This window comes from Herpailurus yagouaroundi, unplaced genomic scaffold (assembly GCF_014898765.1).
Source record: "Herpailurus yagouaroundi ecotype Mexico unplaced genomic scaffold, PumYag 322, whole genome shotgun sequence".
In the NCBI taxonomy this organism is placed as follows: Eukaryota; Metazoa; Chordata; class Mammalia; order Carnivora; family Felidae; genus Herpailurus; species Herpailurus yagouaroundi.
The window spans coordinates 1-69,871 of NW_024412539.1; the positions used below are offsets into that span (position 1 = coordinate 1).

Sequence of the window (69,871 nt, forward strand, 5' to 3'; positions counted from 1 at the left end):
ATATGAGGTGGGCCTGTTGAAAGGATTCAATGGTTGACTATGCCTGGGACAGGGCACTGTTCGTACAATCTTTGACTGGTATTGGGGCGCAACACTGCGTATAGACTGGATGTGATGAGAACTGATTTTATTTAAGTTACAGTGGTGATACTTTTCAGTGGCTGTGGGCCCTCCTAGGGACAGGGAAGTACTGCTCTCTGACCAACCGTAATCTCCTGGGCTGGGCCGATCTGGGAGTTTATCAGCTCATCTGATCAGCTCAATCAATGGAGAATAGAAATTCAATTCCTTGCTTCAAAAACACCCCGGTAATACTTCCAGTTTAGGTCTGTGAACCATCGACCTCAAAACCAGAACACTCTCTCATATCACAAACTGACTCAGAGACAAAGTGTGCAATTACGGGACGCGCCGCGTAACGTGCGTCGCGGTGCAGGGTTCAGTGGCCGCAGCCCGTGGCTTTCACCCTGAGGCCTGAGGGTGAGCCCGACGAGGGGCGGTGCTGGCCTGCTTCCCCCCGCCCCCCCCCGCCCCCCGCCCCCCGCCCCCCGCCTCCGTGGCTGCAGTGTCCGTGCGAGCGCGCTGCTCTGGGAACCTGGCTCGTGGGTCCCCGAATCCCGAGGAGGCGGTGGCGGCGGAGCGCGGGGGACGCGGCTGCGAGGCGCCCAGGGTGGCGCGGGGCCCGCGGACTTCTTTCCTGGACACAGAGCAGGATCCCCCGGTCGGAAACTGCGTCCCACTCGAAGAGTAAAAAAGCTACCCTGTCCCAGTTAAAGGGAAAGGTCCCACCGAGATTTGAACTCGGATCGCTGGATTCAGAGTCCAGAGTGCTCACCATTACACCATGGAACCGCTACAGAGAGGGATGTGCTATCCCTCACTAGAGGTGTGTAAATTATGCTTTAGCGTCCATATTCCCACCGATAATCCCAAGGTATTTCTTCTACTGACCCAAGACTAGAGTCTAGTTGACCTTTGAGAGTAGTTAGCTCTCTTGGTTTTTCTCTTGCAAAAAACCCCCCCCCCCCCCCCGCCTTTGACTGATTTCTGTCCTGTCACTTGCACCTCAGAAAATAAGGTAAACGCTCCCTGGGCCTTGGGTGAGGGAAGAGCTCATAAACCACATATTCTGCCACCGTTTACCCAGAGTTTCCTGTCCAGAGGTGAAAGTTTTGCACATAGTACAGTGATTTTCGTTTTCCTTGCCTCCACCCTTTTCCCATTGCCCAGAGAGGGCAGGGGATTGTCAGAGCAAGACTTGGGTCTTCCTGGGTCCTTGACCACATAGCATCCATCAGCACCAAAGCTACCGCTGACTCCTACATGTAATCTATAAAGATGTGTCAACAGTGGAGTGGTATTGGGAAGCAGGGGAATTTTCCTTTAATTTTTCACACACTTCTGGGTTTTGTTGTTGTAAGTTTTTCTTCTATTTCTATACCTGTTAGAGCTACAACGTGAAGTAATCAACCATGCTTTAACATTGACCTAAAACACTCAGGCACATCAAACCAAACTCATCTGCCGTGACTCGAAATCGACCACATACCATCGAGGCCATAAGGCAGGGCTCTGACTCCTATACAGTCACAGATGGTTCTTGGAGAGTTTGACCAAGTCCGTTTCATTCCAATTTCTCAATATATCATGACCTGGAAACTGCATGCTTTTAAAAAAAATCGAAGATGTATCAAGGTGCCCAAAGAGCACTCCTGACTGGGCCACAGGGAATGTGTACCCACAGTACTTACACACAGTACTTATGTACACAAAATACCACCACACTAAATATTTACATGTGTAATGGATATAAATCCACATTACATCTCAAAATAACAATCTGTGTATTTCATTTCCCCTTTACCTCTTTTATTTTATCCCGAAGCCATTTCTTCCCTCACCCCAAAACACAGAACAGAAAAAAATTGACATCGAAAGGAAAAAGTGGCTGGCTAAACCACAGAGTCAGAAAGATGCCCAGTGCTCTGGAAGATGTATTTTGTTCCTAGAGACTGGATGAGGGTTGAACTGAGGAAGGAGGCAAAGGGGGCTACTCTTGTTATGAAGAGGAAGATTTTCCCCTCAAAGTTTGAGAAGACAGAACTTCCTTCTGGAAAACGAAAAGGTTGAGCAGTAACAGCACAAAGCATTCCTCCAGGAGAACTTTAAAAGGAGTCAAGGTTTATGACTGCAAGAAGCAGAAATAGACTCTGGCTGATTTCAAAAGGAAAGAAATTGGTTGAGAGGATGTTGGGAGATCACAGAAGGGCCAGGAAACCTGGAGCCCCAGGCTCTGACTAGGAGCAAAGAGAAACAAGTGAGGTTGAAATTGAGAGGGCAGAGAGACTGTCCTTTGTGGGGTGTGAGAGCCCAAGGTCAGAGGCAGGATGTGTGGCAAGGTTGGGGGGAGGCTGTCGTGTTGGGGGCCAGTGATCAGAACTGCTGGAGAATGTAAGTCCCCCTCCTCCTCCTCCACCAGCTCCTCCGGCCTCTTCTGTCCTCCTCCCACTCTACTGCTGCACCTCACCTCTCTCCCCTCTTCCTCTCTTTCTCCTTATCCCCTTGCCCCAGCCCCTGCCGCCTCTTTATTGGAGCTGGTCTATACCTGGAACCAAGGGTTGGTGGGGTTTCTTGCTCCAGCATCAATGGTAAGTGACTTTTGTTTCAAATGACGAAGTGATCAGGTTTTGTGCCGATAGTAGCTGATCACGATCTGCATGCCTGTGCCACGGAGGCAGCCTAGAGTCTCTTGCTCTGCCCCCACTTTTTTTTTGGAGGGGGGTGGAGGGATGAACCCTTGGTGGAGGCCTGAGGAAAACACCTGAAAAGTAGCAAAAACCTGCTTAACATAGGAGCCTCTGAGATTGTAAAACGTCACGATAGCCCACACTTGGCCTTTAAGACTTGGTTAAAATTTCAGTGACTTTCCCCTTCACAACTTTTATGGCTGCCATCTTTCCTTTTCAGTATCTGCCAGAGATGACAGGGTCCATGTGTATGTCCCTCCTCTGAGAGGTTACTACGCTTTGGACTTCAGTTTACCTGGTGATCTTGCAACTTAGGTCTCTGGCAGGCTCAAAACAGGCATGATTTTGTAGATCATCCAGCTTTATCTTCTTGTCTGAGTGGCAACGACTTTCTCTTACAACTCTCTATATCTTAAGCCCATGTGGATTACACTTGTTTTGTGAAACCTTTACCTTTTCATCTGCATCTGGACTAATTTGCCCTCAGTACAACCACATAAATTTCTTTAACTGATGACAGCTTCTCATGAGGCCTTATGAGCTTCTAATGAGGCTCATTAGGTGGGGATAATGAGCACCTTGGAGATCCCTGTATAACATAGGCCTGTATATTTAGTGCTGAACAGAAACCTTCCTACAGGCCAGTTGAAACTTATAATTATCATCCACAGCCATAGTTGAGTTTTTGTAATGGGGCTCTTTCTCCTTAATTACCATACTTGCCTTCGTACAAGTTGGAGATTGGGGTCATATTAGGTCAGATTTTCCAGAGGCAGTTAAGCGTTGCTGGGATTCCAAGTTTATGGTCCACATCAGGACTAGCAGAATGAAAATGACACTCTGGGCATGGGAAAAAGACAAAGAGACATAACGTTACATGGACACACCACATCTTTATCACCCTCAGAACGGCGGTCTCAATGAAAATGGGAATAGGGAACTGAAATCCTTGTTTTTCTAAGCGAGTGAAGTGAAAGTTGGAAAAACTGGCTTAGTTGTTTAAATGACTGTGTACTCAGAATCTGAGGGTGCGTGAAGTGCAGACTTCACTGAAACAGTTCTAGGATCTGAAGGTGACGAGAGGAAGCAATACTGAAGCTTGGTATGTTCTACTTTCCAATTATTTTTCATTTTGCCTGATTTTGTGGGCCCAGGCCCACGTCACTAAGGGAGGCAGTGTCAACGTAAAAGACATGATACTCATTCCATTAAATTTGATAGTGCCTGTTCCTAGACATACTTTCACTTGCCATTATCTAGTCAGATTAGTGAACGCAACCTGATTCCTAGGTACATTAGTCAGTTCAGGCTGCAGTAACAAAATACCACAGGTTGGGGGGCTTAAACAACAGGCATTTATTTTCCTCACAGTTTTGGAAGCCAGAAGACCAGAGTTGGCTTCTTTTTTAAAAAGTTTATTGATTTGTTCTGAGAGAACGAGCGAGTGGGGGAGGGGCCAAGAGAGAGAGGGAGAGGGAGAAAAAGAGAGAGAGAATCCCAAGCAGGCTCTGCACTGTCCGCACAGAGCCCAATGCACGGCTCCATCTCATGAACCATGAGATCATGACCTGAGCTGAAACCAGACGCTTAACCAACTGAGCCACCCAGGTACCCAGGTGGCTTCTTTTATTTATTTATTTTTTAGTGTTTATTTATTTTGAGACAGCGTGAATGGGGGAAGGGCAGAAAGAGAATCCCAAGTAGGCGTCAAGCAGGTTCCACACTCAGTGCAGAGCCCAAGGCAGGGCTGAATCCCACCACCCTGAGATCATGACCTGAGCTGATATCAAGAGTCAGACGCTCAACCAACTGAGCCACCCAGGTGCCCCTGAATTGGCTTCTAATGAGACCTCTTTCTGGCATTTGGAGAAGGCTGCATTTTCGCCGTGTCCTCCAATGGCCTTTTCTTTGTGCATTGAGAGATCTCTAGTATCTTTTCCTCTTCTTTTAAAAAAAATTTTTTTTCAACGTTTATTTATTTTTGGGACAGAGAGAGACAGAGCATGAACGGGGGAGGGGCAGAGAGAGAGGGAGACACAGAATCGGAAACAGGCTCCGGGCTCTGAGCCATCAGCCCAGAGCCTGACGTGGGGCTCAAACTCACGGACCGCAAGATCGTGACCTGGCTGAAGTCGGAGGCTCAACCGACTGCGCCACCCAGGCGCCCCTCTTCTCCTCTTCTTAAATAGACACCAGTCCTATTAGATTAGAGCCCAGTTCTTATTGCCTCATTTAACCATAATTACCCCCTCAAAGGCCTTACCCCCAAATACAGTCACTTTGAGGGGTAGGGCTTCAACATAAGGATTCAGGGTGAGAGTAGGGAGCACAGTTCAGTCCGTAACACCAAACAGGGACAGTCCTATGATTCTTTATCTGTCAAATCCTGTGATGCTTGCCTAGCGATGGGGCTAAGTGTTAGCAAGGCTGCTGATATCGCTTGTGCTATTAGAAAAGCAGACCTGAGCTGGAAAGCATGGCCACACAGAAGAGACTGTAGGTCAAACAATAGAGCACACGGTTGCGGGGACAAGAAGCAGTTTTGCTGGGGTGATGAAGGGCAATAGTGGTAACACTCCTATTTCTACCCTTTGATGCTGGACCCATGGATCCTGGCTATGGGAGAAACAGCACCGCATACTGGATGCCAATTCAGAACATGTACAGCCTCCTGGAGAATCTTGCTCAGCTCTTCAAGGTTTTGCAACCCAGTTGGCACTATAACTGAGTTTTCAGAAGGCCGTTCCACTGGTGTCTCAAGCCGGCTGCTTCAGAATGGTGGGGATCATGGTAAGACTAGTGAATCCCACAGCCAGTGCTGTACTCTATAAATTCTGTGAAGTGAGTTCCGTGATGAAAAGTGCATTAGTTTCGGGCACCTGAGTGGCTCAGTCAGTTAAGCATCTGACTTTGGCTCAGATCATGATCTCACAGTTTGTGGGTTCAAGCCCTGTGCTGGGCTTTGTGCTGACAGCACTCTCTCTCTCTCTCTCTCTCTCTCTCTCAAAAATAAATAAACAATTAAAAAAAAAAGAAGTGTATTAGTTTTCTTGGGTTGCCATAACAAAATACCATAGACAGATGGTATAAATAAACATTTATTTTAGTACAGTTCTGGAAGCTAGAAGTCCAAGATCATGGTGCAAGCAGGGCTGGTTTTTGGTGAAGACTCTTCCTGAGCTGCACCTGTGTGTGTGTGTGTGTGTGTGTGTGTGTGTGTGTGTGCGCGCGCGCGTGTACACAGACACACACACAACTCACACAAAGCCAGTTCTGTCTCTTCCTCTTCTTATAAGGACACCAGTCCTATTGGGTTAGGACCCGACCCGACCTCATATAACCTTAGTTACCTCCTTAAAGACCCTATCTCCAAACAGTCATGTTGGGAGTCAGGCGTCAACATATGAATTTGGTTGTTGGGGGCAGGGGGCAGGGGGCACAGTTCAGGTCATAACCAGAAACAGTGCTGTGTGGAATCACACAAGGCTGGGTAAGGCATCCTATAAGTGCTTGGATGGTGGGTTTGGCCAACATTGTGTGCAGGGAAGGCAAATCTGTGTTCAGAGTAAGTGTCTATTCCAGTAAGAACAAAGGAGTGTGCCATCCATGATGGAAGTGGCCCAATGTAATCAATCTGCCTTTTGGTAATTGGCTGATCACCCTGGGCGATGGTGCTGTACTGGTGACTCAGTGTTGGTCTGTGCTCCTGGCAGATTGGGACGCTCAGCAGCAACTGTCAAGGTCAGCCTTGGTGAGTAGAGGTCCATGTTGCTGAACCTGTGCATAAACTCCATCCGGGTCAGCATGGCCACTTCGTTCATGCGCCCATTGGGTGATGACAGGCTGGCTGGGGAGAGGCCAACTGGTATCTGCAAAACAGGTCGCCTTATCCACATGGTTATTAAAATCATCCTCTGCGGAGGTCACCTTTGGGTAAGCATAATTTACCCAAAGATGGAGTGTTTTCACTCCATCTGAGAGGTCTGTCCACATACTTCTTTCCAAGGCTTCCTTGTCACCAACTTTCCAAACATGTCTAGTAAAATGAACAGCCACGTACACTACTCAAAGCTCTGCACACCGGAGTGGTTGCCCCTCACTGCTGTCCTTCAGGGCTGTCCTGGAAAGCAGGTGCAGGGCTCCAGCTGTCCACTTTTAGGTGGAGCCTGTATATCATGCAGAACCATCTGTGAACCAGGCCCCAGGTTTCCCTTTCTATGGTAACTGTAGGGAAGTCCCCATGACACCCTAGGCACAGGCTGTGAGGAGAGAAGGGAGTGTAGCAGGAATGGGGACTGCAGGCGTGTGTGACACTTCTTCATGTGGCTTCCTTGCACATTCAGGGCCTACTTGGACCCTATTTCTTATATACCACTTCAGTTCGATGATGGAGTGAGCCGCTCATTACACTCATTAATGTGACAAAAATGTTCAAAGGTATAGTATACATGATGCCCCAAGTCCCTGCCTTTTGTAAGTGCTTGACTAGGAGTTTCCAATGATAGTTTGCCTATCTCTATTGCCACATCATGCCATGGACGATGTTTCCGTTGTTTCTTTTTTAAAATTTTTGGTGACTGCTCTCTAGTTTGCAATATACATTTACAACTAATCTAAGTCAACTTGCAAATAACACTAACATGCTCCACAGCTAGTGCAGGTCCTTATAACAGATGCGGTTTGAGCCCCACATCGGGCTCTGTGCTGACAGCTCAAGCCTAAGCCTGCTTCAGATTCTGTGTCTCCCTCTCTCTCTGCTCCTCCCCCACTCACACTCTGTCTCTCTCTCTCTCTCTCACAAATAAACATTAAAAAATTTTTAAAATTTTATAATAAAGGACTATAACGAACAACTGCTCACAAATCTGATAACTTAGATGAAATGAACCAAATCGTTGAAAGACACAATTTATCAAAACTCACACAAGGAGAAATTGGCCATCTAAATAGGCCTAAATTGAATCCATAATTAATAAGCTTCTGAAAACAAAACCAGACTTCAGTAGTTTCACTGGTGAATTGTACCAAACGTTTAAGGAAATGATACCAATTCTCTACAGTATCTTTCAGAAAATAGACAAAGAAACATTTGCTGACTCATTTTATAAGGCAAACTTTAATACCTGTTTAAAAACTAAATTCAATCAAGTACATTTGAAGATCCAATTAACTTTATTATTAAACAATTCACGAATAGGGGCGGCTTTCCATCTCGCAAGTCAAGGGGAGCTCCGTTGAGTTTAAACAAAAGTTTTTAAAGGGGGAGAGAGGGCATTATAGAAGAAATTGGGAAGAGGAGAGGAGGAGGAGGGAATTGGTGAACAAGGAATGTATTGGGGTTTTTTTTCTTAAAATTTTTTTTAATGTTTTATGTACTTTTAAGACAGAGAGAGGGATAGATCATGTGCAGGGGAGGGGCAGAGAGAGAGGGAGACACAGAATCTGAAGCAGGCCCCAGGCTCTGAGCTGTGAGCACAGAGGAACTCACGAACTGTGAGATCATGACCTGAGCTGAAGTCGGACTGAGCCACCCAGGCGCCCCAAAGAATGTATTGTTTAGGCAAGGTTGCCCTCCTACAGGGAGAAGGGGTCTATCAGTAAATTTCCTGGTATTGACCAGGAAACTCTGAGTTGACTGGTTAAAGATTACATTCTGGGGTGGGGTGAAAGTGCAGCTAGGTTAGGTATTAAGACCTCATTTATTGACCTGGGGGCCTTACCTTAAGTGATGCCATTCTGGGCCTGTGGTTTTCTTTTTAACAATTACCATCTTTTTTTTTTTTTTTAAGTATTTTTTAAAGTTTTTTATTTTGAGAGAGAGAGAAGACAGAAACAGAGAACATGAGTTGGGGGAGGGGCAGAAAGAAGGAGAGAGCGAAAATCCCAAGCAGGCTCTGTGTTGTCAGCAGAGGGCCCAATGAGGGCTCGAACTCATGAACCGTGAGATCATGACCTGAACAGAAATCAAGAGTCAGTCAAGGTGCCACGTCAAATTCCTGTTCTTTTGATCAAACTCAATTACACTGAGAGATGTGATAAAAATTTAAGGCATTGGTACCACCCTCAGTTACCTCTTCGTGGTTCTCTGTAGTTTCTGTTGATCCTTTCTTTGGCACTTACAGGTCATGATGTTTTTGTTTAACATCTTTGATACCACAGATTACTTCCATTAGAGTTGGAGGATGATGTCAAGAACGTTTCCCAGAAACCAAAGTAAGAACAAGGAAGTAAAAACAGACATTTAGTTCAGGAAAGTGGATGAGTTCAGGAGGTCCAAACATGAACCGTAGTGTAACTTCCCTCCTTGGTGAGTTCCAGGTAGAGACTACACCCGGTGGAATTGTCACCCAAACTTTATTTACAGCCAATAAGGAGATCACCGGAGAGAACTTCCAAAGCCTTGACTACCTGAGCAGGGGTAAGCAGGTTCTTTTTATTTAGGGTTAGGATGAATATTCAGAGTTTTGTCATTGCCTGTAAAGGCTGACATAAGGTTATGCAGGCGTACTTAAAAACCAAGCCTCCTAAGTGCATCTAATGTTACATTAGTGAAGACTTTAACATTTTAATGAAGGAGATGTAATTGTCTGGCAAGGGCAAGAGGGTTATGGGCATGCTGGATGGGGCCTTGGGTTCCCTATCTCTGGTAAGGAATGCAGTGTCTTGGGACACCTGGGTGACTCAGTCAGTTAAGCATCTTGATTTCAGCTCAGGTCATGATCTCACAGTTTGTGGGATCAAGCTCTGAATCCGGCTCTGTGCTGACAGCGCTGAGCCTGCTTCAGATTCTCTGAACCTCTCTCTTTGCTCCTCCCCTGCTCATGCGCACCCACCCTTCAAAACAAAAGGGGGGTGGGGTGCAGGGTCTTACTTTTGAAATAGTAGTGGGAGTTTTATTTTCTCTGATATGGTTAGGCTACTTCGTAGCCTGGTAGAGACGGTTAGTTTTTGCACTCTTTTTTTTATTCATTCCTTTAAAATCCTTAACTACTGAGAATCTGGCATTTCTTTTTAATTCTGACGCCTTCTAGGAAGGTTTTTAAGAAGTGTGCTTACGCAAGTAGAGCCTGTAGGGCATCATAGATCACGGAAAACAACCGAGGGCCTAAAATGACTTCTCTTGTGTCACGAAAGCTACGTCTAGGCTTTCTTCTTCTGGGGACCCTTAGCCCTTTCTGCTTACAGAATAACATGTGTTCCAGAAAAAGACTAGAAAAAGAAAATTCAAAACACTCTCCCACACCTAAAGGTTGACAGTGAAAGGAATGAAATGTTCCATGAATGAAACTGAACCTTCAAGAATGGAATAGGTTTCGCCACCCGTTGTGAAGCTTAATGAGTTTTAGTAGATATACTCAGTGTATATACACAGCTCTTCTGTAATCCTAACCGTTGCACTCTCCACCCAGAAAGGCATTGTTTGAAGAAAGGTGTACTGGCGTCAGCAGCCTGCCAGACAGATTTCCCATAAGCCCAAGGTTTCAAAACCCACGACCTCTGCCCCTGCGGGAAAAGAGGGACAGGCCCTTGTCTCTGCTCGCGCCCCCCGCCCCATTGACGGGCTGTGTATCAGGGGAGCAAGGAGGAGAGGGCAAGGGCGGGACGTGGGCGGGAAGGAAAGGAGCGTTCCCATGACGTCACGGATAGGGCGTGTGCTATGTAAATAGAGGAGCGCAGGGGCTGCTGTTTCGGTAACTACCGCTTAAATAGCGTATGATCTCGCGTGCTGTGGGAGCCATTCCAGGACTGTTGGTTGCAAGCGCGTGTGCTGCGTGTGGCAAAGTCTTAGGGAGGCTCGGGGGTGTGTGGACGGGAGTGACCGTGTGTAGAGAGTGTGAGGCGTGAGAGGGTGTAGTGGGGCGGAGGCGCGGGAAGTCATACTTACCTGGCAGGGGAGATACCATGATCAGGAAGGTGGTTTTCCCAGGGCGAGGCTTATCCATTGCACTCGGGATGTGCTGACCCCTGCGATTTCCCCAAATGTGGGAAACTCGACTGCATAATTTGTGGTAGTGGGGGACTGCGTCCGCGCTTTCCCCTGAAATTTATAGTACGAAAGACAGCTTTACTATCTAGAATTTTTGGTTTCAGTTTTTTTTGGGGATGTGCTTAGGTCACTTGCTTTGATTCATATGTATTGATTTGTTGTAGTTTTCACTGATTTATTTTTTTAATCTGGAGTTTCTATTTTCATTGTTTTTCTAAACATGAAATTTGTTCTGAAATTAATTTCCGTACAACGCCCCGTGCTTATCCCAGCAGGTAGGTTCTCTGCTCAATACCACTGTCACCCACTCTTTCCTCCCACCCACCCCCCATCAACTCTCAGTTCCCAGTTTTTAAAAGGCTTTTATGTTTTGGCTCCCTCCCTCTCTAACCTCTTTTTTTTTTCTTTTTACCCTTTTCCTTCCCCATGGTCTTCTGAATTTCTCAGGTCTGTATGACTTATTTCACTTAGCATAATACTCTCCATCCTTGACTTTTAATCAGTGTACTGAGTTCCAAGAGGTCTTCTAAAGGCTTTTGGTTTTCTGAGGGCTTTCCTCATTCTCAAGTACTCTACTTGCTTCTTTGTGTAGTGGCACTCCAGTTTTCTCTTGTGGTCAGGATCAGTCATCCCACTCAGGAACTTTCTATTTGTTCCTTCTCTGTCGTGAGGAGCCCCAAATGGCCCGGGAGCAGTCTCAACGTACACTTTAACACAGCCATTATGGCATTTGTTGCTGAGAGCATTTCTCTCAGGAGCTGAGATTTCCAGGGCCCATAATTACAGAGGTGAGAGAGAAGCAAAACGTTTACTAGTGTATCCGCCACTCCCATTTTGACCACTTGATTTCCAGACCTGGGAGAAACAGCACCATATACTGGTTGCTGATATAGTGTATATGTGTGAAATATCCAGATTCTCAAGGCATTGTCTTGTCATCCAGGTGGCAGTGAAACAATCTTCAAAAGCACATTCCGTTCCATCAGGCTACTTACTTAAGGCAAATTTGGCGAGTGAGCGGGGGGCGGGGGCAGCAACTGTCACATGAGTTCTTGGTCAGAAGCAATGCTGTGTGGAATTCCAGGATATGGAAGAGGCATTGAAAGTACACACAAGATGATTGTTTTAAGCAGAACCACTGCAGGCCAGGCAGAGAAGGCAAAACCATAATAAATGTATCTATTCCAGTGCCTCTCCCATGATGTAAAGGTCCTGTGTGATCAACCTGTGACCCACCAGCCTGGCTGATACCTTCCCTTCTTTCCTACTGGGGACTGGTATTATATCAGGAGCTGAGTTGTTCTTTGGTATTGGCTGTTGGGCCCTCGGTAGTGCTGGTTACCATTAGCCATGGTGAGTGGAACCCATGTCGCTGAAACCATGCATAATCTGTATCTTTCCTTGTTTGTGGGTCCATTGGGCAATCCTAGAACTTCTATTTGATTCTTTTTTATGATTTTCACTTTTCGTGAGATTCTCTGTTAGAACACAGCACTCATTGACATTGTATATTCCTTTTGCTTTTCATATATATTATTTATATATAAAAATATATGTAAAATTATAATGCATACATTGTGTATGTATTTTCAAGTCTGCTAAATCTACTATTGGGACATCTGGGAGTTGGTTTCTCTTGACTGCTATTTTTTTAAAGTATGAATTAAATGCCTTTGTTTCTTTGTATGTCTAGTATTTTTTTTTTATTGCTTCAGCACACTTTGAAAGATACATTTTAGAGACTCCAGATTCTGGTATCTTCTTCCAGACAGTATCAATTTGTTCTACCAAGCAATTTGATTACTAGCCTATGACATTGAACTTGTGTAGGACTGGCTTTATGTTTTATTTAGGTGGATCTTTGGAGAGTCCAGGGTGTTTCCAAAGTTCTCTAACTTGATATGACTCAACCTCGAAACCCTGTCTCCTCTGTTAATCTTATCAGGGCTTGGCTTTAATATTTGCTAGGGAGAGTCAAGAGTAAGCCTTACACTAACTAGGGTGTGTTTTTCACACCTAAAGCAGAGCATTTCTGGAGTATCAGCTGAATGCTCAAAGTGGTAGAGTTGTTAAGTTGTTAACAAGGCCTGAATTCCAGTGTTGACAGCACTGATCTCTAGGATCTATTCTGTTTTCCATCTTGTAGCATCTGTAATCTGGTAAGCCTTGGATAATAGCTCTCTGTACTTGAGCTGCCCTACACTCACCAAATGACCCACTGGGGACCCAACATGGACTTCTAAAAACTGGCATCTTCTGGTGCTCTGCTCTGATGATTCAGCTGCCCTAATTTTGATCTCTACCTTCTCAGCTCAGTGTGAAGACTGTGTTCTGCTGAGATTCCACCTTGCTGGAATCAGATCATTTCCTGAACCCTTTTCTCAGGGAATCATAGTCTTGCCCTACTTCTGTCCAGTGTCTATAAACAGGTGTTTCACATATTTTGTCCATTATTATGGTTGTTTAAAGCAAGAAGACTAATCTGGTGATATTACTGTGTTATAGTTGTAGGTGCAAGTACTGAATTCTTGCCAGTGACTGTAAAATGAAGGATTTTAGCGGCGCCTGGCTGGCTCAGTTGGTGGAGTAGGAGACTATTGATCTCTAGGTGGTAAGTTCGAGCCCCATGTTGGATGTAGAAATTACTTAAAAATAAAATCTTAAAAATAAAATGAAGGATTTTAGGGGTGCCTGGCTGGCTCAGTCAGTAGAGCATGTGACTCTTGATCTTGAGGTCATCAGTTTGAGCCCCATGTTGGTTGTAGAGATTACTTAAGAAAAATAAAATTAAAAAAAGTGCTTTAAAAAATTGCAAAAGATAGAATGAAGGATTTTACATAGATTACTGATTTCTAAATAATTTTAATACCATTTTCCATGTTTATAAATGACCTAGCCCAAGGGTATTCTTTTTAGTTTATTAACAAATAATAAGAATGATCTGAGACTGCTGGACTCACTGTCAGCATGGTGACCCCACAGCACCGGAAGGAGATCTGGTCTAAGTATCCTGTTCTCTGAGCATATTCCCATGCTTTAACTTGAAGAGTGGCAGGATATGCCATTCCCAAATCTGCCACTTCAACATAAGGATTATTTTGAGCCAAAGGCACTTGGGAAACAGCAGGTGCAAGATAAGCACTCTGACCTCCCCATTCCTTCCTGAAAGCAGGAGAGAAAACTCATGTGAAAGGTGCCCTCCCCAGACCAGAAGGAAAGAAACATTCTTGTCATCTGAGACAGGAAGTCAGGACCCAGAGAAACATGGAAAGACCTTGTTAAAATAACTCGTGTCTCCCTTTAATCTTGCCATATATTTTGCTTTCCTTTGTTCAACCTAGTACAGAAACACGTAGGCCTACTCACTTCTTTGAATTTTCATTTTCCTGTTGGACCTTCCCATTGTATATGTAAATATCAGTGTGCTTTTCTCCTATTAATCTGCTTATGTCAACGTAATTCTCAGACCCATTTGGAGTCCCCAAGAAGGTAGAAATAAAGTTTTGCCTCGCCTACAGACTCTCCTAGGACCATAAAAGAGAGGATTAGCAAAAGGCCAACTGTAAGGTGCTGGATCTGGTCCTGGTAGAGGGAACATAGTGTAGGCCTAGTACACCTAGTAGAAAATGCTAGAATTCCCAGAATCAGCCAGTTGGAAGAGAGGCTGCTTTGAAAGACAAAATGTTGGGAGGGGAGGTCCAGACAAACTGTCCTTAGTGGGGACCAGCCCCTAGAATCCATCTCTTTCCTCCCCTCCACCCAATTTTGTAGCTCTTCCTTCTGAATCTTCCTTCCCATTGCCCCCCCCGCCCCCCCCCCTTTCTGGGGTCACGGAGTCTTTTCTCCCAAGCATGCAGATTTTAAACTGCTTTTCTACTGAGGACTCCTTTGGTGATATGTGGAAACCTATGCACCATTCTTGGAATAAGTCTTTTAATGCGTAGAATAAAACATTTAAAATTACAAAGGAAGTCAGTTACTTTCAAATCCTGTTGCCTTTGTGCCTTTTCCCATAGTTTGGTAGCAGCAGAGAGAATGAGGTAGCACCTGAGCTGGGCAGCTGAATATACGGCAACCAACACCCCATGCCCCGACTCAAGACGATACTAGAGTTGGGGTGGTAAAAAAAAAAAAAAGAAAGAAATACTGGGTTTCTGCCAGTCTCAGAGACAGTGAATCGACAGGGCATCATTATTCTTTACCATCCAAACTGAAAAAAAAAAAAAGTAGTGGTTCCTGGGAGCCGAGTTCCCAGGGGAAGGGACCACGCGCCCTCTCGTGGCCACCACGGGAACCGCATAGCACCGGCCACGGAGGGTACCCAATGCGAAGACCGCCAAATAAAATGCATTGGAAGCTGGGAGAGGCTCAAGACCTTGAAATTAGAAGTCGTGAGCGCTACAAACTGAGCTAGCAAGATGACGCGAAGTAGATGCTCTTCTTTTCCCTCTAGCAGCTTGGAATCGTTGCCCAAATGTAAAATATCTGAGCCGAGACCGAAGACAACCTCGGCGTGTATGTTTATTAGGAAATAGGTCTGTAGAGAGTTTAATAGATTTCCTCAGGCCGGCAGCTGATTCGCACTAAGTCACAACCCAGGCCTTTGAACTTCCTACTTCTGAGCTCGAGGAGGGACGTGGGTAATGGATATAAAGTGCTGCGCGGGGATGCGGTCGGGCTGAGGGAGCAACTCCGCCCTCCGCTGGGCGGTTTAGAACCGCCACTCTCGGCGCTAGTTTGCGCCCAGACTGAACCCCAGACTTCGGTGGAAAGAACGTCCGGGATGATTCACCCCAAGGGGTCTCCACGGGACTCACCACGGACCCTCACCTCCTTATTCCTGTTACTGGAATTTTCCAACTTTCCACAACCGTCGTGGGCACTTTTCTCCAAGTTCTTTAGGCACAAGTGTAAGTTTCTGTGACGCCAAGTGCACTTTCTGTGCCCCCGCCCTGCTTGTTCGCCTCTTCTTTGTCCGTGGTTGGGGAAATACGACAGAAAGGAACACGCATATTGATAAAGAGAATATTATTAGCTACTTTATAAAGAAAAAATATCTGAGTACACGCTTGCGGATAGCCTGAAAATGGCTACCAAGCTATAGCGAATTTCAGCTCTACTGACGTGGAATTAAAGCTACAGCTGTCTTCGTCCTACTCTTAGAACACAGTGAGCATCACTCAGTTTACTCCAGTCTTAATATTAAGCCCACACGGACGCCCTGTTCTTCAGAATTCTTTATCAGCCTCTCCCTACGGTTGCCTCAGGCAGTGCACCTACGAGGAATACAAACGGTTGGTCACTTTCGTCTACATTCCTCGGCAGGGCACGGGGGCGAGATGGAGGGGTGCGCGGCCGGCTCCGGACCGGGGCAGGACCGGGTCCCCCCAGGGGGACGGTTTGTAGCGTTTCCTCCTTTCCTGCTGTGAGCAGGGATTGTGGGCCTCCCACCTGCACCGAGGCCTGCACTCGGGGGTCGCTAGGGCCAAAGGGTGACATCTCACGGCGCTGCCGTCTTTAAACCAAGCACTTACAAGCGGAGTATGTGTCTTTCGGAGTCAAGAGCACCAACCGCACGCAGTTGCGGTCCGAGCGGTGGCCAGGGGAGAGAAGGCCAGGGGCAGGTGATCGAAATGGAGGAACATCGGCATTTTCAGTTTTCTGTTGGCCTTTTTCTTTAGCGGCCAGAGTGTTCGCGCTCTCTCCCGGGCCGGTCACCGGGCTGCCCCGCGCCCGCTCCGTCTCTTCTTCGGCTTTGCCAGTTCAACCCCCTCCGCCCCAACCGCGGACTGAGTCCGCGTGGCGGTCCCGGGCGGCCAGCTCAGTCGGACCCTAGTGCGGAGTGAGTGGCTCCTAGGTGCCCGGCTCTGCCCTGGGGCACGGGGTGCATCGCAAGCCCAGGCCAGGTCCTGCCGCGTTGAGTCCCCATCTTAGCGGCGTCGCGGGCGGGCAGCGAGGTGGGGGCAAAGGGGTAATGTAGTGTCCCCACGCGCGTCCGCCTGGTGTCGCGGGGACTCACTGTGAGCGCCCCGAGTAGTTCTGAGCTAACAATTGGAAGCTGGATGACTTCGGTCTGAGAGGCTGCGGGAGACACCTGGAGGCAGGCGGCTGTTGAGGAGGCGAGGAGCCGGCGGGGACGCCGTGGATCTGGCGTTGGGCTCTCCGAGTTCCCCCCGTGAATCTGGGCCGGTATCGGTGTTCAGACGTGCCCAGCGACACGACTGTTGGCCTCAGTATCTCCCACGCCTCCAGTTTCCCGAGTAGGGGAATGTGAAGACATATCCAGCCAGAGGTTGAGAAGCAATTTCTGGGATCAGGAAATGAGTTTAGGAAGTGGAGTTTCCGTGTCTCTGTGGCGCAATCGGTTAGCGCGTTCGGCTGTTAACCGAAAGGTTGGTGGTTCGAGCCCACCCAGGGACGGTCTCTTTTACTAGCTACTTGCAACTTTAGGTTACCTGTTAGTGACCTTATTTACCCTGAGAGTCGTCTGGACTTCTGTCCACTTTAAATCAGGCTCCAGAGCATGCTGCCCGAAGACTCTAGTTCCATGAAACTGCCTAAAAGAAGAAATTTTTCAGCAAAGGCATTTTTTTTTCAATAGCTCACGTCTAGGCCTTACCCCTGAGCCACTGCCGAGTCCTTTCCCAAACTGGGTTTTTACAATTGCACATCCTGGAAACTTGAAAATTCCCAGAACTGCGAACAACAAAACTGCTTGCCATGAAGCCTCAAGTTCTGAATGGAAATTTTGATTCCTTCACCATGACTTTGAACAAATTATGGAATTTTCTGTGCCTCAATTTCTTTGTTTATAAGAGGGGACAAATAGGAGGACTTTCCTTACGGGTTAATTTAAATGTTATAGAGATATACACATGAACCATTTGACCACTGAATAAATGTTTATTAAACATCAGCTGCTGTAACTCTTTTCAGTGGCACTTCCTCACCATTTTCCTTATTGGCCTCGTTCTTTGAAACAACTGCGTATCTTTTCATGGTATGGATGGGCTAGTGTAGATGTAAACATTCCCTAATTGCTGGACAGGACATTTGTTCTAATGTTTATTCTTATAAAAACTTCTTCAGAGAACATCGTTATGCAAATATCACTGTTCAGAGAACATCACTTATGCATGGATTTCCCTAAAAGAGATTCCTGGAGGTGGACTTTCCGGATCAAAGTATTTGCCATTTCTCATGTTGCTACTTCTTGACAGAAGTATAGTTATATTCAGATGGTGAATATATATATAACAGATAATTATATTCCCACCTTCTAAGAGAACACTCTTTTTTTGGCAACCCCATCTGACATTTGATAGCAGCACAAATCCATCACTTTGGCTTGGGGAATGTTACTGCTTGTTGGTCTCACACATCCCTAAGTCTGGTAGGTGAGGGGCTAGTGCTGTGACAGTCTCTTTTGTTTTCTTGCCACCTGGGGATCCTGGGGATGTGGTTCACAAGGTTGGATTCATAGGACTGTAGAGGAGCAGTTCCCAGTGTTCCTGTGACAGGAAGCCCAGGCTTATGCTGCTGAAGAGGAACCAAGAACTCATGCTTCAGAGAGGGAGCTTCATGGTTGGTCCTGAGCCAAATACAAATTGGAAAGGGGACATGTTTGAAATTTTCATCAGACTAAGACTTTAGATAATGGATCGATTTATTTATTTATTTATTTATTTATTTATTTATTTATTTATTTTTGAGAGAGAGACAGAGCAGGGGAGAGGCAGAGAGAGACTCCCAAGAGGCTCTGCACTGACTGTCAGTGCACTGTCAGTACAGAGCCCGATGCCGGGCTTGAACTCACAAACACAGATTATGACCTGAACCAAAACCAAGAGCAGACACTTAACCGACTGAGCCACCCAGGCACCCCTAGATAATGGATCTTTAAAAATTTCTCTTGTGGCAGCAAGAGGAGACACTGCATTCTCAGGACTTTATTTGGGGGAATTTAATAATGGTGGCCATTCTATTGATCTTGTGGAATTGTTCGGTCTTTGCTGGTATGTGACACTTGTTTTAAAACCTCGTTTGGTGAGCTGAGGTGAATAGCTAAAGGGAACTTCTCAGAGGAAACAGAAACAGGGAATACATTCTCAAATAGATTTATAAAGTTTTATTGTGATCCTTTCCGAGGTTTTGCGTGGTGTCCTAGCTCAGGCTGCTATAACAAAATACCAATAGATATGGTGACTTAAACCACAGACATGTGTCTCTCACAGTTCTGGAGGCTGAAAAGTCAAAAATTAAAGTGGTGGCAGATTTAGTTCTTGGTGAGGTCCCTCTTTGAGGCTTACGGATGGCCACCGTCTCAGTGTATTTCAGAGGGCAGAGAGAGGAGGGTCTGGAGACTTCCTGTTCATATAAGGCTACTAATCCCATCATGGGGCACCACCCTCATGACCTCATCTAAACCTAATTACCTCCTGAGGGTTTCACCTCCTAATACCATCACACTGGGGGTTAGGGCTTGAACATACGGATTTGGGAAGGACAGAAACATTAAATCCGTAACAGGTGGGAACATAAAGAGGCATCTCCTGAGTGTCTAATATGCCTTTTATAGTGAGTGATCAGATTGCAGACTTGAGAACAGTCACGTGCAGTTGGGAGCAGAACTTGTCTTTTATCTTTTCCTCCTAGAGGAATTGTGTGTGTGTGTGTGTGTGTGTGTGTGTGTGTGTGTGACAACAGAAAATCAAGGGATTATAGAAAGATACATTAAAAAATTCTCATCACCTCTACTAGCTCCCCCCCCCCAGTTCCCAAAGGCTAAACATGTACTAACTTGATTGTTTTTAATAAACAATTTTATTTTTCCATAAAGTCAACAAGCATGGCTTTATTACTTTTATAACAAAGGAACCACCTGCTTTATAAGTATACATTAAAACCCTCAGATGAACCAGGCTATCTTCACATGCTGTAGAGAAGTTGCTTGAGAACCAAACTCTTTGAGACCTTGTATGTCTGAAAAGGTCTATTATATCCATATCCTATATTATATCTGCTAATTGATATTTTGCTAAATAGAGAATTTTAGGTTGAACTTATTTGCCCTCAGAGTTTTGAAAGCATTGCTTCATTGTTGTTTTATATTTGCTAGAGTTGCTGTTGAGAAAGAAAAAATGTCTCTTCACTGCTGTCCGCTTAGAGCTGGCCTGACTGAAAACACCTAGGCTGTGATGTTCACCTGTTAAAACTAAAAAATTTCACAGAGCACCGACATCAGACAAAATCACTCTGTAATCATGATGAGGCAAAGGGGGAAAAAAAAGAACTACTTCATGATTGTTCGAAGGCAGAAGAAGTGTAAAGTATCCCCCAAACTGAGAAGGCACTTTGAGAAGGAAAAACAAATCAGACAACAGTTTTGGGTAACATTAACACCTCCTGGTGCCATGTGTGCACCAGGAAGTGAAAACTGTTATCCGAGTTTGAACCTTTCTAAGTTTATTTATTTATTTATTTGGAGAGAGAGAGACGGTGTGTGTGGGGGTCGGGGGTGAGGGGGTGTGCAGAGAGAATCCCAAGCAGGCGCCACACTGCCAGTGCAGAGCCCAATGTGGGGTTCTCACAAACTGGGAGATCATGACCTGAGCCGCTTAACCAACCAGCCAACCAGGTACCCCTCTGAGTTTGAAACTTAATAGACCTGCTGGAGGCCATAATGGAACACTTGGTCCCCTTGTCTCCCCTGTGATCACAAGACATGGACAGTAATGTTTGGGGCGTGTGGAGAACATAAAACTAGAAAGATCACCAAGCAACACAGTCAAAGTGGCGGCCAAAAATGGAGTCAGTATGGCCAGCAATCCTACAATGATCATCTCTGAGCATGAGCAGAACACAGTCCAAACCACAAAAAATGACCAAACTTCCCCTCCCTTTCCCAACCAAGTAATTGTTGCTTCTTTACCAATTTCATATTTAGCCCTGTTCTTCTCCTTCTACTTTTTGAATATAAATTATTAAGATTTCCAAAGGTAGAATTGTCCCATAGTTCCCCACCGTGTCTGCTGTCTCCTTCGTTGCAATGAGCCAAGAAACCCAACTTTGATTACAGGTTTGTTCATGATGGTTATAGACTGGAGGGTATCAACACTGTAGAGAAGGCAGATGCCATTCCGATTCTTGCCGATTTACATTAAACTGTTCTCCCACCTCCCTTCCCAAAAGCTTACAGGATCTCCTCTTTGTCTCTACTGTTTTTTTTTTTAAATATAATTTATTGTCAAATTCCTTTCTATACAACACCCAGTGCTCATCCCAACAAGTGCCCTCCTCAATGCCCATCACCCACTTTGCCCTCTCCCCCACCCCCCACCAACCCTCAGTTTATTCTCAGTATTTAAGAGTCTCTTATGGTTTGCCTCCCTCCCTTGTCCCTACTGTTTTGAAACTTGATGCTCTATTTTTATCCATGATACTGAGTACTTAATGGGCCCTTTCGTTTATATTAATATTTATATAAATTTATATTTCTTCTGTATCACTCCAGACATGTTGATGTATATACAAGTAAAAGTGTGTATCTCTTGCAACCACCATTATCCTTTTGATATAAATGATTGCAGATGATAAGATGGTTCCTCACTGTGGAATCTACACTTGATTTATGTCTCAGTGAATTTAAGTTAGCTTTTGCTGAACAAACTATCCCAAACTTACTGACTCAGAATAATGATAATTTATTATTTTTTTAGTGCTTCTGTGAGTTAGAAGTTTTTCTGGCCTAAGCCAACTCATTTGGGGCTGGGCGGTGTAGGATGGCTCAAGCAATGTCTGAGGTACAGCTGAATTGACTAGAAAAGCTGGGATGGACCTTTTTCTCCATGTAATCTCTCCAGCACACTGACTGGGTCTTCAGACTGTGGTCTCAGGATTCCCAGTGCAGCAAAAAGAGGCTAACCCCCACTATGCAAACATTTTTCAAGCCTGTTCTTGCATCAGGTTTGCTAAGGTGCCAGCACTGGCCAAAGCAAGTCACGGAGCCAATCCCACATTCAGATGGTGGACAAATAAGCTCATAAGCTCCACCCCCTGATGGAAGATGTTGCAAACTGTTAGGACCATTTCTTTCCAATCACACCAGATTGGAATATCAGGAACTTCCTCATTCTTTTCGACAGCTTGCCGAACCATATTTAATTGTCTAGTTGTACTGTCCTATTTTTAGTTGCCCCCCAAACTGATGGGCATTTAGAGAGGTTTCCAGTGTTGTGCTTAATGAAAAATGCTCCCAGGGCCTTTGGAAGGCAGCGCGGTGGGGGGGGGGGGGGGGCGGCGCAGCATGGGGCGGGGCTCGGGAGTTGGGGAATACACCCGGGGATTTGATGAGTGAACTCCAGGTGCCTGGGGGTGGACCCCAGGAGATGGTGGGGGCAGCTGGGGAGGGCGGGAGGCCCCCAAGTGCAGGCCCACTGGGCAGCCTTGTATATATTTAATTTCACACGTGTGTAGTCATGTCTGTGGAATAAATTTCTAAATGTGGAGTTTAAAAGTAAAAAAAAAGAAAAAGTTTATTTAGATATTTGAAAGATGTTGTTTTAAAAGCACCCTGTAGAACTTACACCAATTTACCTTTTTGTTAATATTTTTTAACCTCTCCAACAAATTAAACTTTTAAAAATTTTATCATTCCCTATAGGTAAAAAAATGTTATTTCAGTGTAGTTTTAAATTGCATTACTTTCATTAATAACAGCATTGAACGTTGAATATCTTTCCTTATCATTGCATTTTCCTTTTTATTTTCATTATTTTTAATTTTTAAAATATTTATTTACTTATTTTGGGAGAGGGAGAGTGCAAATAGGGGATAGGCTAGAGAGAGAAAGAGGAGGGAGAGAATCCCAAGCAGGCTCCACTGCCATCACAGAGGCTGATGCCAGAGGAACTCACCAATCGGGAGACCTTGACCCAAGCCGAAAGCAAGAGTTGGCCGCTTAACCAACTGAGTGCCCCAGAAATTTCTTTTTTTTATTCTTTATATGTTTGCTATTTTTATTGGGTTGTTGGCCTATTTTGTAGTGGTTATGTAGTTCTGTAAATATTAGGGAAATTAGCTGTTTGTGTATGATGCATGTTCTAAGAATGTAGATGTTGGGTACGGTTTGATGAAGTTGGTGCAGCCACAGAAAAGAAGCAGGTTTGAAAGGAAGAAGTTTATTATATGCACAGTCCCAAAGAGGGGGGTCATCTTGTGTAGAGCAGGGGCCTAACGGGCAGGGTGCTCTATTTAACAGGGGGGAGTAGAGACAGTGAGGAGCTGTGGGCCATGGTCTTTACTGGGTCTCGGTGGCGTGGAGGGAAAGCAAAGTGAGAGAGGTGTGGAGGGAGTGAGAAGGGTAGGGTGGGGGGTGGGGGAGAAGGGAAGAGGTGAAGGAAGTTAGAGTCCAGTGGTTGGGTTTGTTATCAAGGGGTTTCAGCTGTTTTGGGGTGTGAATTCACAATTAGGGCAGTGAGAAGGATGTTAACCACCAAAGTATGAACTTAAAGTGGAGGATTTTTAGCGCAATGTGAGTTGCAAATATTTCTCCAAATTGTTGTTTGTGTTTGGACTTATAAAGATTTCATTTGATTTATGTAGTCAAATTCATGGATATTTTCTCTCAGGACTTCTGAATTTATGTCATAGAACAACTTTTTACCACACACACCAAGATAATAAAATAATTGTTTCATGTTTCTACAAGAACTTTTATGTTTCTCTTTATTATTTGAATCTTTGATCAATTTGGAATTTACCTTATGTAAAGGACATGATATCCATTGACCATTATTTTTTTTCTAGACACGTACCTAGTTATTCAAAAACTCCTCATTAGAGTTACTGGTTCAAGATCTTCTTTCTAATATATTACATTTCTTTATGTATTTTGGTCTACTTCTGGATTCTTGTCCCATTTATGACTGTCGATTCATACACGATATCTTAACTATTTTAGTTACTGTAATTAATATTTCATAGGATTAGTTCTTCCTTATTGTTCTAAAAAAAAAAAAAAAGAATTTCCCTGAGTTATTTCTGCTTGTTACTTTTCCATTTCCATTTAACCTTTAGAATTATATTGCCCAGTTTGAATTCTAAGAAACACTTTTTGATATTCTTATGTAAACCATAAAATTAAGGAGCGGTGTTATCTTTGTGATGTTGAGTCCCCTACCCGTGAACGTGCTGTATCTTGGTTGACAGGGAAGCAGGCTGCACTGACCCAGTGATTCCTAAACTTGAACATTTATTTACGTAGATCACCTAGAGAGATAGGTCACAGATTGTTGGGCCAGCCTCTGGTTTCTGATGCTGCGGGTCTGAGGTGGGACTTGAGAATTTGCATATCTCACAGGTTTCCAGGTGATGCTGATGTGTGTCCTGGCACCACACTTCTGAGAATAACTGGCTTCATGTATCGATCATCCCGGAGATGGTTGGTGGGATACATAAGGGAGACTGAAGCGTATTTACAAACTACAAAAACAAAACAAAACAAACAAAAAACCCACAAAAAAACAAAGAAAACCCAGAACCGTTGAACGATCCTTAGGGAGGGGAGGCGGACGACTTGTATGAGGATTTAAATGTCCTTGTGGTGGTGGAGAAGCCTCTCGATTTGGGCCAAACTTGGCTCCCATTCGCCTTGAACAATTTAAGTCACACCTACCTATTCCAACACTGAAAGGCGATTTGGCAGGAACAAATGTAGCGCAAACACATTCAAGCTTTCCGGGCAAAGTTCTCGGGTGGATCAATAACTACTACACCACCCGCGGGCCCCACCCGCCGCAGGGCGGCACCAGAGGCTCCCCGCGCGCGCGCCCTTAGCCTGCAGCCCCGCCCCAGCCACGCCTCCCCTTCTCGGGGCACTTCCGCGTCCCTCCTCCGCCTCCCCAGGTCCTTTTCCAGGGCGCGCTCCTTTTTTCCCCGCTTCTGGATCTTCTTAAACGAGTTGTATTTTACAGCCCTTTGAGGCTGATGAACGCTTCAAAACCTGGAAAGGAAAAACAGATGCTCCTCAGCACGTAGCGGAAGACCATTTTAATCAGCTAAGAAGACCTTTCAAAACCTCAACCAAAATTCCCACCAAGCAGAAGAGAACGAGCGTGTTTCCATCCAGTCCGGTCCTGAGGAATCTTCTCTGTGGAGCAGAGTTGCGGCAGGACAGGGGGGGAGCCCCGCGGGTCAGGACTCGGAGCTGCTCCGGCTCCCGTCAGCTTTGCCCCCGCAGAAGCTTCGGCCCCGGGCAGCAGTGGGTCAGGGAACCTGGGTCTCAACGACCGCAATCCCTGATTCAGATTTCTCAATTTGGGGCGAATAGAGGAGATTTCCGAAAATTGTTGCCAAAGTTTGAAACAACAGTGGCCGCAATGGCTGTTTAGAAATTCGTAATTATTGGCTGCTGACAGAAGATTTTAATAGAAACAACAAAAGATTTTAACAGAAACAACAAAAAGGTCAACGCCCAACGTGGGGCTCGAACCCACGACCCTGAGATTAAGAGTCTCATGCTCTACCGACTGAGCTAGCCGGGCGCTGGCGAATGAGGTACTCTTTTAGGAAGGTCATTTCTTTCCAGAGCCAGGCTGCATGGCCCAGGTACAAACTAGTCCGTGTGAATGAGACCTCAAGGTGTAGGATTTTGTGAACACAATAGTAGCCTTTTACCACCGGAAACTCAAAGCTTTGAGAAGATGTTGCGGACTGCGCGGAGCCAAGCAGCCTCGCAGAAGACGGGGAATCACGAGTCTCGAAACCTACATGTGTCCGCAAATTCTGCGTGGACCTGGTCACTTTGACAGCCGGGTTTCTCCTCCCTGAGGCGAAAGAGCTTGAGGGAACGGGGATGAGAGGCTCAAACACCCGGAGGGACGTGGGGACTTGCGCTCCCGGGACCTTGGGGCTGCAGCCCCTGCTTCCTTCTCCGAATCCCCTCTTTTCCCTAAACCTGGACGACCAGGGCGGTGGGTGGAAGTGGGGCTAAGGGACGCGTCACTGGGTGCACGAATTTATTTTTAAATACTAAAATTTTGTGTGGCTTGAGTAAAAGACCATATCCATTACGTGTAAACGTCCTAGCGAGATTTCAGGTCAGATGGAAGTCAGCCTGAAGCGATTTCACTCCACTCGCCCAACTTTTCATTTTCCAATACCTGGTGGGCGCTGAGTTCCCGAGTCAGAAGCAAAGGGGTCTCACCTCCGCACTCCTGGTGGCAGCTCCAAGGATCCCCAAACTTCCCTGAAGGGCGGCCCCGCCAGAACTGTTAAATTTGCCTTGAGTGGGCGAGCCACGGAACGAGTTGAACAGAAACAATTCACCCAATTTGTCGAGAGCATTTCTGCGATGCTGCTAGAAACGAAAAGGTTACAAACTCTTTGCAACTCTTAAAAAAGAGTTGAAAAGGTAAGGCCGCCACCAGTATCTGGTATGCCGTGACTCGGATTCGAACCGAGGTTGCTGCGGCCACAACGCAGAGTACTAACCACTATACGATCACGGCGCGCCACCTGCCAGGCGGCGCAGTGCGGACTTATTTTATGCCCTTTGGAACAGCCATACCTACCCTGTGCTGCCATCTTATTGCTCCAGTTCAAGTGATCTACACCAAAATACCAAACAAATGTTTCTATTCCATAACCTGGAAGCCGTGACCCTTGAGTCCGGTTCTGAATTCCCAAATCCCGCGCTGCGAGCGCCAGCATCGCCCCTCTGCTTCTCCGCGGTTGCTGCCACGGACCATCCCCAGTCGCCCCCCGCGAGCCACTTCCCTGCCTTCCAAAGAATCAAGCCGCCCCTCCCAGACGAGCGAGAGGCCGCTCCGGAGGATTTTCCTGGTTACGCCTCCAGATTGTACCCTGGAATTAAGGTTTCTGTCTCCGGAATGGTGGAAGCTGAAGAGAAGTGCTGCTATTCGGAGACCCTCCTCTTCGTTTGTTCTTGGCTTCCTTCCCGGTTCCAAGTAAACTGGTGCTGTCTCGGGAGCTGCGGGCTCTTGGGCTGACTTCCTTATTCGTACATTTCAGTAAACCAGAGCGCATCCGAGGATTTAGAAAAACAAATCTGAGAAGCCTCTATTTCAGACACTTCCCTAAAGGCCCCCAAAAGATAATTACTGTGAACTGGTGCGACGCCAGCTGCCGAACCCAGCAGACGGGCTTGGCTCTTGGTTGCAGCTACAAAAACCCCGGAGGCTCTGTTTTGCAAGAGAATCCCCCAGAACCAACAGTCTCAGAACTCAAGGGTGGTCAAAAGTCTTTCCTTCTTCCGTGCTTTACTGATTTGAACTACTTAAAAGTTTGGGGGAGGGGAGGTGTGGAAAAATGCGTTGGCCGGGAATCGAACCCGGGTCAACTGCTTGGAAGGCAGCTATGCTCACCACTATACCACCAACGCACACAGAAAGGAGAGCTGGTCGATTTCCCTATGAGGAGTATCTCGTCCAGTTTTTGTTACATAGTTCGGTATCTTAAGATTCATAGTAAAAGATATTCCCAATACAAAGCCAGAGAAGGACTTGGAAGAGAAGTTCTCTAGGATTTCTCCTCTGGTTACATTAAAAATTCTGTGGTGGTTTCTTACTGATTCACAGGTTTTTAAAAGTCAATTCTTGTTTTTTCTATTGTGGTTTGAAGGGGGCGTCTGAAATCCAGTGAAGGAGTTAAGGCTCCCCTGATGGAGTTATCTCCATACACAGGTCGTTATGAATTTCAGAGTATTTTCATAGGGCAAATGCATTAAGATAAAACTCCAAAGGAAAATACGCATTTTAAAGCTTTGAATACATATTGCCAAATTGCTGTGTGGAGCGAGAACACCGATTTCGCTATTCAATGAATACTATCATATTACACCTGTCAACAGGATGTCATTCTTTTCATCTTAACGAAATCGCCAGATAAAAAGTCTTGTCTTAATTTGCATTTATTCTATTACTATTGAGGTTGATCATTTTTCATACTTACCAATTATTTTTATTAGTTTATTTTTCTATTATTTATATTATATTGATGTTACTGATTTATACCAGTTTGTCACTTGTCTTTTAATATTATTTATAGGATTTTTAGGTGAGCAGAAGTTTCCTGTTGTTATCTAGTCTAATCTATCAGTTTTGTTCTTTATGATTTCTGTCTTTGCTTTTTATCTTGGAAAAGACTTCTGCCCAATAGCAACATAATTATCCACTAATGTATTTTTCTTAGCTTTTTATTGCTTCAGTTCTCGAATTTAATTCTTTAATTCATTTAGTATATGGTATGAGGTAGTAATTCTACTTCCAAGGATTTATCCTAAGGAAATATCTAGGCATAAACACAAAGGTGTGTCTACACACCTGTTCATCAAAGCGTTATCTGTAAAGTCAAAATTTTAGGGGCGGGGGAGGGGGAATCCTAAAATTCCAGAAATAGGATAGATTAAATCCTTTGATGAAAACTCACATGTTTTGTTTTGTTTTTTTTAATTCTATATACATTGTACACTGCTGGTGGCAGTGTAAATTGGCACGAACTCTCTGGAAGGTATACTGGCAATATCTATCTATAAGTGCATATACCTTTGAGCCAGCATTTCAATTCCTAGGCATTTATTCCACATACATGCAAAATGACAAATGTACAAGATTATTTATGGTAGCATTGTTTGTAATAGCAAAGGATTAGAAATAACCTAAGTGTCCATCAAAAGGAGGTTGGTTCAGTTAATTGTGGAATATCATCAATATAATGGAATACTATGTGCCACAAGAAAGAATGACGAAACTCTTCATGTCTAATCTGGAACTATTTCTAAAATATATTATTAAGTGAAAAAGACAAAGTGCAGAAAAGCATGTGTAGAGTGCTATCATTTGTGCAAGGTGGGGAGCATATTTAAATATATAGGCAGCTATGTATGTACTTACATTTCCATAAAATATTTATGTCATTATAATTATGAAACACAACATTGGTTACCTTATTAGATGGCAGAAGTAAAAATCAGGTTTATCAGTTATATCCTTTACATATTTGAATCCTAAACCATGTAAATATATTACCTTTTCAAAAACTAAGTTAAATTGAAAGAAAATATCATATTAGTAAAGAATATTTCCACTGACAAGTGTTGGAAATATAATTTTAAAAAGAACTTTATGACTAGCATAATTCCATTTCTGTTTTGAAAGTTTGATGTCAACACTTACTAGGTGGTAGACTTGTGAGCAATTTTTACTATGTATATTTCTTCATTTCCTGTATTTCAGCTTTGGAGGGTTGGGGGAACTGACGAGGAGAAACAATGTTACTTCTTAAAAGGCTTCTGTGGAATATTAAAACGAAAACATTCTTCCCTGACCGGGAATCGAACCCGGGCCGCGGCGGTGAGAGCGCCGAATCCTAACCACTAGACCACCAGGGAGGCTGACAGCTGTTTTTGATAGAAAGTATATGGTTCTGTGTACATGTTTCTCGTTCTTTGGCGTATTACTCTAGCTGCTTTCGGTTTTAATATTCCCCAAAATTGGACCTTCCTCAGGTCTAAATTTCTTCTTCCCATTTATTTTTTGAAGTAGAAAACCTGTGAGAGAACTCCGAAGACTGTCTCCCAGAGCTGAGGGATGGATGATCTTATACACAGGATCACAATCCTCTCTTAAGACCAGAGACAAATATCAGGGAAGAGACGCAGAGACACAAAAGAACCTCTCAGCTTCACGTAGTTGCAGAGATTTCCTGAATTGTGATGAGGAGAAAAGTAAAGAGCTCCAGTTGGAATTTTGCCCCAATTGACCAGGAACTTTTCCTTAAGAAATATGAAGGTTGTCGTGTGATTAACTCCAGAAGATTCTGGTCCTACTGCAGCTTTTTTTCTTCTGTGAACTTAGGCCAAATTCTGTTGGCCAAAACAAATATTACAGACAATTGAGAGCCACTGGACCTACTGGTCCTTGGTGGTCAGCAGGACGTGAACTTAACTCTGGTGGGAGACTAAAAGAAGGGCATGGGTTTGGAGTTAAAAAAATTTTTTTAATATGAAGAAAGGAGAGCAGGAGTAAGGAGGAAAAAAAGAAAACTGGGGTGCAGCCTCCACTTGAGGGAACCTTTAAAACGATACCCATCAATGTATGCAAATTAACTTTATATGAGAGTGAAAAAAGAAAGCAAATGCAATGAAATGTTGACAATGACTCTAGGTGAGGGGTAAGTGAATGCTCTTTATTTTATTCTTTCAAGGTTTCTGCGGGTTTGAAATTTTTAAAAATAAAAAGTTGAGAAAAACAAGAATGAGACAAATGAAAGCCTCCCTCAGGCCTTTTTTGGTCAGATGACTACAATATAATTAACTCTCTGCACGTGAGTTCAAACAGAAATTTTTAAAAGCAGTCCCCCTCCATGCTAACTCAGAAAATACATTTGATAATGTGAATAAAAAAGTAAATTAAAATATTGAGTCACCAATGATGTGCCCATATCAGCAGGGCCCGACAGAAAAAAAAGGGTGGTAGGACATGGGGTGTTTGTGGGGGTTTTATGTTGTTTGGCTTTGCTTTTAAAGTATCAACATTAAAATATTGTTTAAGAAAAGCAATCATTCTCTGGTCATCCAATCCCTAACTTCCTGTGGGTTTAAATGCCAGAAATTAGCGAGAAGATTTACTAAATGCTAGATATTGATTTTCACAAAAACCAGTAATCCTGTTGTCACATGCCACCGTGAAGCCTAACAGAACCCACTTCTTTTTACTCCAGCTCTGTTCCCACTGTACAGCAACGTGTGCTCCAAGGGTGAAAAAAAAGTATCTCGCTTTCAGAGCAACATTTTGCAAGCGTACCTGGGGGCGGGGGTGGGAGGGTAGGCTAGTAGAATTTCTCTACGTCGGAGGAAATCAACCTCGTTGTGTTTTGGACAACAGTCCGTTTTCATCGATTATTCTGCCGCCTGCTGGTAAATTTTGGTAACACATGAGAACCTACGAAAGAGTATCAACTCTGGAAGCTGGTCACCTTTCTCAATATCAAAACACCCCAAGAGGCCTCATCATTCAGAACAGGATTAGGCCACCTCCTCTTCCTGGCACCATACGCCTAAGGGCAGATGGGGGAGGAGTGTAATTCATTCACTTCACTTCATGTTCTATTTCTTTTTTTCCTTTTTTCAAACATTTACAGATCGTGTGCCACACTTGTTACTGAAGTTACAAAACTATACCGAAAGAGCTCATAATCAGGGGCGCCTGGGTGGCTCAGTCGGTTAAGCAGGGGACTTCGACTCAGGTCATGAGCTCCCAGTTCGTGGGTACGTGGAGCCTGCTTCAGATGCTGTATCTCCTTCTCTCTCTGCTCCTCCCCCACTCCTGCTCTGTCTCTCTCAGAATTAAATAAATATTTAAAAAATAAATAAAGAGCTCATAATCAAAGGGCACCTGGCTGGCTCAGTCAGAAGAGCATTCAACTCTTGGTCTTGGGTTCGTGAGTTTGAGCTCCACGTTGGGTGTAGAGATTACTTAAATAAATAAACTTGAAAAAAAAAGTTCACAATCAAATGAAAAATGAAATAAACAAGTGAATAAAAGGATCAGAGAAGACTGAGTTAGATGCGCTTTTCCCAATTCCTCCTCTTGCTAATACATCTAAAAACCTTGGACATTACACATAAAACAAAACATAAAAGACTTGAAAGGTGGAGAAAAGAGCCTCAGAACCGAAGGAACTACACACTGGTGATTTCCCTGGGTTTTCTTTTTGTCTCATGTATTCCAAATGTGGTGCTGAAGAAGCCAGCAACCTGGCAATGCCAGGAGGTACAAAGGAAAACAAAACCAACAAAAGCCTGTTCTTTCTAGCCAAAGGGCCAGGAAGGCAGCCTAGCAAAATAGAAAACTTCTAGATAATAACTGCTCTACTCCAGCCAAACACCGCAGAAAGAACTGTGGCTCACTCCTGCCCACACTAGTAAAGGCTGAATGGGATGCCTAGACTTCTACCTTCCCCAGGCCTTTTAGGAGGTTTTCCTTGCCTTCTTTGCTGGATTGGTTCCAGAGGAGACATGGTAGAGAGTCAGTATTTTCACCAACACCCAGTGACAACAAGGCCACCTCCACCCCCCACTGTCAGTGGAGGCCATGCGGGGAGGGTTAAGAAGGCTTTCCTATCTCTCCCAGCCAGGTTGGTGTCAGTGGAAGCCAACGGGCAGCTGAAAAATTCCTGCCCTCACCTAAACAGTAAGGAGAAGCCCCTCCCCTCCGGTGTCAATGTAGGCTGAGTGGGGAAACTGGAAACATATACTCACCTGGCTGTAACAAGACACTCACCCCTACTTACACTGCCTGAGTAGTGTCAGAGAAAGGTTTCAACAAGGTTTAAATAAGATCCAGAGTTCTAAATGTCCAGGTTTTAATAAAATAGCACTCATCATACCAATGAGAAATATCTTCAACTGAATGAAAACAGACCATACCTAGATGACGGATATTAGAATTATCTGACAAAGATTTTAAAGCAGCCAGCATAAAAATGTTTCAACAAGCAATTACAAACATGCGTGAAAAAAATGAAAAAAAAAAAGAAAGAAAAGAAAGTCCTAGTAGAGAAAGGAAAACTTTCAGCAAAGAAATAGAAGATTTAAAGAAAAACTAAATGAAAATTTTAAGACTAAAAAATACGATAACCTTGGGACACCTGGGTGGCTCAGTTAAATGTTCATGAGCTCATGAGCTCTAGCCCAGAGTCAGGTTCTGTACTGACAGTATGGAGCCTGCTTGGGATTCTCTCTCTCCTTCACTCTCTGTCCTCCCTCACGCTCACTCACTTGCACACTCTCTCTCTTTGGCTCAAAATAAATAAGTAAACGTTTTTACAAGATACAATAACCAAAACAAAACAACTCAGTGGATGGGTTCAACAGCAGAATGGAGGGGGCAGTGGAAAGAATCAGTGAACTAGAAGATAGAACAATAAAAATTACTCAACTTAGACAACAGAGAAATAAAATGAAAAAAAAAAAAAAAGGTAGAGTCTTGGGTACTGTGGGATTATAGCAATAGGTCTGTTATGTCATCAGATTTCCAGAAGGAGAAAAAAAAAAAGAACAGGACTGAGAAAAGCACTGAAAGAAATAATGGTTGAAACTCCCTAAATATGGGAGAGGGATAAAACCTATGCATTCAAGGAGCCAAGCACACCTCAAAGAGGATAAACCTAAACAAATTCATGTCATTAATTTGACACATTATAGTCAAACTGCTGAAAGCTAAAATCAAAGAAGAAATCTTGAAAGCAATGAAAAATGACATCTTACTGCTAGGGGAAGAACTGTGACAGATTTCTCATCAGAAACCATGGAGGCCAGAAGTGGCACAAAATTTTCCAAGCACTGAGAGAAAAGACGATCAACCCAGATTCCTATATCCAGTGACAATATCCTTCGAGAGTAAAGGGAATACAACGGAACAACAAAAAGACAAACAGCCTAACTGAAAAATGAGCAAATGACTGGGATTTCTCCCAAAGAAGATATTCAAAATGACCAGCAAGCACATGAAAAGATGCTCAATGTCATTGATCATTAGGGAAGTGCAAGTCAATACCATAATAAGATACCATTTCACACTTTGGGGGTGGCTATAACTCTGGAAAATAGCAAGTGTTGGTGAGGATGAGGAGAAATTGGAGCTGGTGGGCATGTAAAATGTTTCAGCTGCTGTGGAAAATAGCTTGGCAGTTCCTCAATAAGTTAAACATAGTATATGACCCAGTAATTCCACTCCAAAGTAATTATACCGCAAAGAACTGAAAACACGTACTCAAAAGAAATACCTATCCATGCACATTCATAGCAGCATGCTGTTCACAGTCGCCAAAAGTGGCAACAACCCAAATGTTGAGAAACAACTATGGTATATAAATACAATGGCATATTCTTTGGATATAAGAAGGAAAGAGATACTGATACACGCTGCAATTTGGAGGAACCTTGAAAACATTATGCTAAAAGAAAGAAGCCAGACACAAAAGTCGCATATTGTATGATTCCATTTATATGAAATGTCCAGAATGGGCAGATTCATAGAAACAGAAAGCAGACTGGTCGTTGCCAGAGGTTGGGGAATGACTGGGTAAGAGTACAGAGCTTCCTTTTGGGGTGATGAAAATGTTCTGGACTAGTGGTGATTGCTGCACAACACTTTAAACGTATTAAATGCCACTGAATTGTACACTTTAAAATGGTTAAAATTGTGAACTTTGTTTTGTGTGTATTACCACAATAAAAAAAAGACAGTGAAAGAGAAATCCTAGCAATATTTTTTGCAGATGTAGACTAAATTATTCTAAAAGTTAAATGGAAAGGCAAAGGAACTAGAGTGGCTAAAACAAATTTTGAAGAAGAATTCAGTGGGAAGAATCACCTTACCCGTTTTCAAGACATCTAAGACTACAGTAGCCAAGGTGGTGTGGTATTGGCAGAAAGACACAGATTAACGAAACAGAGAACTCAGCAACAGACTCACACAAATATGCCCAACGGATTGTTTTTTACAAAGGTGCAGAAGTAAGAGCTTTTTTAATATACATTGCTGAAGAAAGTGGACATCCATAGGCAAAAAACAGACAAATCTCTCAACTTTAGCTTTATACCTTATATAAGAACTAACTCAAAGTGGATTACCAACTTAAATGTGAAGTGTAAAACTTTTAGGAAAAGGAAAAAAAAAAAAGCTCTTCCTGAGCTAGGGCTAGTCAAAGATTTGACACCAAAAGCATGATCCATAAAAGGAAAAACTGATAAATTAGACTTTATCAAAAGTAAACACATTTGCTTTGCAAAAGACCCTGTTATGAGGATGAAAAGACAAGTCAGTGATTGGGAGAAATTATTTGTAAACCACATACACGACAGAGGACTATTACCTAGAATATATAAAGAACTCTCAAACCTAACAATAAAAATAAACCCAACCAATGAGAATATGGTCAAAAGACATGAAAGGACATTTCACCAAAGGGAATATGCAGGTAGCAGATAAGTACATGAAAAGATGTCCCACATTATTAGCCATTATGAAATACAAGTTAAGACCACAATTAGATATCACTACATACCTCTCAGAATGGCTAAAATTCAAAAAAAATGATAACACCAAATGCTGATGAGAAGGCAGAGGAACTGGATCACTCATCCATTGCTTCTGGGAATGGATAATGGTACAGCCACTCTGGAAAATAGTTTGGCCGTTTAGTAAATGAACAAACCAAAAAATCCCCTCAATATGCAACTTTTATATGACCCAGCGTTTGCTCTCCTGGGAATTTATTCCAGAGAAAATAAAACTAATGTTCACACAAAAACCTGTACGCAAATGTTTATAACAGATTTATTAATAATATCCAAAAACTTGAAACAAAGCCAATGTCATTCAACAAATGAGTGGTACAGACTACAGTATATCTATAGCATGGAATACTACTCAGCAATAAAAAAGGAATAAACTACTGATACACACATGACTTGGATGACTTTCCAGAGAATTATGCTGAGTGAAAAAAGCCAATCCTGGGGCACCTGAGTGGCTCGGTTGGTTAAGCATCTGACTTTGGCTCAGGTCATGATCTCATGGCTCGTGAGTTGGAGGCCCACATCAAGCATCAGGCTCTGTGCTGACAGCTCAGAGCCTGGAGCCTCCTTTGGATTCTGTGTGTCCCTGACTCTCCCCCTCCCCCGCTCATGCTCTGTCTCTCAAAAGTAAATCAACATTTTTTTAAAAAGCCCTCTTATAAAAAAAGAAAAGAAAAAAGACAATCCTCAAAGCCATACATATTATGACTGTTTATATAATATTCTTAAAATGAAAAGATTATAGGAATGGAGAACGGACTGGGTGTTACTAATGTTAAGGTAGGGATGGAAATGGGAGGGCAGTAGGTATGGCAACATGAGGGATCCTTGTGATGTCCTTTATCTTGATTGTATCAATGTCAGCATCTTGATTGTAATATTGTACTATAGTTTCCCAAGGTGTTACCATTGGGAGAAACTGGGCAGAGGGTACGTGGGATCTCTCTGTATTATTTTTTACAATTGCACTATAAAGCTATAATTATCTCAAAAGAAATAAGTTTATGTTTAATGAGTACAGTTTCAGTTTCGCAAGATACAAAGTTCTGGTGATTTAGTTGCACAATGTGAATGTACTTAACACTACTGAACTGTATATTTAAAAATGGTTAACATAGTAAATTTTATATTACGTGTATTTTACCACTATTAAAATTTTTTTTTTTAAGCGTTTATTTATTTTTGGGACAGAGAGAGACAGCATGAACGGGGGAGGGGCAGAGAGAGAGGGAGACACAGAATCGGAAACAGGCTCCAGGCTCCGAGCCATCAGCCCAGAGCCCGACGCGGGGCTCCAACTCACGGACCGCGAGATCGTGACCTGGCTGAAGTCGGACACTTAACCGACTGCGCCACCCAGGCGCCCCACCACAATTAAATTTTTATAAAGAAACAAAAAAGTTTAATTTAAGTTTTAAAAAAAGGAGAAAGATTTTACAAACAAAAACTAGAATTGAATGGGACAAAGTATAATTAATTCCACCGGAGGGGAGTGAAGAAACGCTGGAAACACTGCCCCACATCAGGGGCAAGGCCAGCATTAGAAGTCATAGCTCCTCACCAAATTGAGATTCTCTTTTACTTAGAGCTTTAAGATCCATATGAGCTCCTAACCCTTTTATGACTCAGATTTTCCCACATAATGCCAGATGGCATCAAGCTCAACTCTTCCTACTGTCCATAGAAATTCCTGTTTAAATGGACTTTCCTGTCTTCATCATCCCTGTAGACTGGTGGTTCTCAACTTTAGTCACACATAAAATCACATAGGGAATATTAACAACAAAAATCCTGGTGGTTGGGTTCCACCTCGAGAAATGCTGTCTTAATTGGTCTGGGGTATAGTTTCAGCATCAGTATTTTTTTTTTTAATGTTTATTCATTTTTTGAGAGACAGAGGGTGAGCACAGGAGGGACAGAGAGAGAGGGAGACACAGAATCCGAAGCAGGCTCCAGGCTCTGAGCTGTCAGCACAGAGCCCGACGCGGGGCTGGAACTCACAGACTGTGAGATCATGACCTGAACCAAGGTCGACCACTTAACCGACTGAGCCACCCAGGCGCCCCCGCTGAGCAGCAGGATTTGTTAAATCCTCCCCAGATGATTATAATATGCAGCCAAAGTTAAAAGCTGCGTCTTCGGCACTGGAGGGTACCTTTTTCCAGTAAGTATTATATTATATTTATCTTGCATTTGACTGTTATTTTTCATTTGTGTATATTTGTCTCCATGGGAAGACTAATCTCCTAGAAGGCCTTAATTCTAACAAACATTTCTAGTGAATTTTAGGTGCTCAATCCATGCTTGAAGAAGTCTCAACTAGCTGAGAATGTTCCTTGGTGTGGCACCAGGATCCAAGTGAATTTTGGTTAATGAACACAGTCCAAATCTAAGATGGAACAAAGGAAGGAGAAGAAATGTAACATTTGGTGAGAATGACAGACCATTATTCCTGGTATAGCAGTGGCTAAAGTCCAGGCCCAAATAACTGAGAAAACTTTGCCTAATTAGCAGTCAATGTCTGGGGACAAAACAAAACACAAGGCATCAATCCTCAACCCTAATTACCATATGTTTCTCATGATAAATTCTCCTACCAGTTCTATTTGACTTATCTGCAACACTTTATTTTTTTTTTAATTTTTTTTCAACGTTTTTTATTTAATTTTGGGACAGAGAGAGACAGAGCATGAACGGGGGAGGGGCAGAGAGAGAGGGAGACACAGAATCGGAAACAGGCTCCAGGCTCCGAGCCATCAGCCCAGAGCCTGACGCGGGGCTCAAACTCACGGACCACGAGATCATGACCTGGCTGAAGTCGGACGCTTAACCAACTGCGCCACCCAGGCGCCCCGTCACTTTAATAAGTATGTCAAGAGCTCTTCAGAAGACAGAGGAACCTATGTTGCTGGAGTCCAGGAGTCAATCAGAAACCCCCCAAATCCTTCTGAGGAACAGTCTAGCTGGATGTCACCACTGGATAACTAAAAATCCAGCAAGTAGAACTAAAGGGGTAGTAATTCACAGACTGAAGGCTCACCTTGTAGTATATCATGGACTCTGATAATTTGGAATAATGTCTGACATATGGAGGAGATATCCTGCTGTGTAACTTAGCAGTATAAATGTCCCCTATGCCCATTCAATTTCCAAGTTCTACTCAAGTGAGGGGACAGGGAAGTGATGTAATTATATATAAGGACTTTGGCACCAAAAGAGATACCTTAAAAAACATATAATCTGTTGGTTTTTTAATCCATTTAAGCAATAGAACTCTTTTTTCCTAATGAACGCATACCCCGTATCCCAAAATGTAAAACAGCTCAAAGCAGAGCTGCTGGGTTAGGACTAGGGTGTAGGAAATCCCTAGAGCTTTGACAGCATGGGCTTGAAGTCCACATTCTACAGGTGATGGGACTGAGGTATGTGTTTGTGTGGCCCTGTCCTTGGGAGGCTCCAGAGAGAAGCCAAGTATGTGAATGAAAAGGAATCAATCACCTCTTTTCTGTGAGAGAGTGCAGGGAAGGTCACGTCCTTGAGCTCACAAAAATAAACTGTTTAGATCTAAAGCAAGGATGGTCCTTAAGGCGAAAAGACTTCTACTGAGCCAGTTGAGGTCATGGTAGTGTGAGACCACTTGGGATTGAAAATATCTAGAAGGATTCCTCTACCAGAGTGGTATCACCTTTGGGGTGGGAGTGGGGCTTTGGAAATTTGTGGCGGTACTTTCAAATTTTACCTTGACTGGGGATGCAGATGGCACTTAGTAGGGAAGGGGAGACAAGAATGCTTACTGTCCTGCACTGGGCAAGACAGTTCCACAAAACAAAGAATTGGCCCTCTCATAATGGCATTAGGGCCCCTACTGAGAAACACTGAAGGCAAGGAAACCAAAAAGATTACTTTACGCTCAAGATCCCCAGGACACACCTTATTATGTTCCGCCACACAACTGAACCCTAATCTCTCTCATGAATTTCTTTAAAAAAATTTTTTTAATATGTATGTATGTATGTATTTTTATTTTTGAGAGAGAGAGAGAGAGCACCTGTGCACATGTGAGTGGGCAAGGGGCAGACAGAGAGGGTGACAGAATCCCTGTGTCAGTGCAGAGTCCGAGGTGGAGGGGGGGGGCGGGTGGGGGCTTAATCTCATGATGTCATGAATCAGGAGATCATGACTGAGCCGAAATCAAGTCGGACGCTTCACCGACTGAGCCACCCAGTCTCCTCTTACAACGTTTTTTTGTTTTTTTTTTTTAACGTTTATTTATTTTTGAGACAGGGAGAGACAGAGCATGAACGGGGGAGGGTCAGAGAGAGAGGGAGACACAGAATCGGAAACAGGCTCCAGGCTCTGAGCTGTCAGCACAGAGCCGGACGCGGGGCTCGAACTCATGGACCGCGAGATCATGACCTGAGCCGACCGACTGAGCCACCCAGGCGCCCCTCTTACAACGTTTTTTAATGTTTATTTATTTTGAGACAGAGAAAAGTAGCAAGTGGGGGGAGAGGCAGAGAGAGAGGAAACAGAGGCTCAGTGCTGTCAGCACAGAGCCCGACATGGGGCTGGATCTCATGATCTCATGGACGGTGACATCATGACCTGAGCTGAAATCAAGAGCTGGATGCTTAACCAACTGAACCAGCCAGGCGCCCCTCTCTCATTACTTTCACCTTCTGTTCTACCCTTATCAGTTACTCACATGCACCTTCACAATCAGGAGAATATTCCTTTTTTCAGATGCTAGAAGATCTGCAGCTCCCAGGAGGCCAGGAGCCACTGATGGCAGGCTCCACAAACATTGAGGCCACAGTAAAAAAGAAGGTTTCTTAATAATGTGTCTAATTCTTCACCTGAAGATAAGGAAACACAAAGCATAAAAACGCTTTATGGTGACAGAATTCAGTTCTTATCCAAATAGTTAATAGAGCATTTCCCCCTCTACAAGACCTCAAGATACAAATTAATATAAACCAACTAAACCAAACTAAGTCTGGAAGGGCCTATACTGTAATGGATAGTCTCAAGTATTTTTCAGAACTACTTGATGGCCAGAACAGAACTGCTTCAAGGCCGCCGTGAATCACTCTCTTAGAGTCAGAAAAGCAGGATCTGTTTGCCAATGGTTTTATTCCTGTTTTGAGCTGGCTATTGACAGCCTCACTCAAGTGCCCACCTTGCTCTCACCACTGTCCACAGGAAAGGGGTAGCTCCTCTGTGAAGCCTGGTGGCCCGGCTTCAGTGCTTTCACAGTAAAGAGGAGTCATGTCTGTCCCAGCCCCCTAGTAGGAGGCTTATGTACCCCTAAGAAATTGTAGTTAATATGTCAAAGCACACATTGGAGCATTTTTCTGGGGATGGGGCTTATATGTCTCATTAGATTTCAAAAGGAGTTTGTGATCCCCTCAAAGGAGGAGCCACCAATTTATAAACTCTCAATCCAAAAATAATCTCACACTTGCCAGCATCTTAACAAACTCATCCGAAAGAAACCCATCTTTTGCTGCATCAGCCTGCAATCGTTGCTTTGAGAAGCATTTTATTTTTGGAGCGCTGTTCTTAATGCAGGGAAACACAAGCTCTGCTTTCTTCACCTTTCCAGGAATTGATGAAAACACCAAATGTGTAGATAAAGTATTCTTTACAAAGTAAAGAGTATGTCTTTACATAATAGTTCCAAATGAGTAACACGGCAGAATCCCAAGCTATGAAAAATGAATGCCTTTTTATTTAACTTAAATTTAAATTCCCACTTCCAAAAATATTTGATTTGCTTTTATTCTAACTTAATTTATCCAAAAGAGATTTAAAGAGACTTGCAAAAAGGTAAACAATGCCTCACATGTAACCAAAAACAAACATAACAAACAACAAGTAACATAAAAATAGAAAATTCAAAAGCTATAAAAAAAGACAAACTATATAACAAAACCCCAAATTTATATAAATACTATGAGCATTATATTTTCCTCTGAACTTCTCTAAACAGTTAAAACAAAAAGAGAAACAGAAAGAAAACAAGTTATATAATTCTCACTGCCTCTTAAAAGAAAACTTATGAAGAAAGAAAGAAAGAGAAAGAAAGAAAGAAAGAAAGAAGGGAAGGAAGGAAGAAAGAAAGAAAGAAAAACATCAAGCTGACAAAAAAGGCAAACTTTTCCTCTACGGTGAAGGCCCTTTCCTCAAGTAGGCCCTTATACTATAACTGAATACCTAGTGACCATCCCTGAGATTATCTGAAATGAATTTTGAAACAGTATCTTGTTATGCAAAAAAACCCACAAAAAACAAAAAACAAAAAACAAAAAAACTTGTTTCCTAGTTGTTTCTTTCATTTGACACAAAATAAAAGAGGCTGTCAAATGATTAACTTCTATGTTTTCAGCACACTGCTAGAAGTTAAGAAGTTTCAATGTGTTTAAACACACTAGAATTTTGTTTAACTCCTTAGGTATATAAAAGCTGGAGGCCAGCCTGTCTCTCTTCTTACCACTCAGTGAGGGCTCATTCTCTTAGCCCGCACTCAACTTTGAAGATCTAGGACTGTTTTCTCTGGTCAACTATTTCTTGCATCTTGTCTCAATCTGTATCTTTTCTTTTTTTCCATTTCTCCATCTAAGTTCAGCCACCTGTGAACCCACAGAAGACGCTATCATGCAAAGAATATTGACTTCTGAGTCAGAAAAATTTGGACTTGAATTAGGCAACTTTGGACAAGATGGTCTGAGCTTCGTCTTCTATAAAACAGGGATAAAATTTGCCTTTCAGGGTTGTTGTAAGGATTCGAAATACTATCATCAGATCACTCAGCATAGCATGTGGCACCAGCAGATGTTCAAAAATATTTAAACCATTTCTACTATGATGGGTACATTTGTCCAGGTAGGTCCATTTTAATGTGTCTCGTGACAATTCTCTGTACCCATTTCCAAGTCTTCTCCTTTACTTTAAAACCCACAGCTTCTTGCTGTGTTTCTCCTGTCATTTAACCTTGTCTGTGCTTTCAAAGGGGTGCTCACCTCTTGGCCACAGGTGGGTTTTTCATCCCAGTACAAAGAATATGCAAATTAGTAGCTGTTATCCAACTGGTTCTACTTCCTTTCTGGTTGCAGTTACTTCCTAACACAGAAGGATCGTGCAATACAGACTTGGATATTAATTGAAGTGTAAAAATTTAGATACCCAATTACTGAAATGCCTCTGTGTCTTGACAATATTCAATCCCAAATTGGCCCTCACTAGGCTAAACTGTAGTTAAGAATTATCCCGGGGCCCCTGCGTGGCTCAGTCGGTTAAACATCTGACTTTGGCTCAGGTCATGATCTCACGGTCTGCTCCGTGAGTTCTAGCCCCGCGTCGGGCTCTATGCTCAGAGCCTGAAGCTTGCTTCGGGAATCTGTGTCTCCCTCTCTTTCTCTGCCTTTTCCCCATTCGCTGTCTCTCTCCGTCTCTCGAAAAATAAGCGTTTAAAAAAAAAAAAGGTTATCCAACAGAGGCCCGAACTCTAGAAGAGGCCCATCCCATAATAACAGCACTCTTACCTTGCTGCAGCAAGCCATGTAAGCCCAACTTTATTGACTACAGGTTTGTTCTGGGTGGTGTTTGGTCAATAGGCTTTGACAAGGATGATGGTCAAACGGCTCCAATACCAACTGAGTACACACACACACACACACACACACACACACACACACTCAATGGGCTCACAGATAATTTCTGACTTTAAAGTTCTACTATGGGGGCACATGGGTGGCTCAGTCGGTTAAACATCTGACTTCAGCTCAGGTCATGATCTCGTGGTCTGGTCGGTGAGTTCTAGCCCTGAGTCAAGGCTCTGAGCTGTCAGATCAGATTCTGCTTCAGATTCTGTGTCCCCTTCTCTCTCTGCCCCTCCTCTGCTGGCTGTCTCTCAAAAAGGAATAAACATTAAAAAACATTTTTTAAAGCTTTATTATGGAAATTTTCAAACATTTACAAAAAGAAAGAGTCTGGTATAATGAATACCTGAGTATCCACCACCCACTTTGAACAGTTATCAATTCATGTTTCAATCTCATTTTATCACTTCTCCCGACCTATAAGCATTCCAGCTATCTTATCATTTCATCCGCAAATATTTCAAGATGTAACTATAAATGATAAGCATTTGCTTTTTTAAAAGTACTGCTTATCACACAGACAACTTTATAAATCAAGTATCCATTAACTGTTCATTAGCCTTCAAATTTCCCCAATTGTCTCATAATTTTTGTTTATTTGCTTTCTTGCATTAGAATCCAATAAAATCTACACTCTGCAACTGTTTGATGTCTCTTAAGTCTCTTTTAATACATGAGTTCTCTCTCCTTTTCTTTTCCGTTCTTCTTCAACTTGTTAGAAAGCCAAAGTAATTTTCCTTCAGAGTATTCCCACAATCTGGATTTGCGCCTCAGAGGTATCATTTATATCTCCTGCATTCCCTGTGAATTAGTAGTTATCTTTACACTAGATCAGATTCAGACTGAAAGGGCTTTTTTTTGCAAGGCTGCTTCAATAGGTGGCATTTTGTACTCCACCCATGCTCTGGAGGACATAATGTTTGTCTCTCCTTTCATGCTGAATGGTTGATCATTGCCTAGATACATTCATTCCAAATGGTGATTTTGTAATTATGCTATTCCTTCTTCATTTATTCGCTGGAAAACTTCTACAAAGAGAAATTTCCCCCTCATCTTGAATTCCCACGGGAAAAACAGGATGAATGCTTGGTTCTTTCCAGTTACTAGCAGGTTTCAAAATACTGAATTGAGCCCTAGCATTCTCCAGTAATGAGTTTGTGTTTTTAAGTATCGTTGGGAATTCATTGATTTAAACATATTTGCTACAAATATGATGGTTGAACGTATCAAATATGTTCCATTTTGACGCTCACACATATTTCCATCAAATATGTATCCATTTTGACACTCAAATTGTCCCATCTTTGGCCAGTGGACCTACTCTAGTTGCTTCTGAGTCCTTTTGATACAATCCTAATAGTTAAAAAAAAAAAATTTTTTTTTAATGTTTATTTATTTTTGAGAGAGAGTGAGACAGAGCATGAGCAGGGGAGGGCCAGAGAGAGAGGGAGACACAGAATCGGAAGCAGGCTTCAGGCTCTGGGCTGTCTGCACAGAGCCTGACATGGGGCTCAGGCCCATGAACCATGAGATCATGACCTGAGCTGAAGTCAGACACTTAGCCGACTGAGCTACCCAGGCGCCCCCAATCCTAATAGTTTTTGAAGGCTACCTTGCTTATCTTGGACAATACCTGAAATCATCCATTTCCCTAAGGAGTTCCTTTCAGTGCGAAATGGTGTTTAGAAAGCTCAGTTCAAATGTAGGAGTGTCATTGCTACTGGGTTACTGTTTCTAGGCCTTTTCACCATAAAGCTAGGAAATGTTTTAGGATAGAATATGCCTTGAGCTCACAGTTGTATTTCCAATTTAAATTCAGAATTACAGAATTTTTATTTAACTTCATCAATGATAAATCTGTATCTCTTTATCCTACACCAAAACTCCTGGTTCACAAAGATACTGTCATTAATACTGGTTTGTTTTATTCCGCAGTTCACCCGTGATAGTTGCAGAATAACAATATCAACACTGCCACCAACAATATCACTACTTGAAAATCTTTTTGCATTTCTTTTTGTCCTTAGAGTGGATCCCACTTGGGATTGTGTTTTAAAATCACTTGAATAGTTTGGTTGGGGACATTTTACATTTTTGTAATGAAATCCTTGGGCTAGGGACTCATGTAGTTGAGAAAAATCTAAATTTTTCAGAAATATATGCATAGGGGCACCTGGGTGGTTCAGTTGGTTAAGCATCAGACTCTTGTTTTCAGCCTGGGTCATGAGCTCATGGTTTCATGAGTTCAAGCCCCACATTGGGCTCTGTGCTGGCATCGTGAAGCCTGCTTGGGATTCTCTCCCTCTCTCTCTCTTTCTCTCTATTTGCCCCTCCCCTGCTCACACTGTCTGTCTCTCTCAAAAATAAACTGAAAATAATAATAATAAAGAAATATCTGCATAAAAAAGAGAATACTGTGTAGATCTCTAGATGCTGAATTAGATGCAAAATCAATTAATCAAATGCCTTAGTAGCACTATTTGGACGGCCTTTGTGTTCACTTCGCTTGGCAAGTATAAGAGATGGTGACCCCAGATGCCTAGGGCTGCAAAAATATGACATGGCTAAATCCTTGGTTGCAATATCTTAAAAGGTCACAAGATTATGTTACTCCACAAAAGTATCTTTCTGAATCTCTTTTTCTCTCAGTTTCTCTCTCCAAGTCCCCCTCCCCTGTGGATCAGTAATCCTCAAAAGATTCTATCCCTATTCCTTCTTGCCCTCTTTGCCTATGTTAGCCTCCTCCCCTAACAACTCAGGAGCTTACGTTTTTGTGCTTGTATCAGTGAGAGGGAGGGAAGCGGCATTGCTATATAAACTAAGGGAATGAAATGGAGGAGGTCGGGGGATAGACAGCTGCAAGGATCTGGACCAGTCGACTGAAACAAACCCTCGTCCTAAGCAACTCAGAGCTCAGATTTCTTCTCTGGACAGCTGGCTTTTTTCGTCCTTCTGAAATACTCTGCGCAGAGGGGGAGGGGCTGTGAACTGCCTCTGCTATAGACCTCATTTAAAGGCAGCTACCTCCTAGATATGTTCTGTAGAAACTAAATGCAATATTCAATATAGCAGAGATGAGGGTGGTGAAAGAAAAGTATGTAATTTCTCACTCTAGTTTTTAAAGGCCGGGAACTGGTTACTGAGAATGCTGGAGGGCTGCCTGGAGTAGGCAGTGACTGGAGTCACATAACCTGCAAGTGGATATCTGACTTGCCTATGATATTTCTCTCCCCCCCCCTTCCCCACTTGGCACCCTATACTCCATATTCTTTCTAATCCTCCTACTCTCCCCCCACCCCATACCCTACCCCCACTAACGTTCCTGGGATTTTGGACTTAGCTATTTTTAAAACAGTCAACTCAGTAGCCACCTCCCTCCCCCGCTCAGCTGTCCAGTACTCTGGCCAGCCATTTACTCCACCTTCCCCCCACACCAAACCTTCTCTGGTTCCCTGACCTCAGTGAGATTGCAGCCGGTCTGGGGATCTGGGGGAGACATGGAGAAAGAGACGGGGGAACCCCTGGCCGGAGCTGACGGACAGAGTAGGCAGTCATGGCTGGAGGATTGGATATCAGAGTAATGTTTGACCCCTGGAAACAGTAAGTCAAAATGAAATTGCAATTCCTTTAATAAGCTTTTGGAATGAAGTTAGGCTTTCATAAAATTGCAACACCTACTTGAATGTCTCTGGGCCAGAAGCTAGGATCTCTTTCATACCAAGGTGCCTGTCTCCATTTCTCCTCCTGTCTTATTTCTTTCTGGCTGCTGCCCACTGGCCTCTTGAAGTTTAGTCTTCCACCTCTCCTCTGCCTGTTTTAGCTCCTTCCTTACCCTGTTGCCTCAGACTTCTGATGAAGTTTTAGGAGTTTCCCATATCCCCTATTCTGTGGTTTTCTCACCAAAGCCAAATTTAGCCTCAGATGATTAGTCGCTGATACCCTTCTACCCTGCTTCTACTCCGCAGTGCCCTTCACATCGGCCTTCCGAGGCTGGGGGCTATTCTTGTAAATTATTTATGCCCACACTGTAGTCTCACCATCCTCTTCTCCCTCCTGCATGACTCCTACCTCAGTCCACATCCTTACCCCGAGAAAGGGGAGTTTGGCAGGAGTAACTCAGCCCCTCCCCAAGGCCTGTCCTCATCAGAGGCCTGAGAACTTCTGCAGAGAAGATTAATGAAAAGAGTGGTTCTTCAGTCAGGTTTGGAAAAGTAAAAAAAAAAAAAAAAATACAAGAACTGTGGACTCAGCACAAACAAATATTGATTTGCATGCTTGGTTTGCATCCCACTATTCCATGAGAGAGGATTTTATATAGTCTGAGCTCTCTCAGTTGATAAAAGAGATCGGTCCCTTTTCATCCGAATACTGATGTTCCAGAGAGAGAGATGTGTGTGTACCACCCTCACTCCTTGCAAAAACTTCTGACACAAAGGAGGAAGAGAAATGAATGACCCCTGGAGGGTGCCCCCCCTCCCCAGATGGGGAGGGCAAATAAGAGGTATGTTTCTGAAGTATTTCCAGATCCTAATTTTATTGAGGAGCCCACTGGGATGACTGGAGTCTGTTCCATCCTCACGATCCCTCTATTTTTGACACTTCTGCTGTTTGATAGCTTAGCGTGGGGCAATACAGTGGACTCTGCTCTCCCCCCCCCCCCCCCCCAGCAGTCTAGTCAACCTTCCTTCCACCCCCACCTCAGGGTATTGCATAAGGGACCTGAAAGTGGCCACAAGAGCAGGGCACAGAGGCTTCACAGCCACACACACTGTTTGGGGAGCCCTATTCTCCCCAAACTCCAGCCGCTAGTCCTTTACCTGATCTTCCCAGATTCTCTGCACATCATCCTGAATGACCTTCAACTCTTCTCTCTTCCCATGCCCGGCCAAATTTCTTTTTTCAGTCCCTTACAGGAAGTCCGGTCAAAATTCACTAGGTAGGAGGGTCATCAGCTGGAAGGAGCCGGAGCCTGGGGGGACCTGGCCGGATAGGTATGGGGGATCCAGGCCGGTCCCCCCATGGCAGCCCCCCAACTCTAAGCACTCTCACCCTCCTGCTGCTCCTCTGTGGACATGGTAAGAAAGGGCTAGGGAAGGGCTGGGGAACCTGGAGGGTCCGCTGCTGTGCAAGGGTGGGCAGGTGACCCCATGTGAGGAGAAAGGACGGGCGCTGGGGGGTTCCAGTCACTCGCCGGACTCTCAAGCAGATATTTTTTTAATTTCCCATTCGCTTTGGGGAAGAGCCCTGGAAAAGCGCTTAATCCACAGGGAGAAGAGATCTGACGGGCTCACACGTTTTTAGCAAGACTGAGTGAACACAGGACTAGGGGGCTGGGGGCTGGAGATCAGTTGGGTTTTAGAAACAGCTGGAATCCCCTTCACCAGTTTGGGGAGAGTTACGGGGGGGATCCGGGGGCCGTCTCACAGTCCTCTGCCTTTGTCCTCAGCTCATTCTCAATGCAAGATCCTCCGCTGCAATGCTGAGTATGTATCGTCCACCCTGAACCTTAGAGGTGGGAGGTCACCGGGAGCCCTGCGAGGAGGAGCAGGAGGAGGGGGCCGAGGTGGAGGGGTGGGCTCAGGCGGCCTCTGTCGAGCCCTCCGCTCCTACGCTCTCTGCACCCGACGCACCGCCCGCACTTGCCGCGGGGACCTGGCCTTCCATTCGGCGGTGCACGGGATCGAAGACCTGATGATCCAGCACAACTGCTCCCGCCAGGGCCCCACGGCCCCGCCCCCGGCCCGCGGCCCCGCCCTTCCAGGCGCAGGCCCCGCCCGCTCCTCCGGCCCCCCAGCCCCGGACCCCTGTGACTATGAAGGCCAGTTTTCCCGGCTGCACGGGCGTCCCCCGGGCTTCTTGCATTGCGCCTCCTTCGGGGACCCCCACGTGCGCAGCTTTCACCATCACTTTCACACGTGCCGTGTCCAAGGAGCTTGGCCCCTGCTGGATAATGACTTCCTTTTTGTCCAGGCCACCAGCTCCCCCGTGGCATCGGGGGCCAACGCCACCGCCACCCGGAAGGTCAGGGACTCAGCAGCAACTCCAGACCCTCTCATGGTCGCCCACGGTACCACTCCCTCCCACCCCCAACTGTGGCACAGCAATGCTCGCTATTCCCTTTCCTCCTCCACCTCCCCTTCCTCCCCTGCCCCCCCCCCCCCCCCCCCCCCCCCCCCCCCCAGCACTCTTTCCTTAAGTCACTTTCCTTCGCTGGGAGTTTCACTCAAATCCAGAAGACACAAGAGAACGTTGAGAGGAGAGCTGAGGAGCCCTAGGTTGAGAAGTTACCGAAGGGAAACCTTGTCTTCTCCTGAGTTGCTGAGATTGAGGCCAAAAAGGAGGGGGAGGGGTCGAGCAGGGATGGGGCAATACTGGAGTACCAGAGAAGGGATCAGAGTGAGCGAGGGCCACGACAAGCCTCGAGTCTCTGCCGAGATCAAGTCCCTGACTGTGGGTGAGACCTGACTGCCGAGGGGTGGGAGCACTCAGCACAAAATGAACAGTTTTCCCTCTTGCCCTCACAGCTCACCATTATATTTAAGAACATGCAGGAATGCATTGATCAGAAGGTCTACCAGGCTGAGGTGGACAATCTTCCGGCAGCCTTTGAAGATGGCTCTATCAATGGAGGTGACCGACCCGGGGGGTCCAGTCTGTCCATTGGAACTGCTAACCCTGGGAACCACGTGGAGATCCGAGCCGCCTATATTGGCACAACTATAATCATCCGGCAGACAGCTGGGCAGCTCTCCTTCTCCATCAAGGTAGCAGAGGACGTGGCCCGGGCCTTCTCAGCTGAGCAAGACCTACAGCTCTGTGTTGGGGGGTGCCCCCCAAGTCAGCGACTCTCTCGCTCAGAGCGCAGCCGCCGGGGAGCTCTGACCATTGACACCGCCAGACGGCTGTGTAAGGAAGGGCTGCCAGTTGAAGACGCTTATTTCCACTCCTGTGTCTTTGATGTTTTGATCTCTGGTGACCCGAACTTCACTGTGGCAGCTCAGGCAGCTTTGGAGGATGCCCGAGCCTTCCTGCCGGACTTAGAAAAGCTGCACCTCTTCCCCTCGGATGCCGGGGTTCCTCTTTCCTCGGGAACCCTCCTAGCCCCACTCATTTGGAGTGGGCTCTTCGTTCTGTGGCTTTGCATTCAGTAACGTGGCCAGCAACCCCATGATTGGGTTGGAAATGATGTGGGCATAGAGGCTGGCAGAGAAGAACATAAAGAATCATGGAAGGAAACAGTGGTCACCAGCAGACATGTGAAATGATGCCATTTAACCAGAGTCAGATAAGGCTGCAGTCCCGGGCTGAAATGATCACGGAATAAGGGTTCTGGGCAAAGCTTCTGCAATCTAGACCTCTGTGGGGGCTCTTTGTCCATTTTCCCAGTCCCAGTCATGATCCGCGAACTGTTGTACTCCATCTACTCCTGAAATCACCCCAACAACTGTCGACGTTATAGGGGTCCTGATGATCAGTAGAAAACTTAAGGATTTAGACTTTTCAGAGGAAAGAATTGAGAGAGGAACACGCGATCACTATCTATGAGAGATTCAAAGATCTAATGATATTTTCTCTTGGAAAATGGAAAGAGGAGGAAATGATTAAAGATGGAATTTATTTGACAAATATAAGTGGGTAAGATGTGTCCTGCTTTCTCGGTTCAGAAGTGAAGTGGGGGTCTTCGGGATCTTAGGAGGATCATCTGGACCCTTTGGAGGATGGCACAGATAGGAAAGAAGCCGGCATCCCGCCCCTAAATGATCTGTTACTAAAGCTATGAATTCTTCACACCCTCTTCGGTGGCCTATGCCGAATCTCTTTACACATGCTTGAAATGGAGTACAAGCAATGTATTCACTCCATTGAAAGACAGCTCAGCAGTATCAGATATTATTTCTGCCCTCAGGATGCTCACAGGCTATTAGGGAGACACAACTGATTCACATGAAGGAGTGATGAGTGTGCAGTTATCCCCTACATTCTGTGGTACAATGAATTCAGATGGGAAGGTAGTTGATTCGAACTAAGGAAATAATAAAGAAGAGGGAATAGAAGAGATGGGATTTGAAGTGATCTTTGATGACTGGGTAGGATTTGAATTGTTAAGGACCTGCCGGGGCAATGGAAACCACCTGGAGTTATGCATAGATTCATGATTCAGTGAGGAAACCAACAAAACTCAAATGAAATAGATAGGAAGTAAAGGCATAGAACAGTAGATGGACAGAGGCCAAATTAGCAGGCATCTTGAAAGTGGGTCCAAGGAGTTTAAATTAATAGCTAACATTTATTAGAGCTTAAAACCTACCAGGCAATGTTCTAAACATTTTAAAAACATAAATTCATTTAATTCTCACAACTCTCTAAGGAAGGTAATAGTCTCATCTTTACTTTTATATAGGGAAACTGAGGTACAACAAGATTAAGCAACTTGCCCACAATCATACAGCTAATAAAGGGTAGAGCAGTAATTAATTAATTGACAATAATTGTTGAACCCAGGCATTGGGCTCCAGAGCCTTAACTCTTAACCACTATGCTGTGTTGTCAAGGAAACAGAGGGCCATTAAAGATTCTGGGTGTGGAGGTGGGCAAGGAAGTGGAGATGTGGCTGCCAACAGGGCACAGACGACTTTTTTCTTTTGTCATCAGCAGCCCAAAGGGAGAGCTGGGGAGAGGAGGAACAAAAGCCCAAAGTTGAAGGGATCTAGTTTGTAGAAGAGAAAACTGAGACTAGAAGTTGTTCTATTGACTTCACTGTTCACGCTTCTCTTCCTCTTCTCTCAGTATCACCCACCTGACCATAAACCCCCTGGATACCCCCAGGGCTTACCAGGCAGGGTGTGTTATCTGGCTTGCCAGTTCAAATCTTTTTGCATGTCTTTATCCCCTCTTCCCTCCTCTCTGTATCCTCTAAGCACTACAGCCACTCTGCCACTCCTTCAAATAACAGTCTTCACACTCTCTGAAACCTGTAGCGAATCTAGAAAACCATCTGTTCTAATGGAAGAGAATGGGGGAGATGGTGGTGTCCAAGGCTGTCCCATCACACAGGCATTTTCCCTCAAAAACTCTTTTTTTAGAAAGTGCTCCTGGGGTGCCTGGGTGGCTCAGTGGGTTAAATGTCCGACTTCGGTTCAGGCCATGATCTCCTGGTTCGTGGGTTTGAGCCCCGTGTGCTTCAGGTTCTGTGTGTCTCTCTTTCCCTCTGCCCCTCCCTGCTTGCGCTCTGTCTCTGTCTCTCAAAAATGAATAAACATTTTTTTTTTAAAGTGCTCCTTATATTGGTTCTCTTAACTCAAAAGAGTAACTTTATCTCTCAGGTGTGGGAATTTCAAGTCAGTCAAGAATTTCATAGCCAACTGGTAAATGAGATTCTTTCATGGTACCTGTCATGTAACACTGTTTCCTTTGCCCAAACTTAAGGTTAGCCCTATTACAAGGGAGTATTTAAAAATGGGTAGCTTGGAATAAGCACATGAAAAGATGCTCAACATCATTAGTCACGAAGGGAATGCAAATCAAATTAGTCACAATGAGAAAACACTACTCAACCACTAGAATGGCTAAAATTGACAAGACTGACCACATCAAGTGTTGGCAAGAAGTGGAGCTCTCACAAGCTGCTGGTGCGAATGTAAAATGGTACAACCACTTTGTAAAAACAGTTTGGCAATTTCTTTAAAGCCAAGCATACAGGGGCGCCTGGGTGGCGCAGTCGGTTAAGCGTCCGACTTCAGCCAGGTCACGATCTCGCGGTCCGTGAGTTCGAGCCCCGCGTCGGGCTCTGGGCTGATGGCTCAGAGCCTGGAGCCTGATTCTGATTCTGTGTCTCCCTCTCTCTCTGCCCCTCCCCCGTTCATGCTCTGTCTCTCTCTGTCCCAAAAATAAATAAACGTTGAAAAAAAAATTAAAAAAAAAAAATAAAGCCAAGCATACAGCTACCATATGATCTAAACATTCCGCTCCTAGGTATTGACCCAAGAGAAATGACGATAACATGTCAGCACAAAGACTTGCATACAAATGTTCGTTACAGTTTTCTCTGTAATAACCAACAAAATTAGAAACTGGAGACAACCCAAATGTCCATTCACAGATGAATGGATACACCAGTTGTATTAATCCATACAACAGAATATCAGTCAGCGATAAAGTGAAATAAACTAGTACACATAACAACATGATGAATCTCAAGATAATCATGCAAGCAAAGAAGCCAAACAAAAAAAGAGTGTATACTGTGTGCTTCCATTTTTATAAAATTTTAGAAAATGCAAACTAATACATAGTTTGGGAATGGGTGAAAAGGGGGAAGGGGGAAGGGGGAAGAGATGGTTTACAAGGGGGCAAGAGGAAATTTTGAGAGTTCATTAACCTGATTGTGGCAGCAATCTCATGAGTATATGTATGTCAAAACCCATGAAATTATATACTTTAAATATGTGTAGTTTATTATACATCAAGTATACCCAATAAAGCTGTAATTAAAAAAATTATTTTATTTTATTTTTTGAGAGAAAGAAAGAGAGAGCAGGGGAGGGGCAGAGAGAAGGGGAGAGAGAGAATCCCAAGCAGGGTCTGCACCATCAGCACAGAGCCCAATGCGGGGCTTGAACCCACAAACTGTGAGATCATGACCTGAACCAAAGAATCAAGAGTCAGACACTTAACCCACGGAGCCGCCCAGGCACCTCAAGCTGTAGTTTTTCTTAAAAACAGGTAGCCCATCTTCCCCTTTTCCTTTGTTGGATCAAAGGCTCAGACTGATCACAGTATCAAAAGAAAGATTAGAAAACAGAACAACAAAAAAGAAAACCTAAGGAAGATTAGAACAGACTTTTCTTCTTCTAGAAAAGGAAAAGAGGAGGATAATGGATCAAGGAAAAGAGAATATTTCATGATTTCATTCCTTCCTCAGATGAAGTCATTCCAAAGGTCAGCTACCTTTAGAAAAGGCCATTTTCTGGCTGAAAAACATCAGCCCTGCCCCTCAGAGTTCCATCTTTCTCTTCCAACAACAGTCAGCAGGTGGCAGTGGTGACTAGAAAGAATTACTCGGTGGGGCGGGGGCAAGTCTCCCTGAGAAAGAAAAATGGATTTCTTAGATTATTAGGTATGTTGGTCATTTGAGAAAAAAGTCTAATAAACATTTGACAGAATAGGCATTTCAGGAATCTCAGGAATAAACTGAAGATAGGTACACAGTTAAACCAATAAATTGTTTAAATAAATGATTATAACTTTTCAACAAACAAAGGGTTGTTCAAGACATGAAACAATGAAAATATACTACCTGGGTCCACAGAGGATATTATTTACGCAGAGGCAATAATGTAAACACTGGCTGTTGATACAGCCAAAACTGTGATATACATATTAGGAGGATGAGGTGAAAGGAAAGAGAAGGCAGGTATACAACATGATGTGAAAGCTGACATTTCAATTACTGTAACAAAAAAGTCAACGCTATGTCTACTATTTCTAAATTAAGAATGGAAAGAAGAAACATATCACCTAGAAATATAAAGTAAATACTAGATAAACAGGCTACAAGAATTGGAAGAGACTCTACTGAACGCCTCAGTGAGGCATGAGGACTGATGTTTTTTGGTAAGCCCTCAATAAGATAATTTCTGTGGTCCAGTAATTACAGTTCTCAAAAATCAGTGCCAGGAAACTGTACCAGCACTAGGGAAAGGAAAGAAGGCAAAGCCACTAGAAAATAAAAGGCCTTCCTCAATTTTTCTGCCTACTCCCAAACCAAATTATTCATCATCCTTCCCAATAGGAAGAAATAAGTTACATATGTTTCCTGAGATAAAACTTGTGAATGGAGGGTGGGCTTGGAGAAAGTGAACGAGAAATCCGGCAAGATAACTGGACTCTGCCTTCGCTACAGGGCTAATGATTTTGGAATCATTGTCTGCTATTGGTTCAAAGAACCAATATTTTGTATTTACATATATACATACACATATATGCATACACACACATATAGTTGACACACAATGTTGTCTTAGTTTCAGGTGTACAACATAGTGGTTCAGCAAGTTAATAAGTAAGTGCTATGCTCACCACAAGGGTAGTCACCACCTGTCACCAAAGAACACTATTACAGTATCATCGACTATATTCCCTAAGCTGTACTTTCATCCCCGTGACTTATTCATTCTATAACTGGAAGCCTGGACCTCCCACTCCTTCACCCATTTTGTCCGTCCCCCACCCCCTCCCCTTTTATAACCATCTGTATTTATGGGTCTGTTTCTCCTGGTTTGTTCATTCATTAGTTTTGTTTTTAGATTCCACATATAAGTGGCATCATATGGTATTTGTCTTTCTCTGACTTACTTCACTTAGCATAATACTCTGTAGGTCCATCTATGTTGTCACTGATGGCAAAATCTCTCTTTTTTTAAGTTTTATTTATTTTTTGAGACAGACAGAGAGAGAGAGAGAGAGAGAGCGAGCTCACACAAGTGGGGAAGGAACAGAGAGAGAATCCCAAGCAGGCTCTGCACTAGCAGCATAGAGCCAGACACGGGGCCTGATCTCGTGAACCGCAAGATCATGACCTGAGCCTGAATCAAGAGTCAGATGCTTGACAGACTGGGCCACCCAGGCGCCCAAGATCTCTTTTTTTATGGCTGAGTAATATTCCACTGTATTTATATTCCATATCTTCATGTAATCAGTCTTTGATATAGCACTTTTCTTTAACTCCTCCAAGAAATGAGTTGTCAGATTAAAAAAAAAAAATCTATCAGCTATTTCATTCTGCCCTCCCACCCCACCTCACTCCAGCCAAGAATTGAAGGGCCCTTTGGTAAAACTACAGCATCTGACAAGAAAATATTCTGCTATGGTGTTATTTTCTCTACATGGAGGATACAGCCCTGCATCCACCACAGCCAAGGCTACAGCTTCAGGGGAACACCATCAGTGTTAGAGAACAAATGAGAACCAGAAAGACAAGGAATGGGTTGGGCTATTTATAGTACACATTAGCTGATCAAGCTAAAATAATCCTATTGATTGATTTTTAACCTTCCTTAGAATTGTTGAAGAACCTAAATTGTGCAGCCCATAAGACAACCTTTGGGGAACTTAGTTTAGAGGGAAAGAAACAGACAAACAGATAATTATAAGATAAATGATCAATATTCATAATATACAGAATCTTATGTCCAACATACTGTAGGGATACAAAGAAGGTGGAAATTAAATCTGCTTGTAGAAATCATAGAAATCTTTACAAAGGAGATGAATTTTCCTTTTTTTAAGTTTATTTATTTTGAAAGAGAGCACATGCGAGTGTGCAAGAGCATGGAAGGGGCAGAGAGAGAGAGAGAGAGAGAGAGAGAGAGAATCCCAAGCAGCATGGAGCCCAACATGGGCCTGATCCCACAAACCTTGAGATTATGACCTGAGCTGAAATCAAGAGTCAGGTGCCCAACCGACTGAGCCACCCAGGTACCCCCTGAATTTTCTTTTTTTTTAAGGATCAGAGATGCACTACTTGAGAAATCTTTCAGCCATATGTCATATGAATTTTATCCTCGCTGTGTGACTCTAGGCAATCACTTGAGCTCTCTGAATCATAATATTCTCTTCTGAAAAATATCTCCCTGCTTATTTAATGAATCAAGTGTTTATGCAATTGCTTAATAATGCACATGTATAAGTAGCTCTATGTACACTCTAAAATGCTGTTAACAAAGTATTGTTAAATGTCGGTCTGGATAAAAAAAAAAAAGAAAACTGGTTTAATATACAGTTTCTTCCTCTAAGTCACGAATATCATATTCCTTCCTCTGTTCCTTCTTCTCACAATCAAAGAATCATCTTTGTTACTCAGGGTTTCAGGTCTCAGAAAAGCTTCCGTGCATTCGAGACAATCCTTGGACTAAAGATCTGGACGGTACATTAGTTCACCCACTGGGTGGCAGAGCTGAGCCAAATGGATTACCAAATTGTGCAAGAAAAAATTTCTTAGAAAAGAGGAAGTTCGGCTAAGCACACAATGTCCCATCTCTTTCATGCTCATAAATATCAACATAGCCCGGTTGTCTCCCCAGAAAAACAAACCATCGCCTCTCACTTCCTTACCACCCTTGCCCTGACACATGATTGGGCCATAGGCTTTGAGGAAGGACTGGTTATATAAGTTACAGTATAGCAGAGAGAACTGAAGTTTAAAGTCTAACACTGATAAGAAACAATACTAGGTTCTGATTAGTGGTATACTGTATTCTAGAGGTACACTCCAGTCTATCAATTCAAATTTGTATTCAATAATATACTAACTCTATGAAATGTACTCTGCTAGATGTTATGAAGGATTCAAAGATGAAAGAGAACAGAGTTCCTGCTCTCTAGGAATTCATTATCTAGGACAGAAAAGGAAATTTATATGTAGGTTTTGTATGAGAAATATGAATAACATTTGTGCCATGGAGCATTCAAAAGAGAGCGAAATTCTGTGTGGTTGTAAGGTGAAAGATGAAGCGATTGGGAATCAAGACAGGTTTCAGAGAGGAAAAGTCATTTGGCTGTCTGTGGAAGAGTGGATAGGACTTCAAAATTCAGAGGTGGGGGAGGAAGATCAGGTATTCCAGGTAGAGACAAAAGCATAAGCAAAGGCACAGAGGCAGAGAAGGATGTATCAGGGGAACACTGAGTACTCAGGTTTGGCTGAGGTAGAGGGTACATTCATGAGGAAGTAGTGAGAAATGGACTGGAAAGCTGGGATGAGGTCAATTTGTGAAGGCCAGGTTGAAGCATTTGGATTTGATTCAGTAATCAATGAATCTTGGAGCATCACAGAAACAGACAGGAATAAAATTCTGTTACATTAATCTAGTCGTGGTCTACAGATTACAGCAGAAAGATCATTACAAGGTATTCAAACAATCAAGGCAAAAGTAACAAGAACACGAAGCAGACTGCCGGTCAGTGAAATAATAAATAAGAAGTAAATTCTAGAAACACTGGGAAGATGGCCTCTACCGAATTTGGCAATTGATTGGATGTGGGGACTGTTATAGAGGTAGGAATCAAAAGCAATTCCTTGATTTGAAACCTTGTTCATTGGGGAATGAGTATATAATGGTTCCATTAAAAGTATTAAAGGGAAGACCTGAATTTGAGCACAGCGGGGCAAGATGATGAATTCTACACTGGACAAGGTGAATTTGAGATGCCAGCTGCAACTCTGGAGACAAGCTAAAGGCATAGTATAAATTTGACACAAGTGATATACAGATGGGCAAATTGAGGAGCAAAATGTAAAGGAAGAAAAGGAGAGGGCCAAGGACAAGTCCTCAAGAAAAGCTTTCAGGGGGCAGAGAAAAAAGAAATTACCAGAGGGACGCCTGGGTAGCTCAGTCAGTTAAGGGTCTGACTTCGGCTCAGGTCACCATCTTACGGTTCGTGGGTTTGAGCCCTGTGTCGGGCTCTGTGCTGGCAGCTCAGAGCCTGGAGCCTGCTTCACATTCTGTGTCTTCCTTTATCTCTCTCTGCCCCACCCTTGCTCACACTCTGTCTCTGTCTCTCTCAAAAATAAATGAGCATTAAAAAGAAAAAAAAAAAAAGTTGCCAGAAAAGGAGAAAGTCTAAAAGTCAAGATGAACTCTTAAAGTTTTAAAAGATGGCAGTTTTCAAATTATACAGCAGTCAAAGACAATAAGGCCAAAAAAAACCACTCTGGAAACCTTGAAGAAAACGTTTTGTATTTCTTTTCTTTTCTTTTCTTTTCTTTTCTTTTCTTTTCTTTTCTTTTCTTTTCTTTTCTTTCATTATTTTATTTTAATTTTATTGTGAGAGAGAAGGAGACAGCAAGCATGAACAAGGGACGGGCAGAGCGAGAGGGAGAGAGAGAGAGAATCCCAAGCAGGTTCCATACTGTCAGTGCCCAGCCCAGTATGGGGCTTGATCCCATGAACCATGAGATTATGACCTAAACCAAAATCAAGAGTTGGATGCTTAACCGACTGGGCCACCCAGGTGCCCCCAGATCAGGAATTTTTAATAATTAAATCTAAACTAAAAAAAACAAGAACCCTCACCAAGCGTCGTAGAGACAAGAGCTCTATGTTAAGTGTTTAGAATCCAGGGTTTGGAGAATGGCTGCACCAGTTATTAGCTTTATGTCCTCGGTCTTGTTTTTTGTTTTGTCACTGTTGTTTGTTTTTTAAAGACTGCTAGAGTCCCCTTTGACTCTAAAACGTTATGAGTCTTGCCCTGAATCCTTTACAGTAGGATTAAACAAGATACAAGATACAAGATACAATGGGTTAAAGCACTGGGAAACTTGGGTGACTCAGTACCAAGTTTCTGACTCTTGGTTTCAGCTAGGGTCATGATCTCATGGCTCTTGAGTTCGAGCCCCGCACTGGGCTCTGCGCTGGCAGTGTGGAGCCTGCTTGGGATTCTCTCTCTCCCTCTCTCTCTGCCCCTCCTGCCCCCCCTCCCCCCCGCCGCTCTCTCTGTCTCTCAAAATAAATAAGCTTAAAAAACCAAAAGAAACTACAACCAATGTGTTAAGGTACTGAGAGGCAGGAAAACTGAAAGAGTTCAATACTTTAGACCAGACAAACTTGGGTTCAAGATGTGGCTCTATTTACAAAATTTGTGACCTCAAGGCAAGTTACTTAACCCTCTGAGCCTGACTTAATCAACCCTGAGTCACAGAGTTATTGTGAGAATTCAATGAAATAATCTAACCTTAAGTCCTTTCTGGAACAAGATGACAGATGCACTTACAAATAAAATGTCATTGAAATAACTATGTTAAGGACTCGGTCCATGACAGGTGCTTGATAAATGACAAAAAAAAGGCACTCTGAACTCAAGACGCTGTACAATTATTAATATATTCTTATTCCTGACCCAGAGGCATGCTCCACAGTTGAGCAGTCTGGAATCCCACACTTCCTTTGGGCCTTTATTTGCCTCTAAACTAACATTGCCGAGGGAAAAAAGTAGGAAAGCCTGATGGACACGGGTAAAGGCAAGTTCACAGAGTAGAGGTGACAAAGAAAGGGATTTGTCCTCCATTAGGAACTTTAGGGTTCTAAGTGTTTATCAGGCCAGAAGTTAAGGAAGAGAGCAATGCAGCCAGCACTTTGGCCCTGGCTGGAACAGAGTAGGAAGGGCACTTCCCTCCCTGAGAGCTCTGGCTTTACTCAACTAAGGCCAGTAAGACAAACAACAATCACCATTGGGCTTTTTACTGGCACAGAGATTAAGAGGGTGGGGAAGGTGCAGGTAAAGATGATCTAACTTGCAAAACTCCTGGACTTAGCCCTACTTTGCTGTTCCTCCTAGACTTGCCCTCCCCTCCCCCACTGCGCCACCGCACCCCACGACTGTATGTCCCCTGCTTTTGGGACAGGAACTTACAAGATTTTTCTTTCTTTGATGCAGGAACTGAGAAAGAAGACTCAGGGAGAGATTTTAATCAGAATACCGGGTTATAAGGTGAAAGGTCGTAAACAACTCTGTCCAAGAGGGCTTCGTTTCAGAACACGCCTTGGCCAGGGGCCTGGCCAGCAGCTGCTTACTGCCAAGGCTAAATTGTTTTTTGGCCCGGAAGGGAACCCAAGCACAGCACAGCGCAAACAAGTGGTCTGTACTGAGTTCTGCAAACTGGGAAAGAAAGAAAAAAAAAAACTGAGCCCAAGAGAGAAACTTAGAGCAAGAGAGAATTGCTTGAAGATTTTTAAAAGCTCAAAAAATTCAGCCCTTCATAGATGTGCCCAAATAAATACCAGCATTCCCTTTTCTCTAACATGCCCTGAATCAACAACATCCTGGTCTATTTCTACCCACTTCTCCCCCTTGCCCCTCAGAATTTATGTAGCTACATACCACGCCCTTGGCTCATGTATTTCTTCCTAAACATTTTGATGTTTCATATCTATGTACACTTTCATACCCATCAAACTAAAAGTTCTCCCAGAAGACACAGTTTTGAATTTTTAAAATTATTTTGGTGAGAGTCCTACCCTGCCTACTCCTGATAATTCAATCAATATTGTTGACAGCCTGGAAAACAAGTCGCTTGTTGATTAACTTTCTAAACCAGGGTGCCGCCTCAAACCCACACACCCCAAGGATCAACATGTTCCCTTTTTTGTTCCTGAGGGTTGATGGGGTGTGTGTGATTTCCAACAGAGTTTTGATGCCTGAGTGTTGAGCTTGCTTAATAGTGGTGCTGAGTTGTAACTTGTTAGCCTTAGGGTGTCAACCCAGTTATGGTGTATGAGGAAGGAAAGAAGGATCCTTAACAGCGATGAATAGCCTTCTTTTTGCTGACAATAGGATTTCTGTATATCCTAATGTTTCTCATTTACTTCCCCATCTCAGTTTTGGAAGCACTATCTTCCTCTTTCTAGCATTAAAAAAAAAAAAAAAAATGAGGTCATAATCTCCTGATACTTCAACACAGACATGAGGGAGGCCCAGGAATCGAAGCAAAGGTGTGGGGGGAAATCCCTGTATTGCTGCAAGTCTTTCTGATTGCATTTTCGAGTATTTTCTCAGGAGTCACCTCCTAAGTCATCTCATGGCCCAGTGGTGGGGTGGGGGGAAACCTATGTGGCAGCCAAAGGACGACACAGAGTGAGGAGTCAGGGTCTCTTTTATCTTGAACATATAGTGTCCCGGTGACCCTTTTGTCTTGTTTCCTTCCTGGGATTTCTGAAGGGCTTCGAAGAACATTTTTGAAAGATAGGAACACTCTGCCTTCAAGCAGGAAAACAGCCATCTCTCCACTGACGCTTTGGTTACAAACAAGAGAACTTTTAACTAGAAGTCTGTGAACAGTGTGAGCAACAGATCTAGGAACGTACCTTTGATTTAGTGAGTTTCAGAGGGGATGCAGACAAGAAGGAGCGCAAGGAATTCAGGAAGGCGAAGCAAGTGAAACGTCTTCCCCCCCCCCCCCCCTTTCCTTTCCTGAGAAGTAGGAAGTGAGAGAGAATCAGAGCCCAGAGAGCACACCTTACTAAGGAGTAATAGGTAACCGGGGGGAACATAAACAAAATGTTCCTCAACTTTGCAGGCAGAAACTGAAGGGGGGGGGGGGGGGGGATAAAACCAACAGGATGTGAATACGCCCTGTTTCTACGCTCCAGAGAACACAGAGAACAGAATAGAGGGTACAGGGAGTGAGAACAGCGCAGGCACGCAGTTCCCGGGCTCCGAGGGGCTAGAGAGGGAGGAAGATGGCCGAGCATACCCTTTGTCCACTGAGGACTGAAAGGGGGGTTACAACTTGTGGCACGTTCTCCTTTTCTTTCACAGTCGGTTGGGTGCTGACAGAGCCGCGGGGCAAGAGAAGGACAAAGGGTCTCTTCCTGAACTGTAACACCAGCGCTCCCTGGCCTCCGCCCCAAATCTGAAGTATTCTTGGAGTGAAGGGATTGTTTTTCACAGGACTTGCGACTTGTGAGCCGGGAATAAACAGTCGCCCCTAAATTAATTGCGCTGGCTAAGGCTAGGCATGAAATTCCCACCTAAGCACATTTTCCTTTTGCCGCAAACGCCGCTCCCAGCCCAGAAGCATTTGCACCCACCCTCCGATGGCCACCAGCCCGCGATCAATTCTAGGGTCAGAGAGGCCCCGCTTCCTCTGGGCCGGAGGGCAGCCGCTCGCAGCCCCTCCGCCCCCTCCTCCCGGCGAGGCGGCGGCGCACAACAACCATTTTCCCCGCCAGGCGCACACCGTGTCCACGCGCCGCTGCGACCTCGCCGATTGGTTGGGCTCCCGGTAAACAAGGACCGGGCAGCCAATGGGAGGGCTGTGCACGAGGGCAGCACGAGCCTCCGGGCCAGCGCTCGCGTGGCCCTGCGGTGCCTGACTACTATATAAAACAGTTTCCGGCGCACGCTAGCAACTGTACACTGCTCTCTTCGGTCCACGTTCGTGAGTGGCTTCGCCGAGCTCCGGAGCACTCCTCCAGCTGTTGGAGGAAAGGGGGGGAAAAAGCTGATTTTTCTCTGGAAATTCCTTGGCATAACCCGCAGCTTACGTTTTCCTGACATCTCCATCAGATTTTAGTGGAGAGTTGGAGAGTGAGATAACCTTAATTTTCTGTAATTTTTGGATTTGGGACTTTTGCTGTTGTTCTTTCTCTCCCCCGTTTTTTAACTGTTAAGCCAACCCAGTCCAATCATGGTGATGTTCAAGAAGATCAAATCTTTTGAGGTGGTCTTTAACGACCCTGAAAAGGTGTACGGCAGTGGGGAGAAGGTGGCTGGCCGGGTGGTAGTGGAGGTTTGTGAAGTCACTCGAGTCAAAGCTGTCAGGATCCTGGCTTGCGGAGTGGCGAAGGTCCTGTGGATGCAGGGATCCCAGCAGTGCAAACAGACCTCCGAGTACTTGCGCTACGAAGACACGCTTCTCTTGGAAGACGAGCCCACAGGTGAGTGGCCCCGTTGTCTGCCGGGAGGGTGGAAGCTGATTCGGGAAGAGTTGAAACGGACAGTTGGAGCTTTTGCTAAATATTCCAAGTTGCTCGGGTTGAGCGGCTTGAATTTCGTGTTGCTTCCTTTTTTTTTTTTTTTTTTTTTTAAGTTTTGACTCGCAGACTCCTTAAAAAATGGTGATTTGTACAGTTTCCTACAGTGTTGTGATCTGAAGGTGATCCTGAGGGGTGTTGCCTTAGCTATTTAAGGATTTTTTTTTTTAACGCATAAGTTGCTTGTTCTTTGCTTGCTTCCTGTTTGAGATGATAGTAGCCTGTCATCACTGCAGGGCTTTGTAACTTTTTGCCCAACAAAATGCATCAGAATCTCATTTAAGAATATACCAGATAAAAGTGGGGGAACTACAGTAGGCTTGCTTGCTGCCCAGGAACTCCTTATCGCACAACTGCATTTTAAGTGTAACAAGAAACTTACCGGCTACTCGCTTTTCCTTCTTTTCAGGTGAGAATGAGATGGTGATCATGAGACCTGGAAACAAATACGAGTACAAGTTCGGCTTTGAGCTTCCTCAGGGGTAGGTGTCTGCTGAATGCATCTTTGGACTTTTTAATCTCTCACACTCTTCCCAGCCTTTGGTCACTTCCTGTTCTTGGAGAGCATTTGTAGATTAACCGCTTCTTTTTTTCCCCCCACAGGCCTTTGGGAACATCCTTCAAAGGAAAGTATGGGTGTGTAGACTACTGGGTGAAGGCTTTTCTTGATCGTCCCAGCCAGCCCACTCAAGAGACCAAGAAAATTTTCGAAGTGATGGATCTAGTGGATGTCAATACTCCTGATTTAATGGTGAGGTTCCTTTTAAAATCCTATTCTCTTGGGTTTCGGGGATGATAAATTAAGTGTCTTAGGCATTAGATTGAAGCACTTCAGGGAATTCAGCCCTAAATTACCAAGGTGGGAAGGAAAGTTGCCTGTTCCAGGTAAGGAAGTGGAAAGGAGAAAAAAAAAAGGATCTCTAGAATCCTCAAAACCTCTTTTTACTCCTATTCAACATAGGCCCCTGTGTCTGCTAAAAAGGAGAAGAAAGTTTCCTGCATGTTCATTCCTGATGGGCGAGTGTCTGTCTCTGCCCGAATTGACAGAAAAGGATTCTGTGAAGGTAAAAACCTAGTACTTAAAATGGTAGACTGATAAAACAGGGACTGTGGTTTTGGGAGTGAGGGCAGGGGCTAGGGATAGGAGAAAAGTCACTAATTGCACCAAGCATCAGCTAATAAGTTTTCACCTTTCTCATTTTTTAGGTGATGAGATTTCTATCCATGCTGACTTTGAGAATACATGTTCCCGCATCGTGGTCCCCAAAGCTGCCATAGTAGCCCGCCACACTTACCTTGCCAATGGCCAAACCAAAGTGTTGACGCAGAAGCTGTCATCGGTCAGAGGCAATCATATCATCTCAGGAACCTGTGCATCGTGGCGTGGCAAGAGCCTTCGGGTGCAGAAGATTAGGCCTTCTATCCTGGGCTGCAACATCCTTCGAGTTGAATACTCCTTACTGGTGAGTGGGTGGAGTCAGAGATTATCCTTCTGTCAAAATAGCAGTGGTTTCTCCAGACCTGTAATCTAACAAACTGTCCTTTTCCTTTCTAGATCTATGTCAGCGTCCCCGGCTCCAAGAAAGTCATCCTTGATCTGCCCCTCGTAATTGGTAGCCGGTCAGGTCTGAGCAGCCGGACATCCAGCATGGCCAGCCGAACCAGCTCTGAGATGAGTTGGGTAGATCTAAACATCCCCGATACCCCAGAAGGTGAGTCAGACCTAATAATGTCCATCCTTCCTCTTTGGCCTGCTTGGGTTTGTGAAATTGTGATGGTCAGGTGTTTCACAGCCAGACTTCTTATGCCTATATTTTTTTCTAGCTCCTCCTTGCTATATGGATATCATTCCTGAAGATCACCGATTGGAGAGCCCCACCACTCCTCTGCTAGATGACACAGACAGTCCTCAAGACAGCCCTATTTTTATGTACGCTCCCGAATTCCAGTTCATGCCACCACCTACCTACACAGAGGTGAGAATTATCATTTTAGCACTACGTTTTGTCTTAAACCTTCCATAGGAAGTTGAGTTGGAGGTATTGCTAAACTGGGTGGTTCTGTCAGTTCTGACCCAAACTAAAATGGTCTTTTCTTTCTCTCCCTTCTTGCCTCCCCCACCCCCAGGTGGATCCCTGCATTCTCAACAACAATGTGCAGTGAACACGTGGAAGAAAAGAAGCAGCTGTACTTACTTGTTTCTTTCTGCCTCTCTTCCTGGACTCTTACTTTTTCAGAGACTCCACAGTCTCTCCATTGGGGTATGGGTCCACCCCAGCCTCTGACTCCCAGTGTAGGAGGTGATCAGCAGACGACCTCCTGGGCCTTAAAATGGTGCACGCTCATCCTCAGCCAGGGAGAGGTTGTGATAGGGAGTGTTTGCTGGATGGGTTTAAAAACACACTACAAAAATTCAGGCCCATCCTGTTTTCTCAGATCTTGAAAATTAAGGCATTTTTAGTAAGTTTGAATAAGGGGTAGAAATGGCCTCCTGACATGGTCTTCCCCAGGGTTTTTGAAGGGGATTCTGTATCTTGAACTCTTGTGCCATGTGGAGCAGAGCCACTTTAGCAAATTCGGAAAAGGAAAAAAAAAAAAATCCTGGCCAAAATTTTGGGACAAGAAGGTTCTTAAAATCAGTGTTGCCCTTTGTTTTACACTTACAGCAGAAAGAAAAGAAAAACCTTCCAGAACTTGATGTGGTTTGAACTTCTGGAGAAGAGCTTCCCATGTGAATTAAAAAGAAGCTCTAAGGTTGTCTTTGCTTCGAATGTACTTTAATCTGGCTTAACGCAGTTGTAACCATGCCCCACCAAAGGTCTGAAAAGCCATTTTTTGAGCCTATTGCACTGTATTCTCCTGTTGCAAACATTTTCATATGGGAGAATGTGTTTTTCTTTTCATGTGACTCCTTGGACTTGCTTCTGAGGTGATAATTCTTGGCACTTTAGTTCCTTTCGAAAAAAATTTTTTTCCCTATCTCAAATGTAAGCTAAAACTGGTCTACTACGTCTCTAGGGCTAAGCACAATGACAAAAAAAAGTGTTATTCCTCACTTTTGAGGCTTTGTCCCAGTGTACAGAATTCTGTAATTCTAACAATTATGTGAGAAGGGTTGCTGCTATCAGCGTCGCCCACTGTGACTTCTCCACACCCTCCGAGGAACTGTAGATCAAGATGCCGCCAACACTGTGATCAGAGCTTCCAGACATTGCCATGAGAACTGAGCAGGCCGCCTTCGCCACAGCCCCCAGGGCTCCCTGCAGTGTTAGGAGACCCGGCATGTTGACAGTCCTCTCTAACTGCAGCCCTTGCCCTTGAGCACTTGGTCGGACCCCTCAGCCTTAGCACTTTGTTCACTGTCCTGTGTCAGAGCACTGAACTCCACCTTCTTCTGAGAAAGTATGTGGGCTGAAAGCGGTTTCATTTTTTTTGTTTTGTAAATGTTTATCTTTTTGTATGATAAAAACTATATTTTGTACTTAACCAGATATATTTTCACCCCAAGTGGGGGATATTCTTTGTAAAAAATAAAAATAAAGTTTTTTAATGGCAAAAATGGTTTTCTTGTCTGTGAGGTGGTGTTTGAAGTTACTGGAAAGTGTGCCTGAAGGAGCTTTACCCCCACTTAGTGATTCCCATTTTTGGAAATCCTGTGGAGAAAAGCTTCCCTATTGACCCTAATGATTGTAGTCCAGGGGTGGGGTTTGGGGTGCAAAAGGAAGGAATTTTAGCTACATTTAGTCTTTTTTCCAGTTAACTAAAAACTGTAGTGGGATATTCTGGTGGTCTAGGCTAGTTTTCTGCACCCGTAGATAACTCAGAATGAAATCCTTGGATTTTGGAGTGCATGCACTTTTTTTTTTTTTTTTTTTTAATGAGCTCTTCAGGGGCACCTGGGTGGCTCAGTTGGTGGAGGGTGATCTGGGATCATGAGCTCATGTCCCATGTTGGGACTTACTTGAAGACACTTAAAGATTTTTTTTTTTTATTTTTTATTTTTAACGTTTATTTATTTTTGAGATAGAGCATGAATGGGGGAGGGTCAGAGAGAGGGAGACACAGAATCCGAAACAGGCACCAGGCTCTGAGCTGTCAGCACAGAGCCCGACGCGGGGCTCGAACTCACAGGCCGCGAGATCATGACCTGAGCCGAAGTCGGCCACTCAACCGACTGAGCCACCCAGGCGCCCCTTAAAGATTTTTTAAAAATGTTTTTTAATGAGCTTTTGGGGCACCTGGCTGGTTCAATTGGCAGAGTATGAGGCTCAGGGTTGTGAGTTTGAGTCCCACATTGGGTGTAGAAATTAACATCTTTTAAAAAATAAAATTAGCTCTCAAATAAGATCGGTGAGAGACCTGAAAGGAAAGGGTTATGGTTCCCTATTTTATAATTTGGTCTCATGCTGAAGTTTCTTCTCAGCTAAACCTGGTTCATATACAGTAAGTTACAAGATGATAATCATTCAGGACTTAAGGATCTAGACTTCTGAGTATTGGTTGAAGGCAGCTACCATCTTTTGTCTCTGCTGCTTCTAGCACAGTTCCTATAGAAGAAACACATAATCATAACTCAGATGTTTGCTGAGTATTTAACCCCTCCCTCATCCCTTAGGATATGCTTCTGCAGTTCCTATTTCTTACAGTAGATACCACAAGTCCGCCTCTAATTGAAATGATTTTTACTCTTAAAGGGGTGATGGGTATGAGAACCCTGAAACCTCAGAAGTCAACGTACTTGCCTGGTTTCTGGCTTAAACCTTTGCAGACAGATCTGGTCCTTATCTAGGAATTTGGGGGGTGACTTTTCTGCGGACTTCCACATGCTAATTACAGACCTCAGACTCCTGGAAGTTAATGAAATCAGTGTGAATTGAAAAAGACTGAAAAGGGGCGCCTCCGACTTCAGCCAGGTCACAATCTCGCGGTCCGTGAGTTCGAGCCCCGCGTCGGGCTCTGGGCTGATGGCTCAGAGCCTGGAGCCTGTTTCTGATTCTGTGTCTCCCTCTCTCTCTGCCCCTCCCCTGCTCTGTCTCTCTCTGTCCCAAAAGTAAATAAACGTTGAAAAAAAAAGAAAAAGACTGAAAAGATTCCTTCCCACTTCAATCTTCCTTCATCAGTCTTTTATATTCAGGAGCTCTTCTCTCTTCTGGCTGTTTCTCTTTCCCAAGGTGTCAGCCTCTGGCTCCCTGTTGCCATGGTGACTCTCTCCTTCACTCTTACCTGGGCTGCCTCCTTTTCTCACCTTTTCAAGAGTTTGGCGTCTCCTCCCTTATTCCCTGAATTTGACCAGGAAACTAGGTCAAAGTTGATGGAAGTTTTTCGTGCAGCTTGTTTTCCAGGGACTGGTGGGGTGGAGCAAGGACAAGAGCCGGCCAGAGGGCAGGAGGGAGAGATGGAGAGAAAGCCTGGCTGTTTGTGTAAACAGCCTGTCTAATGGGACAAGAAATGAGAAGGGGAGAACCGGGAGAGGGTAGATAACTGACACCTGAGGTCTGTTAGAGATCTGATTCTCAAACAACCAGAACCTATGCATCTTCTCCTAATGCCTCAAATTCAAACTGCCCAATAGAACTTTTCTGTGATGATGGAAATGTTCTACATGCCCACTAAAATGGTAACTATTAGCCACGTATGGCAACTGAGCTCTGAAATGTGGTGGTGTGATTGATGAGCTGAATTTTTATTTTTGTTTAATTAATTTAAATGTAATTAGCTCCGTGTGACTGGTGACAACCGTATGGAACAGCGCAGCAAAATATGAGGAAGGAAGGCAGCTAGCTGTTCACTCACAGGAAACTCATCCTTCCCTTAGAGCACAAAAGGCTGCACTTCGACTTTCTTTTGCTTTTACACACATTTTCTACCTTACCTCAGGACATTTTCTGCATGTAGGCTCCTTTAAGTACGCTTCCTTGGGTACTGGCTCAGCTGCTTCTCCACTTAACTGGGTAGATTTGGGGTCTTCCTTGCCCGTGCTCTTCTCATGTGCCTTTTAATTACACGTGCAGTCATTAGAGGAGATCCAGTTCTTAGTATCATTTATTCATTAGGTCCAATCTGGTATATGAAGGTCTGAGAGGAGACAGCAAGAAAATGATCTAGAGGGAGAAAAGAGCTAGAAAAAGTAAAATTAACAAGGAAGGGGCAAGTATTCCATAACCAGGGTCCTTGGCTAGCTTGATACCTCTCAACAGACCAGAAACACAAGGTTGTAACTTGGGTTGAGCCACTGGGAGGGAGAAGTTTAGACAGATCAGTCCGAGCACCTGGTCAACAATCACATAGGAACTAGAGGGTATGGAGTGGGGTGAAGGAGTGTCTTTTGCCCAGTTCTTTCAACAGCCTACAGACTCCTTGCATTCTTTCCTTGGACTATCTCTAGGCGATGAAATACAAAAGGTAGATAAGGAAAATCTTTTACTGACCCTCCAATGGTCACAACCCCTGTCCCAAGCACCCTGATCTCAACAGTCCTGGACTAGAAGAGCAGAAATTTGTGTCTCATTCTTTGTTCTTACCCTTCATCTACCACCATTTCCTGAGTTGAAAAACACTCTGCAGAGAGGCTGCAACTCCAGGGCTACAGGTCCTGGCCCAAGATGTGAGTCTGGAGCCTAGAAAAAGTTCAGGGATCAGCCTTCCTGGAGAAATAATATAGAGTGGAGTTGAACTATCTCAATTCCAATCTTAATTCCACCATTTAACAAGCTGTACAAGATTGGGCAACTTGGTTAAGCTTTCTGAGCTACAGTTTGTTTACCTGTGAAGTGGGAAATAATAATAATACCTACCTCGGAAGATTATGGTGAGGATTTTAAAAATATACATGAAGTGGGGTGCCT

The 69,871-nt window shown here is 44.1% G+C and overlaps 2 protein-coding genes, 2 long non-coding RNA genes and 7 other non-coding genes across 12 annotated transcripts; 4 read left to right on the forward strand and 7 right to left on the reverse strand.

Annotated features, from left to right (window-relative positions):
• Positions 1-780: 780 nt before the first annotated feature.
• TRNAQ-CUG (transfer RNA glutamine (anticodon CUG)) lies at positions 781-852 on the reverse strand. The gene has a single exon. It is a non-coding gene; the product is annotated as a tRNA-Gln (tRNA).
• Positions 853-10,624: 9,772 nt separating this feature from the next.
• LOC121021834 (U1 spliceosomal RNA) lies at positions 10,625-10,788 on the forward strand. The gene has a single exon (XR_005786697.1). It is a non-coding gene; the product is annotated as a U1 spliceosomal RNA (small nuclear RNA).
• A 3,857-nt stretch (positions 10,789-14,645) lies between these two features.
• On the reverse strand, positions 14,646-17,045 carry LOC121021808 (uncharacterized). Its single transcript, XR_005786688.1, has 2 exons — positions 15,565-17,045; positions 14,646-14,840 (listed from the first exon to the last, which is right to left on the reverse strand). It is a non-coding gene; the product is annotated as an uncharacterized LOC121021808 (long non-coding RNA).
• A 35-nt stretch (positions 17,046-17,080) lies between these two features.
• Positions 17,081-17,154, forward strand: TRNAN-GUU (transfer RNA asparagine (anticodon GUU)). The gene has a single exon. It is a non-coding gene; the product is annotated as a tRNA-Asn (tRNA).
• Positions 17,155-25,204: 8,050 nt separating this feature from the next.
• On the reverse strand, positions 25,205-25,277 carry TRNAK-CUU (transfer RNA lysine (anticodon CUU)). The gene has a single exon. It is a non-coding gene; the product is annotated as a tRNA-Lys (tRNA).
• An 894-nt stretch (positions 25,278-26,171) lies between these two features.
• Positions 26,172-26,243, reverse strand: TRNAH-GUG (transfer RNA histidin (anticodon GUG)). The gene has a single exon. It is a non-coding gene; the product is annotated as a tRNA-His (tRNA).
• An 821-nt stretch (positions 26,244-27,064) lies between these two features.
• Positions 27,065-27,136, reverse strand: TRNAG-UCC (transfer RNA glycine (anticodon UCC)). The gene has a single exon. It is a non-coding gene; the product is annotated as a tRNA-Gly (tRNA).
• Positions 27,137-29,071: 1,935 nt separating this feature from the next.
• On the reverse strand, positions 29,072-29,143 carry TRNAE-CUC (transfer RNA glutamic acid (anticodon CUC)). The gene has a single exon. It is a non-coding gene; the product is annotated as a tRNA-Glu (tRNA).
• Positions 29,144-45,919: 16,776 nt separating this feature from the next.
• Positions 45,920-50,126, forward strand: HJV (hemojuvelin BMP co-receptor). 2 transcript variants are annotated; one of them, XM_040462517.1, is made up of 4 exons: positions 45,920-46,098; positions 47,402-47,573; positions 47,945-48,519; positions 49,023-50,126. In XM_040462517.1, the coding sequence occupies exons 2-4, from the start codon at positions 47,492-47,494 to the stop codon at positions 49,647-49,649; spliced, it is 1,284 nt and encodes a 427-aa protein (XP_040318451.1). In that variant the 5' UTR covers positions 45,920-46,098; positions 47,402-47,491; the 3' UTR covers positions 49,650-50,126. The 2 variants fall into 2 exon arrangements, with proteins under 2 accessions (XP_040318451.1, XP_040318452.1); XM_040462518.1 differs by lacking the exons at positions 45,920-46,098; positions 47,402-47,573 and having other exon boundaries at positions 48,210-48,565.
• LOC121021827 (uncharacterized) lies at positions 47,053-64,688 on the reverse strand. The gene is made up of 3 exons (XR_005786694.1): positions 64,564-64,688; positions 59,351-59,358; positions 47,053-47,062 (listed from the first exon to the last, which is right to left on the reverse strand). It is a non-coding gene; the product is annotated as an uncharacterized LOC121021827 (long non-coding RNA).
• TXNIP (thioredoxin interacting protein) lies at positions 62,392-66,588 on the forward strand. Its single transcript, XM_040462519.1, has 8 exons — positions 62,392-62,930; positions 63,436-63,508; positions 63,630-63,777; positions 63,988-64,090; positions 64,233-64,489; positions 64,582-64,738; positions 64,851-65,002; positions 65,154-66,588. The coding sequence occupies exons 1-8, from the start codon at positions 62,681-62,683 to the stop codon at positions 65,187-65,189; spliced, it is 1,176 nt and encodes a 391-aa protein (XP_040318453.1). The 5' UTR covers positions 62,392-62,680; the 3' UTR covers positions 65,190-66,588.
• The last annotated feature ends 3,283 nt before the right edge of the window (positions 66,589-69,871 follow it).

What these genes read in the sequence shown, in the direction of transcription:
- HJV (XM_040462517.1), top strand. Translation starts at nt 47,492, where the DNA reads ATGGGGGATCCAGGCCGGTCCCCCCATGGCAGCCCCCCAACTCTAAGC. An exon ending in GCTGCTCCTCTGTGGACATG is followed by an intron (nt 47,574 to 47,944) that starts GTAAGAAAGGGC and finishes CTTTGTCCTCAG; the next exon opens with CTCATTCTCAATGCAAGATC. An exon ending in ACGCCACCGCCACCCGGAAG is followed by an intron (nt 48,520 to 49,022) that starts GTCAGGGACTCA and finishes TTGCCCTCACAG; the next exon opens with CTCACCATTATATTTAAGAA.
- TXNIP (XM_040462519.1), top strand. Translation starts at nt 62,681, where the DNA reads ATGGTGATGTTCAAGAAGATCAAATCTTTTGAGGTGGTCTTTAACGAC. An exon ending in TCAATACTCCTGATTTAATG is followed by an intron (nt 63,778 to 63,987) that starts GTGAGGTTCCTT and finishes TATTCAACATAG; the next exon opens with GCCCCTGTGTCTGCTAAAAA. An exon ending in CACCACCTACCTACACAGAG is followed by an intron (nt 65,003 to 65,153) that starts GTGAGAATTATC and finishes CCCCACCCCCAG; the next exon opens with GTGGATCCCTGCATTCTCAA.